The sequence below is a fragment of the Osmerus mordax genome, chromosome 4 (assembly GCF_038355195.1).
Source record: "Osmerus mordax isolate fOsmMor3 chromosome 4, fOsmMor3.pri, whole genome shotgun sequence".
Lineage (NCBI taxonomy): Eukaryota > Metazoa > Chordata > Actinopteri > Osmeriformes > Osmeridae > Osmerus > Osmerus mordax.
This window is the reverse complement of record NC_090053.1, coordinates 21,786,465-21,857,683: the sequence shown is the minus strand read 5'-3', so window position 1 is coordinate 21,857,683 and position 71,219 is coordinate 21,786,465. Positions and strand designations below refer to the sequence as shown.

At 46.8% G+C, this 71,219-nt stretch overlaps 5 protein-coding genes across 5 annotated transcripts in view; 2 read left to right on the top strand and 3 right to left on the bottom strand.

The window, feature by feature from the left end:
- The first annotated feature begins 29,140 nt into the window (after positions 1-29,140).
- Positions 29,141-30,390, top strand: rxfp3.3b (relaxin family peptide receptor 3.3b). The gene has a single exon (XM_067235298.1). It carries the CDS (start codon positions 29,156-29,158, stop codon positions 30,320-30,322), a length of 1,167 nt encoding a protein of 388 aa, XP_067091399.1. The 5' UTR covers positions 29,141-29,155; the 3' UTR covers positions 30,323-30,390.
- Positions 30,391-32,489: 2,099 nt separating this feature from the next.
- On the bottom strand, positions 32,490-38,568 carry calml4b (calmodulin-like 4b). The gene is made up of 5 exons (XM_067235101.1): positions 38,538-38,568; positions 38,390-38,420; positions 37,426-37,566; positions 36,993-37,181; positions 32,490-33,223 (listed from the first exon to the last, which is right to left on the bottom strand). The coding sequence occupies exons 1-5, from the start codon at positions 38,538-38,540 to the stop codon at positions 33,126-33,128; spliced, it is 462 nt and encodes a 153-aa protein (XP_067091202.1). The 5' UTR covers positions 38,541-38,568; the 3' UTR covers positions 32,490-33,125.
- A 1,775-nt stretch (positions 38,569-40,343) lies between these two features.
- cln6b (CLN6 transmembrane ER protein b) lies at positions 40,344-46,369 on the bottom strand. Its single transcript, XM_067235236.1, has 7 exons — positions 46,323-46,369; positions 44,629-44,740; positions 43,753-43,851; positions 43,113-43,301; positions 42,778-42,833; positions 42,455-42,577; positions 40,344-40,614 (listed from the first exon to the last, which is right to left on the bottom strand). The coding sequence occupies exons 1-7, from the start codon at positions 46,367-46,369 to the stop codon at positions 40,344-40,346; spliced, it is 897 nt and encodes a 298-aa protein (XP_067091337.1).
- A 1,936-nt stretch (positions 46,370-48,305) lies between these two features.
- Positions 48,306-52,941, top strand: fem1b (fem-1 homolog b). Its single transcript, XM_067235235.1, has 2 exons — positions 48,306-49,055; positions 49,190-52,941. Exons 1-2 carry the CDS (start codon positions 48,808-48,810, stop codon positions 50,823-50,825), a joined length of 1,884 nt encoding a protein of 627 aa, XP_067091336.1. The 5' UTR covers positions 48,306-48,807; the 3' UTR covers positions 50,826-52,941.
- A 3,330-nt stretch (positions 52,942-56,271) lies between these two features.
- itga11b (integrin, alpha 11b) overlaps positions 56,272-71,219 on the bottom strand; it is a 34,896-nt gene continuing 19,948 nt past the window's right edge. Inside the window, 14 exon segments of the mRNA XM_067234721.1 lie at positions 56,272-56,385; positions 56,761-56,874; positions 61,660-61,755; positions 64,007-64,117; positions 64,827-64,910; positions 65,113-65,226; positions 65,322-65,406; positions 65,692-65,775; positions 65,892-65,965; positions 67,198-67,296; positions 68,996-69,200; positions 69,586-69,671; positions 69,942-70,052; positions 70,429-70,568. Of these exon segments, the coding sequence (XP_067090822.1) occupies positions 56,311-56,385; positions 56,761-56,874; positions 61,660-61,755; positions 64,007-64,117; positions 64,827-64,910; positions 65,113-65,226; positions 65,322-65,406; positions 65,692-65,775; positions 65,892-65,965; positions 67,198-67,296; positions 68,996-69,200; positions 69,586-69,671; positions 69,942-70,052; positions 70,429-70,568 (1,478 nt within the window). The 3' untranslated portion in view covers positions 56,272-56,310.

Here is a 71,219-nt window from a genome sequence, read left to right as displayed (position 1 = left end):
ATTGAGGACTTTGCTAACTTGCCACTGATCAAGCTGATGAGCTGCTTTGGCTGCACATTGAAAGCAGCTGCAGTGTCTGAACAGTCAGGGCGGGCTGGCTGATTAAGATCTTCTCCATTAGTGTCATGTGGATTTAAAAGATGGAGGAAACTGGTGGCCAGGTGGCCCAGTCCCCTCAAAAAATTATCTGCCAATCAGAGGATAGAATAACTGTCTTCATTATAGTTTGAGGTTCTCTTTTGACTCTCTGAGCTAGCCGTGTCCCTCGATAAGAAATGCAGGAAGTTTAAAGTGCTTCTGAGTGAGTTTCTTACAGCGGGAATAACAAGATGTCTGCAACTGACACACGGCAGTATCGTTTCCTGCCCCGATGGAAGACCAGCCTCTGTAACCATGGTGACAGCAGAAGCTTTCAGCCGGCAGTCTCTGTTCTCCTCAGGCTGAATGAGACTGGATAGCACACACTTCCTGTGTGTACACCTTCATACCCTAAGCAGAGGTGGTACACTTAGAGCGGTTAGAGAATCAGGCTAGTAATCATAAGGTCGCTGGTTCGATTCCCAGCCGTGCCAAATGACGTTGTGTCCTTGGGCAAGGCACTTCACCCTACTTGCCTCGGGGGAACGTCCCTGTACTTACTGTAAGTCGCTCTGGATAAGAGCGTCTGCTAAATGTAAATGTTCACAGTGGGAATCCATTTCTGTTCTTAAGTTCAGACTGGGATTCCAGTGTGACTCAAGGCCCACATTGTGTAAAAGTGCATTTATCCTTTTGTAGTCTCTGATACTGAGAAAACACACCTGAAAGGGTGAAATCTGTTATCTGCAACATTTTCAAAATGGCATTACACGCTGTGAAGAACGCCTGTAACTTCACATTACCAAGTCATCCAATCACCTTCCACAAGGCCACCATGGCGCATGGAGGTAGCCAGACAGACAGCATGACATCAGTCTGGTGGTGCAGGCAGACTGCTGGTGAGCTGGCGGAGGAAATGGATCCATCTCTCTTGTGATGTTTTAGAGTGGGCGTGCTGTTGAACAGAGCCTGTCATACAGGAAGAAGGAGGCTGTTTTCATGCAGTGATTTTCTGGGTTACATCAGGGAATGTAGAGGCTGTAATTTATTCCAACGATAGTTGAAAACGATGGTCTGTAAGAGAAACATTGGGGTTTGATTCAAGAGCGATAAATATTATTTATCATATTTTCATCTTGCATCTTATATTGATATACAACATTCTATGAGGTAAAGACTTTCTGACATAGAGGAAACCCCACATCCATTATCTCAGCTCTCACAGGGGCCGCACAGTAGAAGAGCAGCGACACCAACACACGTGAGTCCAAGGGCTCACACACGTCCTGGCCGGGACACGGGGCAGGAGAGAGGTCTGTCCTGTATGGGAAGTCAGATGGCTGAGAGGTTAGGGAATCGGGCTATTAATCAGGGGGTTGCCGGTTCGACCCCGGCCGTGCAAGATGACATTGTGTCCTTGGGCAAGGCACTTCACCCTACTTGCCTCAGTGGAATGTCCCTGTACTTACTGTAAGTCGCTCTGGATAAGAGCGTCTACTAAATGTGAAATGTATGTTTTTATATACAGCACAGATACTCACTCACTGTCCTCACTCACTCTGAAACTCTTGGAAAGTTAGTGTGGTTTAAGTAGAATCCCCTGCTGGGAGCAGAAGTTAACCAAGCGTTTCTCTGGGTCGTCTAGGTTACTCCCGCCCCTCTGAGCCAGCCTGGCCCAGAAGACTTCCTAAAGGATTCATTAAGGCTGCACATGACATGTTCGCAGGTTGTGCTTACTGTAAGAGAAAGCTGGACCACTGTGGGTCTTTAGTGGCAAAGGTCCATGTTTTGGAACAAGATATGTAAGCTGATGGAAGGTCATCTTTTCAGCCTCAAATGGACCTTACATTGACAATATCTTTTTTTATTCTGATGGTCTACACCGAGTTTAGACGTATTTGATATGTGATGAACTGTGAAAACTGCAGTGAAAGTAACTTTTGAAAGTAGATGAGCTGTGAGCAGAGGTGGTACACTTAGAAATGTGAAACATTTTTTCAGTACATTTTGAAGGTATGGGATAAAGGATCCACATTGTAAAAGGCAGATAACTTTGGATGCATACGTGATATAAAGGAATATCTTATACAAAATATTCACTCCAGGTCAACCATCTAAACAAAGCCAGTGGCGAAAGCTCCACCAGATCTCACAGGTACTGTATGTAAAAAGTATGTAACATGAATCATTCATGTTGAGGCATGAAGAGGAAACGGAAGCATCCTAACTGAACCAGCAGAAAACAGATTGAGAGGTAGTGAGTGATCCACAGAAACTGATTTGATTTGTGAGGAGACTCCTAATACCATCCTGGGTGTCCTTCTGTAGGCCCCAAGATAAGATATCCTGACTGACACTTGTGCTTGGCAAAAAAAGAGAAAGAGGTCCTGATTGATATTGGTGGTTGTAGTCACAGAAAAAGAGAGTCCTGAAAAAAGTCATGATTGATACTGAAATAGGGATTTATCTGGCAGTGTAATACAAAGACAAATAATAGGTTATTCTGGGAGAGTAAACAAACACAAAAAAATAAATGTTTATGAAAGCACAGCTCCAAATCCCAATGCATTTAAAAAAAAGAAAGAAAGCAATCTTGTGTACAAGCGAAACATACCATGTCTCTGCAACCTCTTCCAGGAGTTCAGGGGGAAACTTAAAACAACTTTGTAGGGAACATTTTGAGGACAACATTTGTCACTGCATCAAACTCTCAGTGCTGTCTGACCTTTTTCACTCCTGATGAAGAAAGTGTTTTGTCCGTCTCTTCATAAACGGAGTTACTAAGTTCAGTTGAGTTCTGGATTTTAATAAGTATTTATCAATCTGCAGATTGGGAGAGAAAACCAGTCTTCTGACCATAAATGACAACACAACACCAAGCTTAGGTCTCAACCAGGTCTCTCTCCGCTCCGAAAGCCGAAGGACCATCTTTAATAGGGCACAAGAATGTAAACATAGATTGTGACAGTCAGGTAGGAATGACGTTACAACAGTCTCAGAGAAAGAGATTCACTGCTCCCAACACATGACAACTCTCACACTAGAGAGTTCATAGTTGGAGCTCTCCTTGTAGTCATGACAAGGAACGTTTAGCCAGTACTTTCTCCTGACCCCGAACATCTATTAACCTGACACAGACACAATATACTGTTATTAATAGCAAGCTTACATGATTAACGTACTAACTAGTATCCAATGACTAGTTCTATTGATTAGTGATTAATGTAAGCACACAGGCAATCCCAATTTCTTCCACACTCCCAGTTGAAGCACCACAAGGAATACGTTTGAAGTCAGAAAAAAACATCAAAAACTGGTCAGGAGAAGGACGATCCTTACTTATTAAAGGGTATCAACCCCCACACTTAAACATTTGGGATAACTGTTTACTCAGGATCACATTGCTGAAAGGTTGCTGACCAAAAACATTCTATTGCCGAGGGACAAACCAGCTTTTACTGTTGCCCAATTTGCTTTGATATTCTATGTGCCCCAGGCCTACGCTCTCTTCAACCTGTTTGTTCCGACTCCAAGGAGAGGTTTTCAGTAAGAAGCCCAGGGCAGGCCAGGCTGCTGGAGCTGGATGAACTCATAAACCTCTTGTTGTTGGGATTTGATCACAAGGTGACAGGAGTGGTCTTGCTGGAACCCTGGACTTTTAACAAGGCAGTGCAGTGATGTGATTCAGCATTAGTAGCAATAATAATGATTTAGTAATTCAATAAAGTAAACAAAAGAACACAGAATCAGGTGGATGCTGTTGTGCGACAAAAGACTTGAATGATTAAAAATAATTTTCAAACAAGTATAAACCACAGATCCTCTTGCTTTATGAGTAAACTCCAAAATAAATGTTTGTAAACTTAATCCAGCTCCACCCCATCCCCCACCCCCACCCATTCCCCAGCCTGTCCCCATCCCCCACCCCCACCCCATCCCCCTGTCCTCTTCCAGAGACAACAGCCCCTGGACCTGAACCAGCAGACAATGGATGTGTCTGCGGCCCCATCATCTGTACGTTGAACAAAGTAAGACCCATCTCAAAACCATCCCTCATTGAGCTGACAGTCTCTTCATCAGGGGGAGCTGTTCATCCAGGCATGTGGCTGGTCAGAGAGAGCACACTGTTTCTCCCACTCAGTCAGTCAGACACACACTCAAACAGGTGCTCCTCTCTGCACTGAATCTGTTCAGGGCCATTTCCCCCAGTTACTGTTTTATCTGAATTCTTTGAAGGGGGAGATTTGTTTTGACATTTTAAAACTCTTTTCTTTTTGTTGAGAGTGCTCGTGAGGCGGGTGACAGCGCTGAGCCCAGAGGTGTACCTCGGTGTTCAGAGGGGTTCCCTGCTGAGATGGGGATCTTTGCTCTCTACGTCCTGGAAATAAGGGAGACATGCCAGGAGCAGACTAATAGCCAGGAGCAGGCTAATAGCCAGGAGCAGGCTAATACGAATCCTTCACAGATTAATGTACACTGTGAAGGGTTTGGTACACTGTGAAGGGTTTGGTCCCCTGTTTGAGACCCTCCATGTCACAGGAGAGGGGAATAGAAGGAATCACATTGAACATGGAAGCACATTAACATGCCCTTATCGCTCTGATTCTAAAACATTTAAATACCATGAGATCCTTTCCACCAGTTACTGTGAGATGGCTGTCAAGACAGGCAACTGCCAACTTTGTTCATTTTAAATCTCAGTTTTTCCTCACTTTTACAAGATTTGTATGTGAGTAGACGACTGGGACTTGGTTATGACTGTCACACCACTTTAGGATATTTATTATGCTTATCTGCCGTTGGGGCCATCCTATCCTGACACATAATTGACTTTTCTGCAGTGAGAATCAGTGTTTACTTTCCCTGAGATACATTGATGGGAAAAATGATTACCCTGCTTAATTAGAGGTACAAATATAAAGTCACTGTCTGAATCTGGAATAGTAACACAGCTTTCTGATTAGGAATGTTCTGAGGTTTCAAAAGTAAATTGAGAGAGCCAGTGTGTTTCCTGAGCCAGAGGCTATTAAGCAAGGCAGTGTTGTATCTTACGGAAAATGGGCCGCAATTTCTATAAACCGGATCCCACCAGAATGGGAACTTTGTGGTTGTAAATCGGAGTCTAGGCCGCACTGGAATATAGGCCGTATATAGTTAACACTTTCATATTGGACAGCTTGGATAGCCATCTAACTAGACAACATTCACAATCAGGGTGACCATTCAAATTATCTACACTACAGACCATAGCATTACACATATCAAAACAGAACGAACACAACAATAGAACTCCGAACAATGCTTATCTAACTAAGCTAATGCCCTTAACTTCGTAGCTTTTCAGCTTGCCGCGGGGCTTTCTGGGTACCAAGAGCATTGTCACTACAATACCAAAGCCTGTTTAAGGACATTCACTGACAATACAGCATTGTTTAACACACTTCGGTTGTGGATAGTATGTCCAGAAATAAATCCAAGTCACTCATTTAGTCCATTGTTATGTCTACAAAATTGTTTTAGATATACTATAAGTTTAGCTAGCTTGCAAATCCGGAGGATAGCCTACTGTAGCAGACCTTTCTATGTTCAACGGACAAGAGGGTTTTGTCCCTCGGGAGTTGCCGTAGGCATGATGCTGACGTAAGCATTACGTGGAGTCAGTGATAGTGATGGGAAGTTCGGATCATTTTACTGATTCGGTTCTTTGAATCTCGTTCAGTAAAATGAACGAATCTTTTTTCGAGTCATTCGTTCATTTCAACGGGAGGGGGGGGGGGGGGGGGGCTAACATGGGAGCGTCTGGGTAGTTTGAAGACCAGGCGGGCTGCTGCGTTCTGAATCCTCTGCAGAGGGCGGGTTGCGCATGCTGGGAGACCGGCGAGCAGCGAGTTGCAGTTTCGTCGGACTAGCAGCTGGTTAGAATGCTCAGACAGGTATCTCATGATCTTCCGGATTTTGTAGAGGGTGACTGCAGCAATATGGGCAGTGAGGGAGAGCTTGTCATCCATGGTAACCCTGAGGTTCCTGGCAGAGGATGAAGGGGTCACCGTTGCAGATCCCAGGGTGATTTGAGAGATCGTGGGAGATGGAGGGTTTGTCCGGGATGATGAGAAGTTCTGTTTTGGCGAGGTTCAGCTGGAGGTGGTGCTTGGTCATCCAGGCGGAGATGTCTGTGAGGCAGGCCATGATCCTATCTGAGATCCCCGGATCAGTCGGGGGGAACGACAGGTACAGCTGCGTGTCGTCAGCGTAGCAGTGGTAGGAGAAGCCATGGGAGGTGGTGTACAGGGAGAAGAGGAGGGGTCCAAGGACAGAGCCCTGTGGGACACCAGTGGAGAGCTGGCGGGGGCCTGACACTTTACCTCCCCAGGAGACCTGGTAGGAATTTCCCGTCAGGTAGGATGAGATCCATTGAAGTGCAGTGCCAGTGATGCCCATCTCAGAAAGTCTAGCGAGCAGGATCTGATGGTTAACCGTATCAAATGCTGCAGAAAGGTCCAGCAGAATGATGACTGATGACCTTGAAGCCGCTCTGGCAGACTGGAGGGCAGTGGTGACTGACAGGAGGGCAGTTTCTGCGGAGTGTCCAGTCTTGATCGTGCCCGATTGGTTGGGGTCAAGCAGGTTGTTCTGAGAGAGAAAGTTTGACAGTTGAGAGATCTTGGAACGAAGACACTTTTTTGTTCTAAACCCGGACTATAAGCCGCTTCGAAATATAAGACGTACAACCACAAGAAAACTGTAAAATCGGGGTACAGGCTTCGGCTTTATTTCCGAAAAATACGGTAGAACATGCTCCTGAGTCGCTCCAGTTTGACACCAGCCCTTCGTCCACCAGCACAGCACAGCACAGCTCAGCCCTCCACTCACACTTTATGAGGTTTATTATTCAAATTAGACCATAAACTTGAGAGCAGGGAAAATGTAATTTCATTTTATGCAATGCATTCCTCTCTCTCTCTCTCTCTCTCTCTCTCTCTCTCTCTCTCCCTCTCTCTCTCTCTCTCTCTGTCACCATCACTCTCTCTCCTTCTCTCTCTGACTTGCTTCACCACACAAAATTTATTGTGAGGAGCAGTATTGCACAGTAATGTTCTGTGAATTTTTTTGTCAAATAAATATTTTACAGATTACTGCAATAGTACAGTTACTCTGATTTGGCAAAATATTCCCATGCCAATACCAACAGGAATCACCAAGAATGTATCAACATGACCACAAATCTTTCGTCAGCCTCTCAAAGCATGGTTTGTATTTTTAGAGCAAGCACCAGCCCAGCGGTCCAGAGCCAGACCCCCGCAGGACTTCTGTCAGACACACGGCTCTCTTATCCAGGAATAATTAACTCCATCTTCGGACAAATTAACATGTTATCTCTGCCAAGCCTGAACCCTGGGACTGTCCTTATTCATGAAGATGAAAGAACATCTGTTCTTTATCTCACTCAGACCTTGGAATTCAAAAGGGTCTTTCTAAAATGTCTCCCCATGAATGGGTTACAACTCACTTAAGAGGGATTTAATGCTATAATATACATTTTTTTACTGTAGATAGCATCTGTCATGTCTATGAATTCTCTGCAGATTTATTGTCTGAGCTGACCGAGATGCTGTCTTGTTGCAGTCTGTGCAGATTGGATTTGACTAAAGATACACTGTTTTTTGAGGATTATCTTGATTATACAGTTGATGATATGTATAAGTAATAGTAATACTAGTAACGGTACTGAAAATTGTTGCAGTTAACTGTTTTCATAGGTATTCTGAAGGGAAACAGATTGACTTTTTGCACTAAATTATTCATACACTATTGATCCAACTTCAGTGTCCTTTGAGATACAATGTTGGTGCTGTTGGGACACTGTGTGATCATAATTTCTTTGGGGTTAGCTTTGGGATTCATAAGTCAATTAGCCTTGACAAGGTATTACTTTGGAAAGCTGTACCACTTATCTTTGTCCTTCAGAGCAGTTCCTGCAGAGAACGTTCTTCTGCACACGGACAACAACCCCCCTGCTCACTCGCTCCATTCTGGAAACACAGGACAGTCCCTCGGGTGTGCAGAACTCACCCTTTTTAACAGGACTTTCAGAAAGCGTCAGGTCATAAAACACTTTGATAACACTATCACCCCTCTGCCACAATATCCTGTCAGAGGTCATATCTTATCTAATCACAGCTCTGCTTTCTGAATGGCATCTGTCCACTGCGGATAATCTCACCCTTTGATGGAAAGACAGGACTTTATGGCGGTTTCGAGAATAGCGTCACCCTCCACAAGACCGAAACCAATTTAAACAACGATCATCTGAGGACAGCTGTAGGTAGGCTTCCGTCTCTCCAGACTCCAGAGAGACGGTTCTGTAGTCCATGTGACAGGCCGGTGTTCTCCCACTAGGTTCTGTAGTCCATGTGTCAGGCCCGGTGTTCTCCCACTAGGTTCTGTAGTCCATGTGACAGGCCCGGTGTTCTCCCACTAGGTTCTGTAGTCCATGTGACAGGCCCGGTGTTCTCCCACTAGGTTCTGTAGTCCATGTGACAGGCCCGGTGTTCTCCCACTAGGTTCTGTAGTCCATGTGTCAGGCCCGGTGTTCTCCCACTAGGTTCTGTAGTCCATGTGACGGGCCCCGTGTTCTCCCACTAGGTTCTGTAGTCCATGTGACAGGCCCGGTGTTCTCCCACTAGGTTCTGTAGTCCATGTGACAGGCCCGGTGTTCTCCCACTAGGTTCTGTAGTCCATGTGACAGGCCCCGTGTTCTCCCACTAGGTTCTGTAGTCCATGTGACAGGCCCCGTGTTCTCCCACTAGGTTCTGTAGTCCATGTGACAGGCCCCGTGTTCTCCCACTAGGTGATGAGAACACTGGGCATTGTGACATGTCACTACGTCCCTCAGGAAGAGACCGGCTGCTTTATTTTCACGTTTATTCACGTCTAAGTAAAAAAAAAAACTTCAATACATTTTGGAACGATTTGCATTTTGACTTCCTTCAGGCTGAGACTGAAGACAAACATTTCTGTGCTCCTTCTCTCTCTGACTAAACCCATGGTGTTTGTTTTTACTCCTCATTAATATTTTACACAGGGGGCATTGTGCAAATACAGTATTGATTGTCTTTTATTCTTGATTCTATGACTGTAAATGTGATGCTTGCTGTGTGTATGAGAGAGAAATGGAGTGAGCGCACATTAGCATGTGAGCATACTATGTGCTACTTCCAAACTATTTTGAAGCAAAAAATCCCAAATCTCATTTTGGTATTGACCTTTGAGCCACACACTTTTCAGGGTGGACATCACAGCTCATACTGGCGAATTACAGTGCATACCCTGCGAACATTTGCAAACTGTTAATACATAGAAGAGTGTTTTAAAGTCATCTGCAGTTCAGGAAGATAAGTGAGTTTGCTGGCATAGTACCAGATGCTAATAATTGGAAAACACCCAACTAGGAAAGCCTTAGAGTCCACAAAAAACGTTACTGTTGCTCCTGTGAGTTATGATGCAAAATAGATTTCCTTAAGCACAAGATCAACTTGTTTAAATATTAGATGAGCTATATTGTAGAGTACAATTAACACAATTTCATATTAACTGTTTCATTCAAGATTTCACACAAGTGATAGCCCCCTGCTTACTGGTAACAAGAAACGCACGTACGACGTTTGTGAAATGATTGGACTTCAAATGGCCCTCAGTTCCATCCACTGAAGTACGTTTTACTTATATTAGCAATTATATCATTTAATTGGTTTGTGATGGTACAGCGGAATGGGGAGCGATGGTACAGCGGAATGGGGAGCGATGGTACAGCGGAATGGGGAGCGATGGTACAGCGGAATGGGGAGCGATGGTACAGCGGAATGGGGAGCGATGGTACAGCGGAATGGGGAGCGATGGTACAGCGGAATGGGGAGCGATGGTACAGAGGAATGGGGAGCGATGGTACAGAGGAATGGGGAGCGGACTTCTGCAAAGACAGAGGACTCGTGGCTTTTGTGGCCCGTGTCTTAAACCAGGCACTGTATTTTTTTTAATTCACACCCGCCAAATAAACAGCAACAATCCGTAGTGCAGTAAATGGATTGGAATTGTTTTCTGACTATTTGTGATGTCTTTCTCTGTCTATGCTACTGTCTAGATAAGAGGCCTGCAGATATTACAGGATGTCTTGAGCTCAGGGTGGAGAGATATGATTCGTCAAATAGCAATCCCCATTTCCCTGACCTTTGTGCTGTTTATTAGAGGCATGTGTCCATCGCCGTGGCGATAGCATCATCAACCTAACCCATCTAGAAGACAACAGGTATCTTTCCAAACCCCTTTCGTGACCTATGAAGGTCAGAGGAGCCTTGGGCAATGCTTTGTCATCAGTCACTCAGCAAAAATAACACATTTCCATCATAACAATCCCTGTGAAGACTTAAGGTCCTTGAACTGTGAAATAATAATGTGTTTGCATGCTCTTCTCATCTCTGTGCCTATTTAATCCACAATGCAAATATTGGAATGACCATACTGAGGTTGATCACATGTTCAGTATTCACTGTGTCTAATCAGAGTAGAACAAGATCACATTGCTAATTCTGATCCTTTAATATTTCATTAATCATATGCACAGCCTGAACAGTGCTTGTCACACATGAAATATTTTATCCGCTTCACCATGAACTGAATTGTCTTGTTATATATGGGTGACCAATTAACTTGGCGTGCTTCATTATGGAACTGAATTCAAATTAGTTTTTCGTGTATAAAAATATATTTGACTTTCATAGTTGAGACACCGCAATTGTATTATTTTGTTCTCTCCAATTTTCCTGTCTGGTGAGTTTTATTTAACATGTCGAGCATGTAAACTACAGAGAGATGTATCAGTCTCGTGGCAGGTCTGTTTACAGTGCTGCGTTTGTAGTTGCTTCCTCTGTCTTCTGGTCATGCGTACCATGACCACCACGGATCCTAGCTGCAGTGGTTTTGAAGATGTTCATGTAAGATCAGATAAGTGTTGTTCCCTCACATGTCATCTGAAGTGACGGTCCAACTCTTTTGATATTTGTCTCTTGCGGATGTCTTTACTGTGTTACATCTAGTTTGTTACAAAAGTGTTCTAAAATACGCAAAAAAATTGATTATGTTCTATTTTAAACATGTTGTGAAGGTTCTACACAGCAGTTTGGGTATTTAGGGATATGTTATATATATTGAAATACAGTATGTTAAAGAGAGATAGAGACCTCTGTAACATCATGGTGCATTGTTGTCTTGGCCGGTGTAATAATCATCGTCAAAAGGTTTTTGGTAAAGAGAAAACTCAGAGCAGAATATCTTTCTAAATCAAGGCAGCATGCTGGTTTATTCCACAGCAGTGGTTACAAGAATACAGAAGAACGCTAGAGACATCTAACATCAAACACATATTTAAAGTCAACACGAACAAACTCCCACTCCCTCCCTTCCCAATACTACCCATAGAATTTTACACACAGTCAGTTCCCTTTTCCCTGAATGGTTATATGTACGGGCTCCCTATCCCTGAAGGTCAGATCGACTTGCTCTTCTTGTCCCTTGTTGGAGCAATTGCTCCTCAGTGGATATTTCATAGGAACAGGCTAGTGACCCTGGCCTCTGTTCTGAAGTTGTTTCCTTCTAATGCTTGGGAGTGCCCCTCTTTCTCCCATCATTTAGTAACAGAGGAATGTATTTTCTCCCAACTTGTGGCTCCATTCTCTGGTTCAGTTGAGGACTAAACATAAGACTGTCTGGTAGTGATGCACAGACTGTGGCCTACCTCGTTGTTTATGGGGATCCTTACATGTTAGCCTATGGTTCGTGAGGTCAATAAATTTTAGCCACAACACCGGCAACTGTAACATCAGTATATAAAGACTTCTATGTCCTCCTCTACTTCAAGAACCACCATGCATGGATGACAAAACTTTTATTTTGTAGTGCTGAGCAGTTTTGCATGGTGCTAACAAGGATCTGAAGAGGCTGGAACACAGACAGCATCAGTTCAATACTGAGCTCGAATACTTAGAAATTCTGTTTAGTGCCAGTTGAGAATTTTTATGTGATTGCTCAGTTCTCATGATCTTTGAAGTCTTGGGAATGAGTGACTGAGCCCTCACTGTTGGTGCACCAGTTGAATCAGCTTAACAACAGCTGAGAAGCGCCACAGACATCACTTAATACTGTGTGATGAAAGGAACTCATTAAATGCTACACCAATTTAATATCTTATGTATTTAGGAAACACAACAAATGTGTGTGTTTATGTAACAATAATAATTCAGTTTGTTTTGCTTGAGGGAAGTGCATGTTTATCTGCCTGCTGATGGATACTTGCTCACACACGTGGAATGAATGTCACTTTCTCTAATGCTCTCTCTCTCTGGCACTCTGGGCGAGAAACACACAGACACACACACCTGCAAACATTGTTCCGTTAGCTTGACTGGCCACATCTGGATGATTACAGTAGCACCCAGTTCATTGCCTCTAACTTCTGAACTGTAGTCACAGTTTACTGTGAAACTGCACTTCTGCGCTGCATCTGCTGCTGTACTTTCTAGAAGTCTCTGTAAGTTTCTACATGCCACGTATGTCACTTTGGACAAAGCGTCTGCTAAACAAAACAAAAAAATACAAACAAATGTAATGTAATCTTTGGGGCAAAAATGAAATATGACGCTTGGGCTTGTGTGGTTAAGATTAGGTTCTACAGGAGGTGTAATATCTTATCTCTCTCATACTGCGCCTGCAGTATGGCAGCACTGACGAGAGCTCCGCTATTATCGAGCATTTTGTTTGTCTGGTTAGTGTTTGTCAGTTGTTTTGTCAATTTTGCTCAGAGTTGCTCATTCAGTACGACCAGCAAACAGTTCTGGATATTAGGTCGTCACTTAATCCAGACCGGTAGGGATGGGTCCAAATTTGCAGATTTAATTCTGAAAAGGGCCTTAGACAGAGAGGCGCAAGCTGTTCATAACCTTATACTAACTGCGGTTGATGGCGGAGTTCCCACACGCTCCATACGGCCAGCATAATTGTTCGTGTACTAGATACGAATGACAACGCCCCTCAGGCTGGGGCTGCAGCGGGCTGGGGCTGCAGCGGGCTGGGGCTTCAGCGGGCTGGGGCTGCAGCGGGCTGGGGCTGCAGCGGGCTCTTTGTTGTTCCACCCCTCTACTTACCTGCAAGACGGAGGAAGAAGAAAAGAGGCAGACGTGCTGGAGTTCTCATCCAAACTCAGAAACGGAGCTTCAAACCTGATTTTCCAACCATCCTACTTGCTGACGTTCAGTCCATTGAAACGCGTCAAATTCCAACGGGACATCAGGAAGTGCTGTGTCCTGGTGTTGGTCGAGACTTGGCTGGTCCTGGAGATCTCCGACACGGCGGTCACAACGCCAGGACAGGACAGCTGATTCAGGCAAGTGCAGGGGCGGAGGGGTCTGTGTTATGGTTAACTTTCTATGGGCCACGAATGTAGCGGTACTAGCATCTCACTGTTCTCCGGTCCTTGAGCTGCTAACTGTAAAAATCAGACCCTTCTATCTACCTCGGGAGTTCACTGCAGTCGTCATGAGTGCAGTCTACTTCCCGACCCAGGCAGATAAGGCTGCTGCTTTGGATGAACTGTATGGGATCACACCTCCATTCTTCTGCTCCCCACATATAGACAAAAGCTAAAACAGGTCAGACCGGTTGCGAGGTCAGTTCACCTGTGGAGTGACGAGAGTGAGACGCCCCTCCAGGAGTGCTTTGACACCACTGACTGGCTGATGTTTAAGGAGGCAGCAGATGAGGACATAAACAAATACACAGACACTGTTTCCAGCTACATTTAACACTGCATCGATAATGTCGTGCCCAAAAAGGTTGTCCGGTCTTTCCCCAATCAGAAGCCCTGGGTTGATGCAGCGGTCCGGGCCAACCTGAGAGCCGGGTCTGTCGCCTTTAACTCTGGGGACGCTGATCGGTACAGGAAAGCCAGATATGACCTTCTGAAGGCCATCAAAGGCCTACTGCCAGACAAACTGAATACCTTCTACGCTCGTTTTGAGAGCGACAGTGACCCCCCTGCAGTGGAGCTACCTGAAGGCCTAGCCAGTGGTGTGCCTACATTAACTGTAGCTGAGGTGAGGCATTGCTTCAAAAAGCTCAACCCTCGCAAGGCACCTGGCCCAGACATCATATCAGGTGCTGCGCTGACCAGCTAGCAGGGGTCTTCAGTGACATCTTCAACCTCTCCCTCAGCCTGTCTGTACCCCCCACCTGCTTCAAGAGGACCACCACTATCCCTGTGCCCAAGAACACCAAGGTCACATGTATGAACCATTATTGCCCGATAGCACTGACCTCTGTCATCATGAAGTGCTTCGAGCGGCTAGTCAAATCATTCATCTGCTCCACACTGCCTCCCACCCTGGACCCTATGCAGTTTGCATACCGGTCCAACAGGTCTACAGACGATTCCATCGCCCTGACCATGCACACCGCTCTCTCCCACCTGGACAAAGGGAATACGTATGTGAGGATGCTGTTCATTGATTACAGCTCAGCATTCAACACCGTCATCCCCTCCAGACTTGTCTCCAAGCTTGTGGACCTGGGACTAAGCACCTCCCTATGCAAGTGGATTTTCAACTTCCTGACGTGAGAATCGGTGAGCGCACCTCATCCACAGTGATCACCAACACAGGCACCCCCCAGGGCTGTGTGCTCAGCCCTCTCCGGTTCTCCTTGTTCACACACGACTGTGCGGCAATGCACAGTTCGAACCTCCTTGTTAAGTTTGCTGACGACACAACCATTGTGGGCCTCATCTCTGACAGTGACGAGTCAGCCTACAGAGAGGAGGTTGATACCCTGACATCATGGTGTCAGGACAATAACCTCTCAATGTCAGCAAGACTAAGGAGATGATTGTTGACTATAGGAGGCGGCAGGAGGAGGAGCATGCACCCCTACACATCAACGGATCCGAAGTGGAGAAGGTCAGCTGCTTCAGGTTCCTCAGGGTGAACATCAGCAACGACCTCACCTGGTCTGCTCACACAGACAAGGTGGTCAAAGCGGCCCGGAAATGTCTCTTCTTCCTGAGGAGACTGAAGAAGTTAGGCATGGACTCAGTCATCCTCATTAACTGCTACAGATGCACTATAGAGAGCATACTGACTGGTTGCATCACAGTGTGGTATGGGAGCTGCACAGACAGGGGCCGCAAGGCCCTACGTAGTGTGGTCCGTGGTGCTGAGTTCATCATCGGCAGGAAGCTCCCAGTCCTACAGGACACCTACCACACACCTTACCTCAGGAAAGCTGGCAGGATTCTAAGAGACTGTTACCACCCATCCTTCAGTCTCTTTACCCCATTGCCTTCTGGCAGGCGATACCCAAAGCATTCAGTCCGCACACGCAGACTGGACAACAGTTTCTTTCCAAGGGCCATCAGGCTTCTGAATGGACTTTGATATGGATATTCATACACTGTCGACACTATCACTAGTCACTTTACACACTGTCACTTCAGCTACTGCTTGCACTTTCAGCTACTGGTTGCACAATCAGCAATATTGCACTAATTGTCTCTAGGTTAGTATAGGTTATAAAGTTAGTATAGGATATTATGTGTATTATAGGTTTAGTATACTGTATTGTTTATTATTTTGTATATTTAGGAGGTTTATTATATTATATGTTTGCTTATCATAGGTGTAACCTATGTTCTGAGTACTTATATGTCATGTTATGCCAGGTTGCTTTGTGTTGTCTTGTCCTAAGAATTCCAGTGCCCAGTACAGCAAAAGGATTGTTTAGTATCTAACTTGGAACCCATGACCTAAAAGATAATATTTTTTACAATATGAAACACAATGTATTTTACTATTACTATTATTTTTTTACCTGTTCCTGTAATTGCTTTTCGTAAAATAAAATACAAAAATGGAGAACAGGCTTTTTTTAACACACAATGGCTGTCATGTTGCTGTATAATCAGAAAGGGGAGGAACAGAGCCATGAGTACATGCCGTCAGACCCTCACTACAGCCAGGGGTTTAATTGTTCCCTTAATTAGGATCCTCTGAGCGATGCTGCTTCTCCCCCGAGGTCAATGTAGACTGTTTGCTCCTATGGAAATTTGACACATCACTTGCACTGGTCCACTTACCAGTTGGGTACATGAAACTCAATCTAGTTACATTCACTCACTTAAACAGACAAGACATTGACACCCAAGGCTGAACACAGACACTAACACACACACACACACACACACACACACAAATACACACATATACACAAATACACACAGAGTTATACTGTGAGGTGGCTGTACTGCCAAGTGCTGGTTAGTGATTCATTATAAATGGAGAAAGAGAGAAGTTAAGTATAGGACTGTCATCTGATGTGCTCAGAGGGGTGTGCATACACGCATGTGCAATGATTCTGTGCGAGCATATGTGTGTGTTGATGTATTTGTGTGTGCATGTGTGTGTGCACATTTGTTTTTACGTTTGTTTGCCTTGTGCAAGGAGGCATGTGTGTGTGTGTGTTCTTGTGCTAATACACTTAGAATTAAGCCTTGACCCACTTTGAAACCAGTGTCACAACCAAGTCTCTTTAAATGACTCTGGAGAATTTCCACCCACCATTTGGGAGACTGTGGCCTATACCCCTTTAATCCTGCAGCAGCTCAAAGTGTGTCTGCATCTGAGCTCATGGATGAGACTCACTTCATCTAAAAGGGAAAGGCAGACAAGTGTTCTACGGAAGTCCTATAAACACAGGGCTGATAACTGGCAGGCTACATAAGCACAAGTTATATAAGCACAGGGCTGATACCTGTCAGGTTCTCTAAACTCAGGTTCTATAAACTCAGCTTCTATAAGCTCAGGTTTTATAAGGACAGGTTCTATAAGCACAGGGTTGCCAGGTTCGATGTACTCCATATCTTCCAGCTGTTAAAAGTCTGGACAAGACTGGTGGTGGCGGCCCAAGGCTCAGAGATTAGTTGTGTCCAACTTTGTACTGGACTTAGTGGACTGTATCATGGTGATACATGAGCTGGCCCTCTTGTGTGAACTCATTGAGTGTGATTTGCTGTACAGCATGTTGCAGTCATGGTTCCAGCAGGACAGTGGAGGGAGACCTCACAGATGACTCCAGAATGGAAATAAAGCCAGAAACCTGATTCACACAGCAGAATATCCCAAGTTTGAATCTGTAACAACAATTGTCTGTGGAAGTAAATTGCTTCATAACACTGCTGCTATTCTATTTCCCATCACTGGCTGATGCATCGATGTGCAGACATTTCATCAACCACAGGTGTTCATCATTACCTCAGTGGAGCTGAAACAAATCTTGATCGACAGGACTGTATTCTTTAACATGTGATTATGTAGCTGCAATTATAATATGTCGCTGCTGTAATGCAGAACAGCTAATTGTAGTTGTAGTGCTTTCTCATGTGTGTTAGCCCTTTGAGAAACAGACTAATACTGTAAAATGTGTTGTTCAACTTGGGTGATTTAACCCCCGTCATCGATTGCCCAGCCTGGGCTTTATGCCTTTATAAGTACAGAGTTTTGTGTTTTGGAACATAGACAAGTGGAGAGTTCAACTGATGGACATTGTGCTGACAGTAAAACCTTGAATCAGTGCCAGACAGAACAAGCAGCTTAAGGCCAGCGTAAGTGCCGTACATCATCACTCCTTTCTCCTCCACACCCCGCTGTTACCAGCTAGCTGCTGGAAATGCCTCCAACATGCCACACATTTACGTTGCCATTCTATTTTTCGTTCTGCGTTTTATTCGGCCCTGTGAAGTTGGAGAGGCAACCAAAATGTGTGTGTTCTGCCATGAATGTTTTAGTACAGAACTAAACAAACTGACTATCAGTAAACAGGCCTCATTACAGTTTGAATGGGACACATATATGTAGGATTTCTACTTCCTTTCTAAATCAGTTTGAATAAACCCTCTTCACAGATGCATCCCAGACGGAGCTGCCTTCTCCTCAACACAGCCAAACAAGACACAAGTGCTTTTTCAGGCCCACAAGCAGGAAAATGACTAGCTGTTACAGGAGAATTTCACTCTCTCCGGAAACACCCACACAACATAGCAAAATTATGTTTTATCTAAACAACATAACTGAACATTCGACCAATAATATATATCACTAAGAATAACCCATGGCATCAAACACATCAAACTATTACACCGAAAACTATTGTTAAACAAAGCACTTGCATTCACCTCTCAGAGCACTTGCATTCACCTCTCAGAATACTCCACCATCACACCATCGACAGTTTTCTTCTCAGAGGCGTGCAGCAGCTGAGTCTGGGTAATGAAAGTCGTGTTTGTGTAAACCCATCACTCTTTATACTGTCTCAGAGCAAGACAGCTAGACAGATCTACTGTATCTCCGAAGCCCTCAAAGCAAAGGACGTTTGGAAGAAGCTGTTATCGTTTTGACTCCTTGGCAGATCATCCCACAAAAATCATCTATAAAAAAAAGACTGTTCGCACCATTTGCTAAAATGAAGAATGAAAGAGGCAAACAATAAATAGAAGCATTTTTGGGAGCAACCTGCTGTTAGGGTTTGAAAGATGTGTGTACGAGGGCGAGAAATAGACCCGTCTGAAAGCTGATTTCACACCTGCCATGTTACCCTCAGCAGCAGGAGCCCTCACAGGACGCATTCGAGGTGTGTGTGTGTGTGTTTCTCATTCTGAATAAAAGGCATTATTTCTCAGCCTGCAAGGAGGAGATAAGCTTGAGGGGCTTGCACTCCAGTCTGGATGGGCTGGGGCAAGGTGCCCGGCAGGACACTTTCATAGGGTTGGAAGGTTATGTTGTGGTTGTGGTTATGTGTGTGTGAGTGTGTGTGTGCGTGTGGTCAAAGTTGACTTCAACTCCTCCCAGATAGAGGGCCCTCATGGACGTGTGACTCAGTGACAAATGGCTGAATTTAAAGCTCAGCAGGAAGATTTAAGAGGAGCGCAGCTGGAACACGCGTATGTTTTGCCAAAATGATCACTACTGGGCCCACTCGACTGGGTGCATCATGTGAAGGTTAGATCTTCGGAGCACAGCTACTGTACTTTCAATCAGCTCTGCGAGGAGCAGAAATGCATCTCAACCTAACTCTGCTGCTCTGCGCTTCCCCCAGCACTGTGTCAGGGGACAGAGGTGGACTGGACACTCACGGTCATGGTTTCATCCTATAAAGGCTGCAGTATCGAACAGAGCGCTTTCTGAAGCAGAACAATACTGCCAAAGATGTATTTTTATATAGGACTATTAAAAAATGTACTGCTAAACCAAGGAAATGTCTCCTTGGAGCCCCAAGCTGTTATAGAGGGATGGTTGAAGCCATTCCTCCTTCAGTTAGTGCACGTGGTTCCATTCCATCCATGTAAGCAATAAAGAACCATCTGTTCACTTCTCTACATAAAATAATTCATCTCTCAATGAGAGGCTTGGGGGTGACATACTACAGCTAAAGTACTCTGAAAAAACAACATAATTCTGAATCAAACATGTTCTGCTCACTTACATAACACACTTTGACACTTCCCTAAGGTAATGCTTTTTTCCCATGAGCAATTTGCTGCGATAACTAAACAGGAAATTACATTATTCAGTTTATTGTATTGGGTTAGGGGTTTGGGTTGCAAGCCTTAGCATGCAAATTGAGGTGGAGTTGGTGGTGAGGGTATGCGTTTGGTTTGAGGTTAAGGAGAAGGTGAGGGGTAGGGTAGGGTGAGCTTTACATTTTGCGGGTTTATCCCATGTGTTGGATTACGAAGCCAGCAAAGCTGGTTTTACTTACTGAGGTTTGACCCACCAGTAATAAAAACATGAACAGACCCCAGACTGAGCTGCTCTCCACATCCTTTCGTAAGAGCCTGATCTATCCTGAAACGTGTTCTTAGAGGCTGCCTAGTGTGACATTGGACAAGTTTAAACTGTCGTTAACAACACAGCACCCTCGAGCCTGTTTCAACACCTTTTCTGTGGCGTCGCCTTATCACTGTGACTGTTTGAAGAAATTGTAGAAAAATCATAGTTTTACACAGGAGCCGACCATTTCCAGCCTGTGATGTCCTCAGGGTTTATTCAGTACCACAAGTATGGATGTGGCCTGTAACAAGGAAAGGTGAAGGATAAATTGTTTATTGAAATGTGAAAACACAAAGCTTCAGCGCTGGTTGTGCAAGACTAGCACTAGTGTGTTCTCGTCACACAGGAAGTAAGCCCTTCATATCTGGCAGGGTTAAGTTGCCCATTTGCTGTCCGCTTCTTTGTCCAAAATGCCACTGGCATTCTGGGAGAGGTTCAAAAGAAAGAGGTGTCTGGTCTGCCTTTGAAATGCTAATCAGATGGAGACCAAATACAAAATTGAACCATTTTACTACCCTTATCCTTAAAGAGGGTAAACACTATTTTTGTATTTATGTTTTGATGTGAATATGCTCTGACCCCCCTCCTTCCCTCTGCACGTAACTGCTCACCAAGCTGTGATGTGTGTTTCAGCAAGGACAGGAAGAGAGACAGGCCTGGCTGAAAGAGACAATTCAGAGCTCCATGGCATGTGGCAACTGGCTCTACTGACAACACAACAAGTTCCACCTAAACCTCTCTGGATGGAACTGTCGGGGGGTAGTATGTGTTCGTCAGTGTTTGGGAGAGAAAACAAGACAGCCGTGTCTGGAATCAGTCCAGCCCAGCTGCATCACGGTACCAGCTGAACAAGTGAACTATGAAAACAGGTCGTTCTAACATTTTGTTGGGGGTGAATAATGAAGGGAATGCAATAATTAACGGTGAGTGGTGGGGTCAGGTGATGCTGTTGGTCTTTTGTGCTTGTCCTTTTACTCACACGTTCCTCTCGGACACAAACACCTCTGTATTTACATTTACATTTTAGTCATTTAGCAGACACTCTTATCCAGAGCGACTTACAGTAAGTACAGGGACATTCTCCCCGAGGCAAGTAGTGTGAAGTGCCTTGCCCAAGGACACAACGTAATTTTGCACAGCCAGGAATCAAACCAACAACCTTCTGATTAATAGCCCGACTCCCTAACCGCTCAGCCATCTGACCCCCTGTATGCTGTCAACCTCAACATACTGCCCATCTGCCTAGCAGGACCACGGTGACAACATACTGCCCCTCTGCCTAGCAGGACCACGGTGACAACATACTGCCCCTCTGCCTAGCAGGACCACGGTGACAACATACTGCCCCTCTGCCTAGCAGGACCACGGTGACAACATACTGCCCCTCTGCCTAGCAGGACCACGGTGACATCATACTGCCCCTCTGCCTAGCAGGACCACGGTGACAACATACTGCCCCTCGTTCAGCACAGCTCTCCCTTATCAGACTAGCTAACGTTTAATTGGATATTTCTCAGAATTGCTTTGAAGACTTTAACACATTTAATGCAAATTTAAATAATTATGAAAATGCTGAAAATGAGGAGGGATGTATGCCGTGTCTAATATATATTTTTTGCTCGTAATAACCAAGGGAAAATACAGAGGGGCAACTTTAAGGTTACATTACCTACAAAGCAATACCTAGAGTAAAAACACAGGAACATTATAATTTCTCTGGAATGAAAGGATTTTAAGTCTTAACGGTATAGGTTATTCTCAAAGTGGCAGTAGGCCCAGTGTGGGGGAGGGGTGTGAGGGGTATGAGGGGTGTGAGGGGTGTGAGGGGGAGGGGTGTGAGGGGATGTTGTGAAGGGGCAGTTGAAGGTTGTGTTACCAGAACAAGATCAATGCTAACACCCACTGACCCCTGGAAACCCCCCCCATGCCAAGCTGCACTGGGAACTAAAACCATCATTAAGTGTAACTATGTAGCAGTTATGGAAATACAATTTTGTTACTATGGGTTTTGCTATGTAGTTAAAGGGTAGTTAACGTCATCTAAATGTAGACTGTTGCCATTAGAGCACTTCAATGTTGTATATTCAACATCCACTCTTTTCCTGCTCTCAGGTCCTGGAAATGGAAAACAGTGTATAAGTGTGCAGATGGTGTTCTGTGTGTCTGCTGAGTGACAGTAAAGCCATCACCTGAGTCAGTGTGGAATCAACAGTGTTTATGGAAGCCTCAGCTTCAGAACAAGAGTACAAATTCAGCTGAGTTAGATGCCTGGTCTTATCCACCCAAGCAGGGAAGTTGAATGAAATCAAAAGCCACGCAAATCTCACTGTGCATGCTGTCCACGTCTCACTATATCGCTCTCTCTCCCTCTCTCTTTCTCTCTGTCTCCCTCTCTCTCTCCCTCATTTCCTCTCTCTCCCTCTCTCTATCTCTCTTTCACTCTCTCTCCCTCTCTCTTTTTCCCTCTCTATCGCTCTCTCTTTACAGCATATCTCTCTTCTTTCATATTCATGTGACTCATTTCTCTTCAATCCCTATAATTGTCTCTCTCCTGGGACTTATTACATAAAAAGCATCGCTTCTTTGACAGTGTCATGCTGAGAGATGTTATACTGTATTAAGTACCTTGGGATGCCGCCCATAAACGATGATTATCTTTGAATGTGGGGACGAATGCATTCTAGTTATCTAGTTATTATTCCCCCTTCCACCGCGTAGAATTGAAAAGACACAACAGGGTTCCCCAACAATCTGTTATGTGAGTCACAGAGAGAGACCAGAGTGGATAACTGAGATATATTCACCTCTTTGCAGAATGATGAAGACCACTGCATGTACAGCAGATGTCAAAGCTGTGGTCTATTCAATAAACGTCCTCTGGGAGATAGAGACGTGAGCCAAATCGTCATTCATCCTCTAGCCGAATCTAAACTGCAAAAGTCTGTCAAATACTGCTGCGTTGTTCCTAACTTCACTGCAGCATCTGCATCGTTTCTTTAGGACTCGAGCTCTCACACATGTAACGTGTTTACTTCTCACGCCACATTACAGTCATACGTGTGTATTTTGTTTCTGTTTAGGCCCGTATCAGATTCAAGACCCTGGTATTGACCTTCCGAGCAGTGAACGGGACTGCACCCGTCTACATCAAGTCTCTCCTACAGCCTTACACCCCCACCCGTCACCTACGGTCTTCTTCAGACAACCGCCTGGTGGTCCCACCGCTCAAGACCGCCCAGTCCCAACACAAGCTCTTCTCCTGTCTGGCCCCCCAGTGGTGGAATCAACTCCCCACCTCCATCAGAGATACTGACTGTCTCTCCACCTTCAAGAAAAGGCTCAAGACGCACTTGTTCCGGGAGTACAACGGTTCTTAGGAATGGTTCGCTTGACCCGATGTTAGTTTCCTCAAGGATCACAATGACTCTTGCTTAGAGACTTGTTGCTCTTGTGGTTAGTGGTAACTGTTTTAAAATTTTTGTTCTCGTTGTGATATATTGTTTTTATTACTGTTGCTTGCTTTTTTTCCACAGGTACACTTGCACTTATAGTGGTTCATGTTGTTTAATTGTAACTTGTTTAACTACATGCTCTTATGTTTCTTCCCTTTGGCACTTACTTTGGTTGTTCACAATGTGTGCTTCATGTTTTGGCTACTCGCGATGTTTTTTGGCTATCTTGTTGTTATGATCAGTGACCTATGCACTTTGTAAAGCTCTCTCTTGGAAGTCGCTTTGGATAAAAGCGTCTGCTAAATGAATAAATGTAAATGTAAATGTTTAAGAGCACGTGTGGAAGCCCAATTCATCCTGCATTCTCCAGAGACAGACTTCACGAAACGTTTCTCCAGCGAGACCTGAAATCCGCAGAGGAAGAGAGCGTGTACTAATGAGGCACAAAGGGAAGGTTCTACTGTAGTCAGCTTCTCTCCTCCTGCTCTCTGTGCTCACACTCCGGACGGCTGGACAGGCTGGTGTGGACGCCATCACAGACGATGTTTGCTCTCTGGTGATGAGTGTGCTCTTACACAGTTTTTCATCAAATATCTCTTTGTACCAGGCTCTGTTCAACATCCAGGTAATGTGGGGCCTTGTTTTGACTCAATGTAAAGCTTGCTTTCAGGTCAGGTCTGTTCGGTTCTGCCCCTCAATACCAGAAATATGTTTCCACATGCTCTTATGTGGCCTTGTTATTAAGAGGGGGCTTCTTTGCAGCACAAAGGCCTGCTTGATGGTCGAGTGCAGCAGTCTTTCTGGAGTTTCCCGCCTCTGCTAAAGAGATAGTCTTATCTCTTATAGTCATAATGAATGTTGGTTTCATAATCGCTTCTGTGATCAAAGCGCTTTACGCTTATTGGAAGACAAGAACATTTTTTTTAAACATTTGCCGCATGCTCCACAAATCAGAGAAAACTATTTTGTTGAATTATTTCAATTACTCATTGTACAAAGAGCACTTTCACATTGAATGGATGAAATCTAATTCTGTTCAAGACCACAGCTGAGGATTCTAAAGCCTGGTTTAGATTCAAAAGCCATGATGAGTTTAATCAGTACAGCATCAAAATGAACCCATTTAAAAGACTAAACATTTTCAATCTAATGGAAACACTCGCGATAAAAGGGATGCTATTCTACCAGGCCTCAGTGCAGCTGTTGGATGGGAACTCTGATAGAAAAGCTATAACAGTGAACAGATGCGGGGATATCTGAGATAAGACAAGCAAGAAGGATGGAGGGTCCAGAGCACGGCAGGCCCCATGGCTGTGCTGCAACACCACCATCTGTCTCCCTCACCACGCTGGGAGGTGCAGGTCTCCCTCACCACGCTGGGAGGTGCAGGTCTCCTTCACCACGCTGGGAGGTGCAGGTCTCCCTCACCACGCTGGGAGGTGCAGGTCTCCCTCACCACGCTGGGAGGTGCAGGTCTCCCTCACCACGCTGGGAGGTGCAGGTCTCCTTCACCACGCTGGGAGGTGCAGGCCTCCCTCACCACGCTGGGAGGTGCAGGCCTCCCTCACCACGCTGGGAGGTGCAGGCCTCCCTCACCACGCTGGGAGGTGCAGGTCTCCTTCACCACGCTGGGAGGTGCAGGCCTCCCTCACCACGCTGGGAGGTGCAGGTCTCCTTCACCACGCTGGGAGGTGCAGGTCTCCCTCACCACGCTGGGAGGTGCAGGCCTCCCTCACCACGCTGGGAGGTGCAGGTCTCCCTCACCACGCTGGGAGGTGCAGGTCTCCCTCACCACGCTGGGAGGTGCAGGTCTCCTTCACCACGCTGGGAGGTGCAGGCCTCCCTCACCACGCTGGGAGGTGCAGGCCTCCCTCACCACGCTGGGAGGTGCAGGCCTCCCTCACCACGCTGGGAGGTGCAGGTCTCCTTCACCACGCTGGGAGGTGCAGGTCTCCCTCACCACGCTGGGAGGTGCAGGCCTCCCTCACCACGCTGGGAGGTGCAGGTCTCCCTCACCACGCTGGGAGGTGCAGGCCTCCCTCACCACGCTGGGAGGTGCAGGTCTCCCTCACCACGCTGGGAGGTGCAGGTCTCCCTCACCACGCTGGGAGGTGCAGGCCTCCCTCACCATGCGGGGAGGTGCATGTCTCCCTCACCACGCTGGGAGGTGCAGGCCTCCCTCACCATGCGGGGAGGTGCATGTCTCCCTCACCACGCTGGGAGGTGCAGGTCTCCCTCATCATGCTGGGAGGTGCAGGTCTCCCTCACCACGCTGGGAGGTGCAAGCCTCCCTCACCATGCGGGGAGGTGCATGTCTCCCTCACCACGCTGGGAGGTGCAGGTCTCCCTCATCATGCGGGGAGGTGCATGTCTCCTTCACCACGCTGGGAGGTGCAGGTCTCCCTCATCATGCTGGGAGGTGCATGTCTCCTTCACCACGCTGGGAGGTGCAGGTCTCCCTCATCATGCTGGGAGGTGCAGGTCTCCCTCACCATGCGGGGAGGTGCAGGTCTCCCTCATCATGCTGGGAGGTGCATGTCTCCTTCACCACGCTGGGAGGTACAGGTCTCCCTCATCATGCTGGGAGGTGCAGGTCTCCCTCACCATGCGGGGAGGTGCAGGTCTCCCTCACCACGCTGGGAGGTGCAGGTCTCCCTCATCATGCTGGGAGGTGCAGGTCTCCCTCACCTCACCACAACTTTTAGACTGACCCACAATATTGCCAGAAAATTAAGGAAAAGACTAGTTGCATATCTTTGTAAACTCTACACCTACACATCACGGCACTGTAGACTGTAATGTAGCACCCACTGTCTGCTTTTGGAGTGGCGGCTGAAGTCAGGAGTGTTTTTTAGTGGGATGCAGGGTTGGGCTGAAGTCAGGAGTGTTTTGTAGTGGGATGCAGGGTTGGGCTGAAGTCAGGAGTGTTTTGTAGTGGGATGCAGGGTTGGGCTGAAGTCAGGAGTGTTTTGTAGTAGGATGCAGGGTTGGGCTGAAGTCAGGAGTGTTTTGTAGTGGGATGCAAGGTTGGGCTGAAGTGAGGAGTGTTTTGTAGTGGGATGCAGGGTTGGGCTGAAGTCAGGAGTGTTTTGTAGTGGGATGCAAGGTTGGGCTGAAGTGAGGAGTGTTTTGTAGTGGGATGCAGGGTTGGGCTGAAGTCAGGAGTGTTTTGTAGTGGGATGCAGGGTTGGGCTGAAGTCAGGAGTGTTTTGTAGTGGGATGCAGGGTTGGACTGAAGTCAGGAGTGTTTGCAGGTCAATGGACTCCTGTTTGAACTCGGAGAGTAAATAAGGGTGGAAGCAGTTCTGGTGAGCACAAGAAGACCTGTGACTTGGGGAAGAGGAGACATGATTACCCACGAGCAGACTGCGTCAAATGTCTTGTTTTCTGACGTGGGTGTTTCCCTGTAGGGTTTGTTTACCGGGAAAAGCCTCTTTTCACTCACATCACAAAAAGGCACCAACAAAAGCAGGTACAAAGCCCTGCTGCACTCCACTTAATATAGGTCATGGCCAGTCTTTACAAAGAAGCTACTTTAAAGATGTCATTAAATCTTTGCTAAACATTAACTAGCTGGGGTAAAAAATTAACAAGGATTGCTTAGGTTTACGAAACATTGAAACCACATAAGAAATTATGAAAAGCTTCAGTTGATATAACCATGGACTATACTCACCAGAAACCAGTGTGCTGATTACTCCAAATAGATGTTATTGGGATAATAGCACAAGGTACAGCTATCTGGGTTAGCAAGACATTGTCATGAACCACAATGCGTTGTTGCCTGTACATTTTACAACTGAGTTGTAAAATGAACAGCAAAACAGCAGGAAGCAGGAGAGCTACCAATTGTTGTGTTGTGACAGTAAGGGAAACCTTCTACCCATTGAAAGTTTACAGTGCCAACAGTACATTTACATTTTACATTTAGTCATTTAGCAGACGCTCTTATCCAGAGCGACTTACAGTAAGTACAGGGACATTCCCCCGAGGCAAGTAGGGTGAAGTGCCTTGCCCAAGGACACAACGTCAGTTGGCATGACAGGGAATCGAACTGGCAACCTTCGGATTACTAGCCCGATTCCCTCACCGCTCAGCCAACTGACAGTATGTGGTGTAGTGGCTGTAGTAGATTACTTTGAACAGGCACTGTTCAGCAGGCTGTATGTTCATGGTCATCATGGGAGAGGGAGCACAGTCCACTGCTATACCCTTCAGCCACGTCCTGGATGGAGATGTCTCTGCTGGACCCTTCAGCCACGTCCTGGATGGAGATGTCTCTGCTGGACCCTTCAGCCACGTCCTGGATGGAGATGTCTCTGCTGGACCCTTCAGCCACGTCCTGGATGGAGATGTGTCTGCTGACCCTTCAGCCACGTCCTGGATGGAGATGTCTCTGCTGGACCCTTCAGCCACGTCCTGGATGGAGATGTCTCTGCTGGACCTTCAGCCACGTCCTGGATGGAGATGTGTCTGCTGACCCTTCAGCCACGTCCTGGATGGAGATGTCTCTGCTGACCCTTCAGCCACGTCCTGGATGGAGATGTCTCTGCTGACCCTTCAGCCACGTCCTGGATGGAGATGTGTCTGCTGACCCTTCAGCCACGTCCTGGATGGAGATGTGTCTGCTGACCCTTCAGCCACGTCCTGGATGGAGATGTGTCTGCTGACCCATCAGCCACGTCCTGGATGGAGATGTCTCTGCTGGACCTTCAGCCACGTCCTGGATGGAGATGTGTCTGCTGACCCTTCAGCCACGTCCTGGATGGAGATGTGTCTGCTGACCCTTCAGCCACGTCCTGGATGGAGATGTCTCTGCTGGGCCCTTCAGCCACGTCCTGGATGGAGATGTCTCTGCTGACCCTTCAGCCACGTCCTGGATGGAGATGTCTCTGCTGGGCCCTTCAGCCACGTCCTGGATGGAGATGTGTCTGCTGACCCTTCAGCCACGTCCTGGATGGAGATGTGTCTGCTGACCCTTCAGCCACGTCCTGGATGGAGATGTGTCTGCTGACCCTTCAGCCACGTCCTGGATGGAGATGTGTCTGCTAACTGTACTTGACATCATTTTTCCTCAGAACTGTTCTTCCAAATTGAACACGGCACCAAATCTTCAATACATGGAGAATACATTGTATTAACCAGATTGCTGACCAATAACAGAAGCATAGCCACTAGACGCTTCAAAATTATAATGAACCAAAACTTCATAAATAGCATGATAAACAATGGGCTATTTAAAAATTAGGAATTTTTGCTATCAATTTTTATGTTTTAATGACACACAAACATACCACAATTGCATGAATTACAACATATGAGGTAACATTTCGTTTCCTCATTAACTGCTGTGGAATGGGCAAGTCTTGCGGTCATCGCTCATTTTTATCATGCACGTCAGTCAAAATAGAATCAACCAATCCTCTCGTCTGGGGAGGCGCCTTGAAAGAGACACTGCATTTAAAAAGCCAGTGGAGCGCCGCCAGAGCGCACGATGAACAACAAAGCGTAAAGATGCAGACTTCTCTACAGATGTTGAGTACTTATGAAAAACATTTACTGCTTTACTGTTATGTTGTACATCTGAGTATTTCCGACTGTCTTTACCGTCAGGAGCGTAATAGGTGATATGGCTCACAGCCATAACCGGCACACAGATTAATGCTGGTGAAGGCACCCGGGATTGTCTTGTTAACGGAGAGGATGGCGGATTTGTGGAACCATACAGGCAGCTTATACAACCGATCGGGTATGATCCCGGATCGTTTCAGCAGTTTGGAGGACATAGATATTCCCGCGGACGGTAGTCCAACTTTACGCATCATGATTTCCATAGTGTATTCTGTTGTGTGCGCTGCAGGTTTGGTTGGAAATCTACTGGTCTTTTTCTTGATGAAAGTGAGACGAGGAAGGAAGAGGTCCACGATCAACTTTTTCATACTTAACCTGGCCATGACAGACTTCCAGTTCGTCCTGACCTTGCCTTTTTGGGCGGTGGACACAGCCATGGACTTTAGCTGGCCATTTGGAAATGCAATGTGTAAGATAATTTCCTCAGTCACTGTTATGAACATGTACGCAAGCGTGTTCTTTCTGACTGCTATGAGTGTTACTCGCTACTGGTCTGTTGCCTCGGCTCTGAAAGACCGCACGCGGAACAGATACTGCTCGGTGAGATGGGTGAGCGCAGTGCTCTGGGTCTCGGCCACCGTGGCCACCGCGCCAACTGCTATATTCTCCACAGTGACAAACGTCGCTGGTGAAAAACTATGCCTTCTCAGATTTCCAGAAGGCCATTACTGGTTGGCTCTGTACCACTTACAGAAAATCCTCGTTGCCTTCGTTTTTCCTATGTTCATTGTCTCAGTTTGCTATTTACTGCTTCTCCGGTTCGTTCGTTTAAGGAGCATGAACAACAACCACATAAAAAGGAGGTCTAGAGTCACTAAATCTGTAACCATTGTTGTCCTTTCCTTTTTTTTGTGCTGGATGCCAAATCATGCTATTACATTCTGGGGCGTTTTGGTGAAATTCAATGTTGTTAATTGGGACAAGTCGTATTATATTGTTCACACATATGTTTTCTCTGTGACGGTTTGCCTTGCGCATGCCAACAGCTGCTTGAACCCAGTGTTGTACTGCCTTATGCGAAGAGAGTTCAGAAAAATGCTGAAGGATTTATTTTGGCGAATGTCTTCACCGGTGATGTCAAACTCCTGTCAAGTGCGGCCGTTTTCTGGAACTCTTAAAATGGACCAAGATGATACCCAGATAGTTATCCCTTTGAATGTCATGGAAACCGACCAGTGTCAACTATCCATTGAAAACGGACCATGTGAATCTTCCGTGGTCAACCAGCTCCGTAGGTAACTTGATTTGGCGCGCAGAAAACGGACTGGGATTATTTACAATGCAAAGGACTTTCGATGATCACGTGTACTAGGGTACCAAACTACACTTTCTCGAACTTTTTTGTTTTTAATGTGATCAAATGACACCTGTGCCAAATTGCGCAAAGGACACATGCGCCGCGCTTTGCCGCGCTGTTTCCTGACCGTTCTACTGTATGCTTAAGCTTCTTCGCAGCGTGTAGTTGTCATACTTTGGCTCGAGTAAAACGAAATTTCAAAAAATCTTCAGTTACCTTTCATGAGAAGAATTATGATAAGATGTTGTTTAAGTCCACGCCCAAGTGTGTTTTAAGGCTATACGTGTTTTGGGGGGGCTGTATTTTTAATGGCCACTTCGACCGTAGGCCTAATGTTCCTGTGAAATTCTTTACATATTCACAGTATTCTATTCTAATCACATTCAGTGCTTTGCGTAGTTGTGGCTGTACACGTGCAAGGACATTAACACATTGTTGATCACGCACTCACTGCGACTAAACACCGCAAAACCACACTTATGGTTGTGCAATTGAGCTAAAAAAAAACACGTTGAATGTTGTAAGTATTAAACTGATTTAGGCCTCTTCATGAAACATTCGTAAACATTTGTGACGTTCATGTTTTTTACATTTTATGTGACAGGTGCCTGTGAAACAAATATTGTGTAAACGAATGTAAAAACTGCCAAGAGCAAGGGGTGAATAAAATAATTTCCAGGATTGCGTTTGCTTTTATGACTCAATACAATACGCTGTGATGCGTTGTAGACTACCTGCTCCTGTGTATCTCTACCATGGATATTCACGCGCAAACATGCAAATAAAGGAATCACTGTAATCACTTAGTCTACCAATACACGTGACAGCTCGAAAGGGTCAGTGGACATTTATTAGGTAATGTCTATTACACGTAGATTATACAATTTCATCTGTGCAATACATGCCGTGTACACACTACCAATACATGCCGTGGACACACTACCACAAGTGCAGGAACATGCCATGGGCTAGTAAGGCAAACAATCGTTCATCTGAAACCTCTTATGCTTGACAAGAAAATGAGATAAATCGTGGAGAAATTGTGGTGTAATCAATGTAGTCATTGAACATTGGAAATTAAGCTTGAACGCCTTAAGCCAATTTCTCGTCTAACAGACAATAATGTATCTTTAGACCATGAATTGGTCTTGTTTAAATAAGTCGTTTTCTTTCAAGGAATGTGTTTTTCTGAATATTTCTAGCTGATACAGTAAAATAACAGGTCTAACTATCTCCGACATTGACAGCAGAATGATAATCCAGTGCATCACAATAAATACAATTAGTTCAGTATATAATTACAGTAATTGTATCAACAAAAAACTATATTTTGTGGCTTGACAGTTCACCCTACACATTAGCATCCTGACAAAGCCAGAGTTAATAAACATAACAGCCCCCAGCAGCAGCGTGTGCATGACTCCATCCTGACAAAGCCAGAGTTAATAAACATAACAGCCCCCAGAGCAGCGTGTGCATGACTCCAGGGGCTCTTGTTGTTCTGCTATGCTGCTAATCAGGGCAGTCGCTGCCCATGAGGTATCAGAGTTTCGGACCTCAGTTAAAACACAAAATTATTTATTTAAACACTGCTCTGATCTCAATATCCAGATGTCCCAAAGCTGTGGTGTGGATGGAACTCTCTAAATCTCAGACAGCCTGCTAGTAATAATGAATTGTTGGGGGTCAAAGGGTCATATTTATATTACAAATCGTAAGATGAAATATACAAATGAAAGAAATATGTAAGACTAGGGCAAACAAAATCTTCTATATTACTCCATGACTGTCCCTTTTTCATAAGTTTAGTTGGAATGCTTGAGGGATATCAGACCTCTTCTTGCTTAAAACACACTTTTCTTGCTTAAAACACACTGTTTCTTGCTTAAAACACACTGCTTTTTGCACTGCATTACAACATGGTATCTTGTACATTTGTATTTTTTGTAATATTTGTATTTTTATATTGTAATTTACGGCAACTTATATTTTATTTTATTGTATATTTAATTATATTCTAATCCCACTTAGTACTGCTAGTTTATGTACCCTTAGTATAGTTAGTCCACATATTTAAATTTTAGGTATATGTTTATTGTATGCACCTTCCTGCCAAAGCAAATTCCTTGTCTGTGCAAACTTTCATGGCGAATAAATCCCATTCTGATTCTGATTCTCTCCAGGCACGAGGCTCTCTTCATCTGTTACAAAACCTGTGAAGGTGTGGGACTGGTATACCTGCAGTGCACATGGTGAGACACCAGATGGCAATGCAAGCCCTAGAAACATGACAAACAGGAACTAAAGCAGATATATTTACATTTAGTCATTTAGCAGACGCTCTTATGCAGAGCGACTTACAGTAAGTACAGGGACATTCCCCCCGAAGCAAGATTTATGTGTACTCTGAGGTGTTGACAGCCTGTGTTAACAGATGAGTTAGTCATTAAGGTGCCTCTTAAAGGGAGGTGATGTGATCATAGGAACTTGTGCTAAAAATAATTACATAGTTAAAATCCAAACAACATAGTCCCTTTATGAATATCTGTGAAACAGATACTGTATGTTTTCTAGTTGTACATCATAAACATTTATAAATGGTTTTAGTTTAAACCAGGCACAAAAGTATTATGTTTACCATGCAAGTCTTTTCTTAAATATATACTTTAACACAGACAATTCTACCCGGTTAGCACACAGTCTGTCTTCAGTAGAGACCTGAGGTTTGTCCTGCCTGTCTCTCGGTCAATACTTTGCTGATGGTCGGGTCACTGCCTTGGCAAACTCCTCATAGTTGATTCGCCCATCAGCTCCGACACCCGCCTCCTTTAGCAGGTCGTCCACTGCGGACAGGCAGAAAGGGCTGTCAGTCAAGTCAATATACTGTATGTGACCTAGCTGATTGATAACGTCACTCTACAGTTTTACAACAAAATCATCTAAGTTGTAAAGGTGGATTCTGAGACTATAAGGTATGTGGCATAATTGGCATAGATCAATCCTAATTAGCATATTAAATCTTGCCGTATATCTTCTCAAAAACCAACATTGTAATATCCATAGTTTCTTCATTTTATTATATTGATATGGGCTCTTGTTATATAGACAGAGATATGTCATTTTCTACCCAGTGTGTGTTCCTCCTGTCCTGTACTGGGAAGAAAGCTGTCTGACCCAAACATCACACAATCTACTAGGACTGCCTTTAGTATACATCTGCCTGCTGTTCTGTACAGCAGCTGGAGTTTCTTATCTTTTTATAAGTAAAATAAAATAATCTCTCTGACCTGTGTTTCAGAGACACTGCAGCATACGGTTATCTGTTCATGATCCTCGAGTCGTATTTCTAGTCTGGTGTTACTCTCTCCTCACCCAGCTGACTGATAAATACGTATAAACTTGGTTTCTTCAGTCACCCTCAGAAACAGCACTGAAACAGGGAGCATCTCTCTTCCTCACCTCGTTAGTTTGCGAGAGGCCCTGTGTCACTGGGGGTGACGTCATCACTGAATATGGCTTCAGGACATTTGTCAAGTTGCAAGGTTTGAAACAATAAGCAGTCCCCATTTAACAATGTTGTCACTAGAGGTGTTGCTATGAGGTTTAATGGTAGTTAATGCACCATAAGTGTTGCCTGGGGTTTCCTTTGAATTAAAGCCAGAATAAACAATACATGACTTGAACAGTTACTAAATCATGGATTTAAATACAATTCTGTGTCAAAAATGCAAAAAATACCAGACACATGAAACTAAGGTGACAGGTCTAGTTACTTTGAAGGGAGAAGGTGGGATATTATGGTTTAAATCATTTGGAATAGAAGCTCAAATAGCTATCTTCGCAACACTTGCCTACACCAGCTTTAATTAGGATTCCTCCGGTAGGAGGGAACCTATTGTTTTTGTTAGTAAAAGTCCTTGGCCCGATTTTTTCCCAAATTTGGCCCAATGATACAACAGGTCATTCACTCATAGGGAGTCAGGTGGCTGAGCAGTTAGGGAAGCGGGCTAGTAATCAGAAGGTTGCCAGTTCGATTCCTGGCCGTGCCAATTGACATTGTGTCCTTGGGCAAGGTACTACTTGCCTCGGGGGAATGTCCCTGTACTTACTGTAAGTCGCTCTGGATAAGAGCCTCTGCTAAATGACTAAATGTAAAATGTCACTTCTCCAAGACCGATAATGGCCCACGTACGCCCATAGGTGGCGCTATAATCCACGCCCAAAGTCTACGTAATTTCCCCTGTGCACCATTACTCCAAAATGCCTGGAAATTGGCATACTTGCCTTATTTCTCATGGGGAACAAAAATGCCTCAAGATCCCATAAGGTCCCCCATGATAGATTTTGCTGTACTGCAAATTTGGTACAACCTTCAAAACCATTCTCCTCATTTACATTTAGTCATTTAGCAGACACTCTTATCCAGAGCGACTTACAGTAAGTACAGGGACATTCCCCCCGAGGTAAGTAGGGTGAAGTGCCTTGCCCAAGGACACAACGTCATTTTGCACGGCCGGGAATCGAACTGGCAACCTTCAGATTACTCGCCCGATTCCCTAACCGCTCAGCCACCTGACTCCTCATGAACCATAGATCCAATCGATTTGAAATGTGTTACAGATGTGTAGAATACATGTATTTATATGGGGTGAAATGGAATAAGAAATGCAATACAAAATGGCTGATAGGGGTGTATTTGTGTAAATGTCCACATTCCCTCAATATCTTTGTGTTAATAAATCCATTATAATTTTGACTGATGGTTTTTCAAACCTAATAGGGTTCAAGATGACATCACTCTGAAGTACCATAAACAATTTCACCTTGGTATGTCAAAAGATCATTGAATTAGAGCTGTTTCAACCTTGGCTGAATCTAACAACACTTACCACAGGAGAAACAGCTTACTTTTTCATACAGTAACTGAACATGACAATATCCAGCACTGAGAATAGCTCAATGGGCTGAGACAGTGTACTGTAAAGTGCAAAGTCACAGGTTCAAATCCAGCCACAGTCTTTGACCTGAACTTTGAGTTCGAATCTCCATTCAGCCTGTTGTTGTTTGCCAAACATGAAGTAATTTTGCTCTCTTGTTGTTCAACTCTTGATCTTCTACAATGTACATTTTTATAATATTTTGCGGAATAACCCGCATTGCTGCTTGCAGCTATATTTATTACTATTATTATTACTATCACAAAACGGATACTCATGATAATGTGTTGTGGAGGTACAGATCCTCATGATAGGGTGTTGTGGAGGTAGTGATCCTCATGATAGTGTGTTGTGGAGGTAGTGATCCTCATGATAGTGTGTTGTGGAGGTAGAGATTCTCATGATAGTGTGTTGTGGAGGTAGTGATCCTCATGATAGTGTGTTGTGGAGGTAGTGATCCTCATGATAGTGTGTTGTGGAGGTAGAGATCCTCATGATAGTGTGTTGTGGAGGTAGTGATCCTCATGATAGTGTGTTTTGGAGGTACAGATCTTCATGATAGTGTGTTGTGGAGGTAGAGATCCTCATGATAGTGTTTTTTTTTGAGGTACAGATCCTCATGATAGTGTGTTTTGGAGGTACAGATCCTCATGATAGTGTGTTGTGGAGGTAGAGATCCTCATGATAGTGTGTTGTGGAGGTAGAGATCCTCATGATAGTGTGTTGTGGAGGTAGTGATCCTCATGATAGTGTGTTGTGGAGGTAGAGGTCCTCATGATAGTGTGTTGTGGAGGTAGAGATCCTCATGATAGTGTGTTGTGGAGGTAGTGATCCTCATGATAGTGTGTTGTGGAGGTAGAGATCCTCATGATAGTGTGTTGTTGAGGTAGTGATCCTCATGATAGTGTGTTGTGGAGGTAGTGATCCTCATGATAGTGTGTTGTGGAGGTAGAGATCCTCATGATAGTGTGTTGTGGAGGTAGTGATCCTCATGATAGTGTGTTTTGGAGGTACAGATCTTCATGATAGTGTGTTGTGGAGGTAGAGATCCTCATGATAGTGTGTTTTGGAGGTACAGATCCTCATGATAGTGTGTTTTGGAGGTACAGATCCTCATGATAGTGTGTTGTGGAGGTAGAGATCCTCATGATAGTGTGTTGTGGAGGTAGAGATCCTCATGATAGTGTGTTGTGGAGGTAGTGATCCTCATGATAGTGTGTTGTGGAGGTAGAGGTCCTCATGATAGTGTGTTGTTGAGGTAGTGATCCTCATGATAGTGTGTTGTGGAGGTAGTGATCCTCATGATAGTGTGTTGTGGAGGTAGAGATCCTCATGATAGTGTGTTGTGGAGGTAGTGATCCTCATGATAGTGTGTTGTGGAGGTAGACATCCTCATGATAGTGTGTTGTTGAGGTAGTGATCCTCATGATAGTGTGTTGTGGAGGTAGTGATCCTCATGATAGTGTGTTGTGGAGGTAGAGATCCTCATGATAGTGTGTTGTTGAGGTAGTGATCCTCATGATAGTGTGTTGTGGAGGTAGTGATCCTCATGATAGTGTGTTGTGGAGGTAGAGGTCCTCATGATAGTGTGTTGTGGAGGTAGTGATCCTCATGATAGTGTGTTGTGGAGGTAGTGATCCTCATGATAGTGTGTTGTGGAGGTAGAGGTCCTCACCCTCCCGGTCAGTGAGTTTCTCCCCCAGCCCGGTGAGCTTGGCCCTCAGCTCTGGCGCCAGGATGAAGCCTCTCCTCTGCTTGTCTGTCATCTTCATGGCCTCCAGGATCTCCTGGCAGGGCTGCTCCTGCTGGTGCTGCCGGTGCATGATGCTGAGGAACGTGGAAAAGTCTAGCTCCCCAGCCTTGTCTGGCACCAGAGGAACAAGCAAATGTGTCAACAATGTGTAACATACTCATATATGATACATACCAAGACATGATATATTGATATATTGAATTATGAGACATGATGTGCATGGGGGGGAAAAGTACTTCAACCAAAGCATTAGCAAACTGTTTGTGAAGTAATACATTCAGTGCAGTCTTTGAAGTAACAAAGTTTAATAACGAAGATAAATGAAATTTTCCTGACAGACAGAAAAGTATCTCACCTATCATATGGCTCTGCAGGTGTCTGTCTATCTCAGTGAAGGTTGGACAGGCTCCTAGGCAGCGCATAACTGTGATCAGGTCTTTCGCTTCGATTTTACCCTTGTGCTTTTTATCATACAGTGAGAAGCATTCCTTGAACTCTGTGGGAGAGAGTCTGCAGTCAAGATTTACAAGCCAGGGCTACTGTGTGTTGAGCAGTAGGGGAGGATAATACAAATTGTGTACTAAAAGTATACTGAACTTGGTGGTACTTTCCCTCAAAAACAGTCTTTGCCCACAGTGCATGAGGGATTAGAGTAGGCCGACCAAGTTGTGTGGTCTCAGCGCACTCACCCAATCAAAGTGAAGCATGATCCGCCACAGAACACTTTATTGATTAGTGACTTAATTCATGAATATCTTCCATCAGTTGCCTTTGAGAACTAAGCTACTAGTCTGAAAGCAGGCCCCACCTGACAATGTAACGTTGAAGAGCTGCACTTTATACACAAAGACATTTTCTTGCAAACAGTTATGAATAAAAAGTGAAGCTTTATGCGGCCTCTGGGAACAAAGCACAAAGAGTCTTTGTAACGTGTGCAGGCAAACGGAAAATTAATTAAGCTGAATACGTGTCACAGACGATCAACGTCTCGCTTCAACAGGCTATTACTTTACTCAATTCTGAGCAATTCTTGCTCCGTGTACTGCGAATGTCCATGTAATTGATTGATTATTTGGCAAATAACCTTCAAATTATGTCTATATACGGAAGGTTGCTGTGCGTAATTATTAGGAGTTCAACACCGGTTTGATTTGATGTGGGACCATTATACATTGGTTAAGGCTATAGTCCACACAGTGCATTATTTCACCAGGGAATAACCCTCAATAGTTCAAGATTAATTTCGCACATGTTAAATAAATTATACTGTATCCTGCTTTGCGTATAGTGTATCTGCGGCGCAGAAAGAGTCAATTTACCATTTATCTGATCGTGCGTCAGGAACTTTGCCTGGAACAAAGTAAGAGAACATTTTCAAACGAAGGAATGGCATATTAATATCCACAATAACCTATGTAAAATATTATAACTTGTCACAGATAATTCACCAAACGTAGGCCTACTTACCATTGTGGTCAGTGCTCAATGCTTCCGTCTTTGCCAGCGTATGCACTACTTTTATTTTGAAGTTTACGAAATTGATACTGCGCGTTACCATGAATAGGTACACCATTACGGACACTACGTGTCCACCATCCACCATCCCTGAACTTAATGAGAACTTAGTCTTAGGTGCTGAATGTGAGACTAAAGTTGATGACTATCAATCTTGATCTCACATCCACACATTTGTCTTTCAGCTCTACTATTTCTTAATTTTATATGTGATTATAATATAAAAGGTTATTGTACCTTTCTAGTGTTATTGGAGTGGATAATAAGCCTTCGATTAATTTGAAATGTCTGTTAGGGTGTGCATATATTTAATAAGATGGGTCAATTAATATATAGGCCAAATAGAGATATCTGAAAGCAGGAAGGTTTAATATTTCAAAAATCTTGGAACATCCTCATCAACCGTCCCCCTCTAAGTCATCCTCCACAGTGACACATGATAATAAAAGATTAGATGGTTTAATGAATAAAAAAACTTAATATAAGTGTTGAATAAATACCAGAAGACTCACCCTGACTGACCCAGAGTACTGGAGAGTATACATGTGTCTTGGAGGACTTCCGTCATCACATACAAACTATCTTCACAGCCCCCCAAAGCTACCACTCCCTCACATTCAGCTTAACAAGGTTGTCTACATCCCTCTGCAAAATAATTAGTCTGAGATTAATTTTCATCAATAGGTGCCCCTGAACAAAAGAAACGCATTATTCCATAATGTGAGAAGAGGAAGAATATAAGATGTGATAAGAGCGTCTGCTAAATGACTAAATGTAAGAAACTACATGAATCTTTTACATAAATAACATCCAATTACATGATCAACTACAAGATAATTGCATAGATACCCGTTGATACAGTACACATGTTGATGCATACCAAACATGTACACACGTCAAAACAGTCCAGTCCTAAACCAGCGGGTGCCGTCAGAGAGCAGCATCCACACATCCCCCAGGCGTGTGGGGAAAGCTACAGCTCTGACAGAGTAATCCTCTTGCCAGTTCTCCTCTCTCTCCTCCTCCTGCCAGAGCACCAACACAGCAACAGTCACAGTGTTCGTTCAACCCCAGGAGTCTTCAGTTTACTTGTTAAATATAATATGTGTGTATGTGGGTCCACTCCTATCATCATGAACACACAGATATGTGCTGTGAACACTGCAGCACCGACACATGGGCTCTGGACCTGTCCTCCCTGCTAGTGCTGCTGTCTGGTGTGGAGGCTGTAGGAGGGATAACTAGTGCTGCTGTCTGGTGTGGAGGCTGTAGGAGGGATAACTAGTGCTGCTGTCTGGTGTGGAGGCTGTAGGAGGGATAACTAGTGCTGCTGTCTGGTGTGGAGGCTGTAGGAGGGATAACTGCTGCTGTCTGGTGTGAAGGCTGTAAGAGGGATAACTAGTGCTGCTGTCTGGTGTGGAGGCTGTAAGAGGGATAACTAGTGCTGCTGTCTGGTGTGGAGGCTGTAGAAGGGATAACTAGTGCTGCTGTCTGGTGTGGAGGCTGTAGGAGGGATAACTAGTGCTGCTGTCTGGTGTGGAGGCTGTAAGAGGGATAACTAGTGCTGCTGTCTGGTGTGGAGGCTGTAGAAGGGATAACTAGTGCTGCTGTCTGGTGTGGAGGCTGTAGGAGGGATAACTAGTGCTGCTGTCTGGTGTGGAGGCTGTAGAAGGGATAACTACTGCTGCTGTCTGGTGTGGAGGCTGTAGGAGGGATAACTAGTGCTGCTGTCTGGTGTGGAGGCTGTAGGAGGGATAACTAGTGCTGCTGTCTGATGTGGAGGCTGTAGAAGGCCCAGGGCTCAGGGACATAGATCACTCCAGGGTGCTTCTTCCTCAGGGCCTGGTCGCTCCACAGGCAGGCCACCCAGACGGCCACTAGCCCCAGAGCCACGGAGAAGCTGGAGAGGAGGAAGAGGCCGTTGCTGTCTGGAACCAAGCCCTTCTGTTTCTGGTGCATCACCGTGGCGGTCATGGCAAAGAAGGTGAAGATGAAGAGGATGAAGATCTGGCCCTGGGTGATCAGGTACCTGGGGCAGGAGACAGGGGATAACAGACTTCTGTTTGCTTCTCTTCTTGAGTCTGCATCTCAACCTGTAGCTTACAAAGTCTCATCACGGAGGGATGGAGAGGGGAGCAGGATGTAAACAAAGCCCAGAGTTCATTCCAGAGGGAACAATAATGAATCTAGTGAAGACTTGGTATTTTTAACCTCTTTCCCAAATCTAATACGCCTATCACAAGCTAACACTAGAAAGGTAAATAAAGGTTTCATAGAAAACTCAAGCCTTTGATTGAACTTTTTGTCCAACACCTCAGTGGGATACCTTGTTCAATATGTCTTCCATTGTTTCATTTATGACTTTAGGGAGACCTGAGAAAGTAATTACCGTGCACCACCTGTGCAATCTTCTTGATACAAAGTTTATAAATTATTCTACAGCCACAGGGTTGGCCTGAGGGACTGAATCATTCTACAGTAAAACACCACACACACCTGAAGCAGTAAAACACCACACACACCTGAAGCAGTAAAACACCACACACACCTGAAGCAGTAAAACACCACACACACCTGAAGCAGTAAAACACCACACACACCTGAAGCAGTAAAACACCACACACACCTGAAGCAGTAAAACACCACACACACCTGAAACAGTAAAACACCACACACACCTGAAGCAGTAAAACACCACAGACACCTGAAGCAGTAAAACACCACACACACCTGAAGCAGTAAAACACCACACACACCTGAAGCAGTAAAACACCACACACACCTGAAGCAGTAAAACACCACACACACCTAAAGCAGTAAAACACCACACACACCTAAAGCAGTAAAACACCACACACACCTGAAGCAGTAAAACACCACACACACCTGAAGCAGTAAAACACCACACACACCTGAAGCAGTAAAACACCACACACACCTGAAGCAGTAAAACACCACACACACCTGAAGCAGTAAAACACCACACACACCTGAAGCAGTAAAACACCACACACACCTAAAGCAGTAAAACACCACACACACCTGAAGCAGTAAAACACCACACACACCTGAAGCAGTAAAACACCACACACACCTAAAGCAGTAAAACACCACACACACCTGAAGCAGTAAAACACCACACACACCTGAAGCAGTAAAACACCACACACACCTGAAGCAGTAAAACACCACACACACCTGAAGCAGTAAAACACCACACACACCTGAAACAGTAAAACACCACACACACCTGAAGCAGTAAAACACCACAGACACCTAAAGCAGTAAAACACCACACACACCTGAAGCAGTAAAACACCACACACACCTGAAGCAGTAAAACACCACACACACCTGAAGCAGTAAAACACCACACACACCTAAAGCAGTAAAACACCACACACACCTAAAGCAGTAAAACACCACACACACCTGAAGCAGTAAAACACCACACACACCTGAAGCAGTAAAACACCACACACACCTAAAGCAGTAAAACACCACACACACCTGAAGCAGTAAAACACCACACACACCTGAAGCAGTAAAACACCACACACACCTGAAGCAGTAAAACACCACACACACCTAAAGCAGTAAAACACCACACACACCTGAAGCAGTAAAACACCACACACACCTGAAGCAGTAAAACACCACACACACCTAAAGCAGTAAAACACCACACACACCTGAAGCAGTAAAACCCCACACACACCTGAAGGGGCCCAAGCACACAGCTCCCCCACGCCAGCACCTTGCACACAGGTCTAGATCATTGTTTTGGCTCAGTGGGGTAAAAAATAAATAAACACACTGGTTTAACAAGATGTGTAAGGCATGAGATCAAAAGGGTTTGAGAAACGGACCAGTAGTAGAGCGCGCTGAGAGGGAGCATGACCCAGGCCGCAGCCGGCATCCCCCTCTCCTCGCTGGCTAGGGTGAAACAGCCGGTGAAGTAGAGGAAGAGGATGAGGAACAAGGGAACGAACCTGCACAAAAGAAAGAACATGTTCATGTTTATTTTCTTGACGAGGATATTTCTGAATTGGAGTTCTATAAAACAAAACAGGGATTTATAATTTAAGATAATCTGCTGTTTTAATGGACGCTGTTAATTACATTTTCATCATTAGTGGGAACAATAAAGATACTACAAATCAAAAGGGCACGATAGTCTCTTCTTTCTTACCACATCGAATGGCCGAGATTTTCATTGTAATAATACAGAAGTTCAAATGACTCTATCTGTGAATGTACAAGTACAAACACAAAGCATGCATGTGAAACCACTTTTTAAAACTTGGATTAGAACAGTGACAAAGCAAAAGACTGCAAAAACCCTTGTGACACAGTGTAGTAAGGCATGCAGCATATCTTACTTCCAACAACAACTGACTCTCAAAGTGCTACTGACATATAGCCATGTAGAATAGCTGGTATGATATTTATCACTTTCACACTCCTTGACATCTACTCCTCCACAGTATGGCAGCTATAGAGATGACATCAACAGGTGGGTGATACCAGAGAGGCCGGTTTCAGGTTCCTGATGATGGGGTTCTCCCGGACTGGCAGGTGGAGCTGGTATCCACCCAGCAGCAGGCGCTGGAGGACGGAGTCCCCCACCAGGTGCAGGCTGGCGCCCATGACGAAGGTGCTGATGCACAGGTAGACAGCTGCGCAGGGTAGGGTCCTGGGGCTGCGCTCGATCAGCTGAGACAAACAGGCAGACCACCTCAGACCTATTGTCTTGCTTCTCTTTTCACCACTTCAACCTCTCAGCACTCTCTCCATGTTTGTCAGTGCTCTCCCAGCTCTCTCCAGTCCATAGTGAACAGTTTACGTCAGACATGCCAAGTGTTCAATTAAACTGCTACACAGCTGACCTTTTCTTAAATGGCAAGATAGAGAGGAGCTGGAATATGACTCTTCGAATGTCCTAAATCAGGGAAGTGACTGGAGCAAAGCTGTATCTGAAGGGTTGGTGTGGCTCTCACAATAAGAAAATAAATTACGTCTTAAAAATATGTGTAAACTGAACACATACTATAAGTATTGTTTCTGTATGGGTGAACAATATAACAGCATATCAACCTGGGCACAAGCTGCACCCCATATTAATATTCTCTTGCTTTGAACATTTTGTTAGCCTTGTAATAGTTACCTTGAGGAGCAGGAAGGGAGTGATGATATTATAAGCCATGTGGAAATAATCTCCAGCACTGGGCCTGTTCAGGGGGAACCATTCAACTGGGAGGAGAAGCTGAAATGTCAGGGGGGAAGAGATACTCTGAACACACCAATGCCACACTTAGGCTTCCAATGCAGTAAACCTTTCAACATTAAGGTATGATGGCCATAACATGATAATACAGAAAACACAAGTTATCTAACTGTCAATGCAGCTGCACAACTACACAAACTGTTCGGCTGAAGAGAGGGAGGGAGTCAGATGGCTGAGCGGTAAGCCTTCAAGGCACTTCACCCTACTTGCCTCAGGGGGAATGTCCCTGTACTTACTGTAAGTCGCTCTGGATAAGAGCGTCTGCTACATGACTAAATGTAAATAAAGGAGCCATGCTAAGGAGCCATGCTAAGGAGCCATGCAAAGGAGTCATGCAAAGGAGCCATGTTAAGGAGCCATGCTAAGGAGCCATGCTAAGGAGCCATGTTAAGGAGCCATGCTAAGGAGTCATGTTAAGGAGTCATGTTAAGGAGTCATGTTAAGGAGTCATGTTAAGGAGCCATGCTAAGGAGCCATGCTAAGGAGCCATGCTAAGGAGCCATGCAAAGGAGCCATGTTAAGGAGCCATGCTAAGGAGTCATGTTAAGGAGCCATGCTAAGGAGTCATGTTAAGGAGCCATGCTAAGGAGCCATGCAAAGGAGCCATGTTAAGGAGCCATGCTAAGGAGCCATGCTAAGGAGCCATGCTAAGGAGCCATGCTAAAAAGAGGACAGTGGCTCCCAGGCCCCCGTGCTGAGGTGTTGGAAGGGTCAGAGGGGTGAGGGGGGGTCAGAGGTTGCCTGCAGCCTGCCCACCGTGACCACAGGCCTCCCTACGTCCAGCAGCCAGTTCTGCAGTGTGAAGCAGAGCCACAGGTCCAGGTGGAAGTGTCTGGGCAGAGAGCTCTCCAGATCCCTGCACCCGCGCCTGGACGGACGACAGGAAACACAGCAGCACATCAGCACATCTGCTCACTCAGCACAGAAACAGTATCACAACAAAAGGTCATTTATGTCATTAGAGCATAGGCAGCGCTGGTTAAGGTTGATAGTGGTATTGAGTGATGAGTTTTTGACTTCCAATCAGGCATATGTATTTTACTTTATACTCCCTGATAAAAAAATACAGGCCATAGATCAACCAGTGCGCTCCCATTCCTGTTGATTGTACACTGTGGGACCATGAGGGCATGGTCCCACAGTCATATAGTGGGACCATGCCCTTAGAATTCCGAGTTCAAGTTCAAAGTACAGCCCATGATGTAAAGAGCATGGGGGGAATAATGCATTGATGGTTTCTGTGCTGGCAGAGAGCGTGTTAGACTCCTTCACTCCTCCAGCCATCTGTTGCCAGTTAATCCCATCTGTCCTGCCTGACTAACATTAACATGGTCAGAAGACAACAACAAAAACATTAGACTCTGAACCGCAAATGCAGATGATAAAGCCCTCTCTCCCCCCCTATCTCTCCCGCCCCTCTCTCTTTCTCTCCCCTTACTTTCTCTCCCTCTCTATCTCCCTCTCTCGCTCTCCCCCTCTCTCTACCATTCTCCCCCACTCTCTCTGTCTCCCCTCTCTTTCTCTCCCCCTCTCTCTCTCCCCCTCTTTCTCTCTCCCCCTCTTTCTCTCTCTCCCCCCCTCTCTCTCTCCCCCTCTCTCTCTCCCCTTCTCTCCGTCTCCCTCTCTCTTTCCCTCCCTCTCCCCTTCTCTCCGTCTCCCTCTCTCTTTCCCTCCCTCTCCCCTTCTCTCCGTCTCCCTCTCTCTTTCCCTCCCTCTACCCTTCTCTCCGTCTCCCTCTCTCTTTCCCTCCCTCTCCCCTTCTCTCCGTCTCCCTCTCTCTTTCCCTCCCTCTCCCCCTCTTTCTCTCCCCCCCCTCTCTCTCCCTCTCCCCCTCTCTCTCTCTCCCGCTCTCTTTCCCTCCCTCTCCCCCTCTCTCCGTCTCCCTCTCTCTTTCCCTCTCTCTCTTTCAGCTGCTGTGTATGACTCGGTCACTCTTCACACCTCTGCCATCACTTGTTCAGACTGCGCTGCAGCCACAGAGAGCAAGCTCTGCTGTAAGAGGTCCAATGCTGCCCTCAGCAGTGGTTTAGGGAGACGACAGAGTGTTTGATCCTGGCAGCAACCGTCTGTCCTCCCAAACCCTGACTGGCTCGCTGGCACCGGCAGCTGAAGCTTATCCGATTTGTCTCTCAAATCCCCAGAGAACACGCTTCTCTGCCGGCAGGTTGCTTTTGTAAGCATCCCAGCAGGTACAAGGCAGTGCTTAAGTGGGGATGAGAACAGGGGAGAGGAGGGGAGGGGAATGAATTTATGATGATGGGTATTTAGTAAAGGACACTTATGGAGCAAGTATTGATTGATGTTGTCAAGCAGAGTTCTGGGAACACAGAAACACTGTTGTATAGGAAGTGTGGAAAGACAACGAACAAGATACAACCTAGCCCAGTTAAATGTATGTTTGGCTATTTATATAAATCCATTGGAGTAGATAAATTTGTATTTTTCCAAACCTAGACAAAAAAGATGCTTGCATTGCAGAGTTCTGACGTTTCCGCATGGACGAGTGCATCTGTATTCCGAATGAATCATGAAGATTCCACCGACGTATCGACCAGTCCACTCCTAGTTGGCAGCTTCCCTCCTTCAAACTTGAGAAAGTATGAACAAAATAATAAGAAGGAGTTTAAATAGCTGTAGCCTACCTACTCAGTATGCCTAGTAAGAAATGTAACTCTAATAATGGCGGGAAAATGTGCTAGAAGAACAACCACGGTAACTAAGCGATGACAGTGACACTACATTATATTTTCTGACTCGGAGTCCATCTCACCATCCATCTTCTACGCGCGATTTTCTTAGTTCCCCGTATTACTGGTGGGCTGTAGGCTACTGTTTCTCAAATTTCTGTTACACCGGCGACCAGTTGTGAGGTTAATACTGATTGCTCCACTAGCCTACGGGGAATCGAAATGTAGAGAGGTTTCACCCAGATAAATCTATAATCTGTTTTTAACTCCCTCCCCCTTTTTATCTTAGGGGAATAGTGGCTGGGCTTCAGACCAGCCGAGGTTTATGTAAAATACTGTTAGTTTGATTATATCAAAGGTGGCCTCGTATCAAAATAAAGCTCTGAATTAGGCAACAATACATCTCCAATCCAGATGCTTTTCTTTTTTTTTAAACATTTCCTGTGATGACAACTCTGCGATATTGAAAGCTCTCAGTCCCATTGACACTCAACTGTTGTGCCACTGCTGGAAAACCACGGTGACATACAGACGAAGCACGGATTTTCAAAACGTACTCAGAATGCCTGGGCCTGTTGCTCAGATGTAAGGACTATTGGGGCGGCTGTGGCTCAGTGGGTAGAGAGGGTTGTCTGTTAATCGCAAGGTTCGATCCCCAACTCCTCCTAGGTCATGTGCCGACGTATCCTTAGGCAAGACTCTGATCCCCAAGTTGCTCTCAATGGGCAGGCCAGCGGCTTGCATGGTAGCTCGCTGCTGTCGGTATGTGTGAGTGTGATTATGGGTGAATGAGAGGCAAACATTGTAAAGTGCTTTGAGTGCCGCTAAGGTAGAAAAGCGCTATATAAATGCAGTCCATTTACTATTTAAGGAAAAGGGTTAGTGTTAGCACATATAAACACACGCACACATATAGGCCTACTAACTATGTACTGCACGTAGGCTACCAGGATTTAATTGGTATTCCTTAATAAATGTAGGCTATCAATAAATAAATAACCAACTTGTGAGTGGATTCAACACATCTCTGTTGAATAGTGAAGGCTATTTTGTCTGCATTTCGCTGTTGTCAAAGCCAAAATGTCAAAGTCGTCATGAAGTATTTTACAATTGAGCTAGGCACCAAGAACTGTGCTAGCCTACCAATGCGGTTAATGTAGGCCTATTCATTTCGTGTTTGGGGACAGTGAGGGGCACTGTTGAAAAGAGGGAGGGAACGAGGGATTCGGTGGTAGGAAGATGAATGACTCATGAGACTCAAGTAAGACTGATAATAAAACAGAAGCCAGGTGAGGTGAAATTTTATTGGCATCTAAATTGTATAGCCCTATGCAGGTCCCTGAGATTCCCGTATACCCTTTTGATCTTACACTTGAAACACCTCCATAGCGAACAAGGGTTTTTAAGCCGGTGCCTCGGACTGTCTTGAGATGAGATTGGAATTTGTCTGAGAGACTGTAGAAAAGTAATAATTTAGTTGTTGCTAACGGGTTATCTTTGGCTCGTGGATGTTGTTGCTCTGATGAATGATCCTACAAACAACATATGACGAACTATCTGATCATAACAAATAAATGTATTCAACATTTATTGTGTGCCATTGAGTCCTATAAGATTTTGTGCGGGTGGGTGGTACGGACATCTAAAAACGGACCATTTCCGTTTGGACCACTTTTCAGTCGGAGACAGTTGAGAGCCGAACAATCACTTCCGGCAAATTGTTTGGTTAGCAAAGGTGAAATTAGCTCGGCCCTACATTGAAAATATTTGCATCTGCTAACCAATCTTTATAGTTTATAGTTCACTTTAACGGATTCAACGTGTTCGGAAACAACAATGTAGAGATCGGGATCTTGTTTTTTTATATAATACTTTTCTAACACAATTTTGAACGTCGGTAGCTCACTAGCTTAGCGGCGTTCAGCTTCAGCTGTCTGACTCGAGCTAGAAGTTGGCTCGACGGTAACCAACTAGCTAGCTACCAACAAGGTGAAGGGACCCCCAAAACAAAAGTTATATTGGAAAAGTTATTGCACAGTTAAGAAACAATAGTTAGCTGCTACACAACACACCACTGGCTGCTTTTAAATTTGAGAAAACATTATTTTAAGCCAAACCATTTGTAAAAGAACTGAGATTTTCATGTGAGCGCTAGAGGTAGTTTAGGTATATTAATGGGAGGCGGGTTGAGTGCATCTTGTCGGCGACACTTGCGAAGGAGTAGGTTTCGGCGACCTGCCAGGCTTGAATGGAGTCGCTGGCTGGCTACGTTTATAAAGCGGCCGGCGAAGGTCGCGTCTTGACGCTGGCGGCTCTTCTCCTCAACCACTCCGAGTCTGAGACTCGGTATCTGCTGGGCTACGTGACCCACCTCGCCGGCCAAAGATCCACTCCTCTCATCATCGCAGCTCGAAACGGACACGACAAAGTTGTGCGGCTGCTTCTGGACCACTATAAAGTAGACACTGAACAGACGGGAACAGTCAGATTTGACGGGTGAGTTTTGACTTCGCTAATAATGTGTTCTTGTATGTACTATTAAAACATGACTGTAATCATGATGCTAAGATTTGACGTAAAGGGGGGAGGGGAGTCAGGAATGACCAGTTCTGCCGCTGTGCTCTCTTCAGGTATGTGATAGATGGAGCCACAGCCCTGTGGTGTGCGGCTGGCGCGGGGCACTTTGAGGTAGTCCGGCTGCTTGTGACCCACCTGGCCAACGTGAACCACACCACCGTCACCAACTCCACCCCTCTGAGGGCAGCCTGTTTCGACGGGCGCCTGGACATCGTCCGCTACCTGGTGGATCACAACGCCAACATCGGCATCGCCAACAAGTATGACAACACCTGCCTGATGATCGCAGCCTATAAAGGTCACACGGACGTGGTGCAGTTCCTGCTGGCGAAGGGGGCCGACCCCAACGCCAAAGCCCACTGCGGCGCCACCGCGCTGCACTTTGCCGCCGAGGCCGGCCACCTGGACATCGTCAAGGAGCTGGTAAGTTGCCATGCCGCCATGGTGGTCAACGGCCACGGCATGACTCCTCTGAAGGTGGCGGCTGAGAGCTGCAAGGCGGACGTGGTGGAGCTGTTGCTGCTGCATGCTGACTGTGAGCCGCGGAGCCGCATCGAGGCGCTGGAGCTGCTGGGGGCGTCCTTCGCCAACGACCGCGAGAACTACGACATCCTGAAGACCTACCACTACCTGTTCCTGGCCATGCTGGAGCGCTGCCGAGACCTTGCCAACCCCATCCCCAAGGAGCCCGGCCCGGCCGTGGAGGCGTACGGGGGCCGGGGCGAGTGCTCCACCCCCCAGGAGCTGGAGGCCATCCGGGGGGACCGCGACGCACTGCACATGGAGGGGCTGATGGTGCGCGAGCGCATCCTGGGCTCGGACAACATCGACGTGTCGCACCCCATTATCTACCGCGGCGCCGTGTACGCAGACAACATGGAGTTCGACCAGTGCATCAAACTGTGGCTGCACGCGCTGCAGCTCAGGCAGAAGGGAAACCGCAACACCCACAAGGACCTGCTGCGCTTCGCCCAGGTCTTCTCCCAGATGGTGCACCTGAAGGAGGCGGTGTCGGCGGGGGCAGTGGAGCAGGTGCTGCGCTGCTGTGTGCTGGAGGTGCGGAGGAGCATGGCACGCGTGGAGACGGCCCCGGAGGCAGAGCTGCCCGCCACCATGGACAGCTACGAGTCCAACCTGTTCACCTTCCTCTACCTGGTCTGCATCTCCACCAAGACGCTATGCGGGGATGAGGAGCGCGGACGCATCAACAAGCAGATCTACAACCTGATCCAGCTGGACCCGCGCTCCCGCCAGGGAAGCTCCCTGCTGCACCTGGCCATCAGCTCCAACACGCCCGTGGACGACTTCCACACCAACGATGTGTGCAGCTTCCCCAGCGCCCAGGTCACCAAGCTGCTGCTGGACTGCGGCGCCCAGGTCAACGCCATCGACAACGAGGGGAACAGCCCGCTGCACATCATTGTTCAGTACAACCGGCCAATCAGCGACTTCCTGACACTGCACGCTATCATCATCAGCCTGGTGGAGGCGGGGGCGCACACGGACATGACCAACAAGCAGAAGAAGACTCCGCTGGATAAGAGCACCACAGGTGTGTCGGAGATCCTGCTGAAGACCCAGATGAAGATGAGTCTGAAGTGTCTTGCGGCCCGCGCGGTGAGGCAGCACCAGATCACCTACCACAACCAGATCCCACGCAGCCTGGAGGAGTTTGTGGAGTTCCACTGACGCTCTGCCACACACAGAACCAGTAGAGAAACACCACACAAAATACTCTTAATCACATTTCTTTGTATTGGTATGATGTTTTTTATTGTTATCTAACGAATCTAAACTATGGTTCTGGGTGAAGGTGATACTGATGGAACAGTTTCAAATGCATTTGTTTTATAAATGACAGTTGCTTGTGTCTATTGTGTAAGTATACATTGTGGAAAAACCAGCACTCATAGTAGGTATGGGCCACCATGTCTCTGGTGGTTTTCAAACTGGAGTTTAAATGATTTAATTGGCTGGTGTTTATCTTACTAATCAGTAGGAACTAATATTACAAACTTACTGTGAGGAGTCTGTAATGCAAGTATTCCAAAGAAGCGCAGTGAGCAGGCTGCTGAGATCCAGTCCTCCCAGCAGCAGGGGTGTGGGCTCTGCTGGTACAGTCCTCCCAGCAGCAGGGGTGTGGGCTCTGCTGGTCCAGTCCTCCCAGCAGCAGGGGTGTGGGCTCTGCTGGTCCAGTCCTCCCAGCAGCAGGGGTGTGGGCTCTGCTGGTCCAGTCCTCCCAGCAGCAGGGGTGTGGGCTCTGCTGGTACAGTCCTCCCAGCAGCAGGGGTGTGGGCTCTGCTGGTACAGTCCTCCCAGCAGCAGGGGTGTGGGCTCTGCTGGTCCAGCTGAGACAGCAGCACTGTCGTCTCACTGTCTTCAGCCTTATTGCTGCGCCTGCAGGATGGTGTGCGCCTGCAGGATGGTGTGCGCCTGCAGGATGGTGTGTGCCTGCTTGTTGTGGTTTTACAGACTGCTTGTGTTTGAGCATGTTGGTGTGTGTGAGTGCATGAGAGAGAAAGCGAGAATGAAAGTTAGTTTTACAGACAGAGCAAGCTAAAACAAATGAGGTGCCTCATGGAAAAAGTCAAAGGTGTATGTGTGCGAGTGCATGTGAGTTTAAAAGCCACTTTGTGATCCCATTTGGCAAAGCCATGCCCTCAGATAGCCGTGGGTGTCTGGTGCAGGGCTGTCCACTGTCTGGATCTCTGTCCTGGATGTTCATCACTCACTACACATGACTCTGGTCAGCACAGGTACTGAAGAGGACGTCTGGTATTCTCAAGAGAAACATGCTATCATACCTGCTGGACAGCACTTTGTACTTATTATACTTTCTTTTTTTCCTAACCAATATTTTTAAAAGTTTATTTAAAATGATGTGTTTGGAAATATATTTTGATAACTATTAAGATGTACCTCTTTGAACCTAGATGTGAAATTAGATTCCTTTTACTGATGGGGTAAAAGATGTGCCAGTGATGTGGCTTTGCCCCGGTCAGACGGGGCTTTGCCCCGGTCAGACGGGGCTTTGCCCGGGTCAGAAGGGGGCTTTGCCCCGGTCAGACGGGGGTTTGAATGGGGCTGTTTTAACTGTCGCAGGTCTTGTTTTATTGGCGCATGTGCACCTGAGATCTTTCAAACTGCTCACCTGCTGAAGACAAGCCGGTGTGATGGGAGGGGTTTCTTGATTTGGCTGCGTTGCCTGAGGTGGCCTTAAATGTTGGGCGGTGCTGGTGTTCTGTGTGCCGGTCTCCTGGCGTGAGGAAGCACGTAGAGAGATGGCAGCGACCAGACGCCGGGGAAGACTGAACTTCAGGGCTGATTCTGTTTTGCCAACATGTCCTTCGTCCTCATCAGAGATTGTATCGTCCGTCATTATTTTGTGTTGTTCCAAATCGAACGGTCTGAGATTAAAAGCTAAATCGAAAGAGTTCTGTCCATTTTGGTTTTCCTTCATATGTACTGTGCTCTGAGAACAAATGTTTGTGGCCTTTTATTTTAAGAGGGGAAAGGAAGGGTTCATTTTTTATCTTGGGTTGATGGATTTAGTAACTGTTGTAACTGGCCGAAGAATGTTCTTGTGTCTTGTTATAGAATTAATGAAAACAGTATGAAATGTCTATTGAAAAAAGCTTTAAATTTGCGGTGCTGCCTGATTATATCAAAATTAACCCAAAGATGAACTAGCTAACAGTGTTACTCTTAATTGGTTTACAGTTGTTTTGGGGGGAAATCATTTGCTTTTTATGTCTAAATTGTAAACAATATTGGTTGGTGTCATATTAAAGCTGTTTCCAGATGATTTCCTCCTTGAAATGTTCTCTCCTTCACTCAATCCTGTTTAAATTATTAACTTTTTACTGGATTTTATAAGCCCAGTTGTCTTTTCTGTAATTTACAATGGCATTTGATCAATTTGGAATGTTTTAAGTCTGACGGCACATTACAATTTTAACTAGTGTTCCTGTGTCTTAACTGTTGGGTTGTGGTTTCTAGACTGGTTATTAGACTGAGAAGCGTGGCGCTTTAATATGACACCAAGGCAGCACGTGCACTCAGCTGAGCAGATCAACACCTTCATCTGTTCCAGGGGGAAACCGACATTAGGGGTGGGGGGAAAAATAGATTCACATTTGAATCGCGATTCAGTCTTCTAGCGATTCACATCGATTTACAAATGTAAAAATCTCTCAAATTGTTTTGTAATATAACTTTTTTATTTATGAAAAACATTTTTTTGATTAAACATTGCAAAAAACATTGCAAAAAATCATCTATCGATTCGTGACCCCAACAATCGAATAGTGAGGTACTAAAAGATTCCCACCCCTAACCGACATGCAGTACAGACAAATGTTTCTGTGTCAGGTGAGTTAGGGAGTCAGGTGGCTGAGCGGTTAGGGAGTCGGGCTAGTAATCTGAAAGTTACCGGTTCGATTCCTGGCTGTGCACAATGACGTTGTGTCCCTTGGGCAAGGCACTTCACCCTACTTGCCTCGGGGGAATGTCCCTGTACTTACTGTAAGTCGCTCTGGGTAAGAGCGTCTGCTAAATGACTAAATGTAAATGTGTCACCTGCAGTGACCCTGGCACCAGATGGCCTCTAGATTGAGTCTAGGCTTTGCTGGGTTTAATGCTCACCCCAAAATTATGGAAGCAAATCATGACCAAAATTTAAATTAAAATGCATTTGCAGAAATGCTTATTCATTTTAAGAATGTGGCTGCATTATTTGACATCCTATTTGCATTTTAATTTTCTTCAAGAGTGCTCAATCTTTCACTTAATTAAAATGAAAAAGAAATAGACATTTGAGATTCAATTTTCAAAATATGCCCTAGCAAATAGATACCAAAATTAAATTTGAAATGTAAAATTTGAAAATTAAAATGCATTTGCAGAAATGCTTTTTCATTTTAAGAATGTGGCTGCATTATTGGACTCATAAATAAAATTTTAATCAATCATTCTATTTGCATTTTCTTCAAGACTGCACATTTTATGCCATAATCAAAAAGAAAACTGATCGGACATTGCTTTTTCGTTTTCGTGGTCTGCCCGCAAAGTACTGCCCAGAATTCGAAAACGAAAAAGCAATCTGAGCAGCGCAGCAGAGTGACGTCAGTAGCCGCTCTTCTTCAGCTCCCTGCTGACCGAGCTACCCATTCTTATGAAAAAGCATTTCTGCAAATGCATTTTAATTTAAATTTTGGTCACGATTTGCTTCCATACAAAATGGATGATTCTTCAGATAAGCACTGTACTGTTATTTGTCATCCAAGAGGAACAGCTATTATCAGCCCGTGTCCAGACAGAACTGGGATGGTCTCAGCGCTCATGGGAAATGTGTTCAGTGATAAGGCCTGTAGAGCCCAGGTGACTCAACACAGTAACTTTGACAGGGAAGGCTTTATGTTTCTGTATTCACCAGCAAAGGTAGTTTAAACAGGATACATGTTTTATATTAACCACATGACATGCTTTATTTCATTTCTACATAGTCATCGTTGCATCGTCCGTCTCCTGGTAACTGCTCAGAAAATGACACAACCCGTGTACGTCCACTTATCTAGACATGCCAAGCAGTCGTGATGGTTCCACAATATCTTTTTAAGTTATCATTTCAGTTATTACAAATTCAGTTTAGTACAAAGTAATGCCACTGTCCTTTTAAAACAGCCTTCAACAACTTCAAATCAGTTGTGAAGACACAGTTGGATATTTACAAAGTTCAAGTTTGTCTTTATACAACAAAAGTGCATCAGCTATAGAATATATAATTTGCTATAGTATACAGCTTGATATACCTATGCCAGCTCCTTCACCCTGATAAAGGAGTGTGTGTTGAATGTTCTAGAAACAACATCAGAGACCGCACCTTCAGCTGCTGGCATAGGTAGTCTTGTCCTGAAACAGGTCACTGCTTTAAGTTTCTGTTGTCTTATTTCAGGCTTAGTCATAATCCCAACAATGAAGAAATCACACATTAAAATGACTCAGGCCTTGCTGGTGTGATAGTGACTCAGTCCTTGCTGGTGTGATAGTGACTCAGGCCTTGCTGGTGTGATAGTGACTAGAGCCCGACCGATATATCGGCGGGCCGATATTATCGGCCGATATTTGGCACTTTCCAAACTATCGGTATCGGCATTTATAATGTCCGATAAATGAATATTAATGTTTTTTTGTTTTTGTTTTTTTTCAAAGGACTTTAAGTTTCATATGTTAAGTTTGTATTTTTATACATTTTATTTATCAGAAACTGCATTAACATATTATTTTAGTGAGGAAATAATAACAGGAGTCAGATGGCTGAGCAGTTAGGGAATCGGGCTATTAATCAGAAGGTTGCTGGTTCGATTCCCGGCCATGTCAAATGACGTTGTGTCCTTGGGAAGGCACTTAACCCTACTTGCCTCGGGGAATGTCCCTGTACTTAGTCACTCTGGATAAGAACTTCTGCTAAAAGTGACTAAATGTAAACTACAAATAACTACTGTTAGGGAAATCAGTTTGTTTTGTTCTGGATTTTAAAAATATTTTTTTATATCGGCCGATATCGGAATATCGGATTTTTTAATTACCAAATATTTGTATTGGTATCGGCCTTAAAAATCCTTTATCGGTCGGGCTCTAACAGTGACTCAGGCCTTGCTGGTGTGATAGTGAAAGGTTAGAGATCCAGATGTGACACAGGCTGCCTGTGTTGTCCATTCTGAAGCTGTCCGAGGCCGGGGGTCAGAGGCCGGGGGTCAGAGGCAGGGGGTCAGAGGCAGGGGGTCAGAGGCAGACCCACAGCCCAGCCACAGGTGCTTCCACTGAGGTGAGGAAGCCACAACAGCTGGTAGAGCAGGGAGGACGTATAAAGCAGCCCTGTACTTTTCTTACACAGCACGACAGCCTCTGTGCCTGTTCAGCACTGCACGTCCCTATCTGGATCTGCATTCAGAGGACAGCCTCACAGCAAGGCTGGGGGGGTGGCCTCACAGCAAGGCCGGGGGGCTGCCTCACAGCAAGGCTGGGGGGTGGCCTCACAGCAAGGCTGGGGGGGTGGCCTCACAGCAAGGCTGGGGGGGTGGCCTCACAGCAAGGCTGGGGGGTGGGGGGCTGAATGGGGGGGGGGGGTCCCTGAGCGATTGGGCTGTCTGGCCCGCGCAGCCGGTTGCCATGGTTACCGCTCATCCGAAGTCTTTCCATTGGCTTCCTGCTCCTCCTCCCTCCTCTGGCGTCTGTTGAAGAAGCCGAGCTGGACGGGAGAGAGAAGGAAACTCTTGTTCTTCATACAGCAAGATGCAAATCTGTGCAGGTTTGACATACGCGTCTCATAAATTCTAGCAGGCAGGTACTTTTTCTTCCCCAATTAATTTCTCATCACATTCCTATTTATTTTCAGTCAGAATAGCAAGGCCTGCAGGGTTGTGATTGTGTGCAGTCCTGTATGGAACCGTAGTGAAGCAGAATGAGGGGGTTAAAGGTTTAGGGAACAGGTAATCCACTGCACATATATATGATCCTCTGCAGCTATTGTAAAGGCTGAAGTATAATCTTGTATAATGTGATGTGTGCTGTGTGTGTGTGCCCATGAGCATGTGCCTGTGTGAGAGTGTGTGTGTGTGTGTACCTTCCACAACGCCAGGACCAGCAGTGAGAGCAGTAGCAGACCGCCCAGAGAGCTGCCTACTATAATCCAGATGGGGATTCTAGAATCTTCCTTCCTGCTCATCTCCAGGATTATCTGCAGAGAAAAACCACAGATGAGCTCAGGCCTGGAGGACAGACAGGGGGTTAGCAGGGAAAGCACTCGACTCTGACAAGTGATTATCCTATCTATGGAGAGTCCTTTCTATGTCTCTCTGTCCATCTATCCGTCTATATATCTATAGAAGCTTTCAGCTCGTCCCAGCTCGTCCCAGCGCCCTACAGCTCCTCACTACACACTAACCCTGCAGCACCCTACAGCTCCTCACTACACACTAACCCTCCCAGCACCCTACAGCTCCTCACTACACACTAACCCTCCCAGCGCCCTACAGCTCCTCACTACACACTAACCCTCCCAGCACCCTAGAGCTCCTCACTACACACTAACCCTCCCAGCACCCTAGAGCTCCTCACTACACACTAACCCTCCCAGCACCCTACAGCTGCTCACTACACACTAACCCTCCCAGCGCCCTACAGCTCCTCACTAAACACTAACCCTCCCAGCACCCTACAGCTCCTCACTACACACTAACCCTCCCAGCGCCCTACAGCTCCTCACTACACACTAACCCTCCCAGCACCCTACAGCTCCTCACTACACACTAACCCTCCCAGCACCCTACAGCTCCTCACTACACACTAACCCTCCCAGCGCCCTACAGCTCCTCACTACACACTAACCCTCCCAGTGCCCTACAGCTCCTCACTACACACTAACCCTCCCAGTGCTCTACAGCTCCTCACTACACACTAACCCTCCCAGCGCCCTACAGCTCCTCACTACACACCAACCCTCCCAGCACCCTACAGCTCCTCACTACACACTAACCCTCCCAGCACCCTAGAGCTCCTCACTACACACCAACCCTCCCAGCACCCTACAGCTCCTCACTACACACTAACCCTCCCAGCACCCTACAGCTCCTCACTACACACTAACCCTCCCAGCACCCTACAGCTCCTCACTACACACTAACCCTCCCAGCACCCTACAGCTCCTCACTACACACTAACCCTCCCAGCACCCTACAGCTCCTCACTACACACTAACCCTCCCAGCACCCTACAGCTCCTCACTACACACTAACCCTCCCAGCACCCTACAGCTCCTCACTACACACTAACCCTCCCAGCACCCTACAGCTCCTCACTACACACTAACCCTCCCAGCACCCTAGAGCTCCTCACTACACACTAACCCTCCCAGCGCCCTACAGCTCCTCACTACACACTAACCCTCCCAGCACCCTACAGCTGCTCACTACACACTAACCCTCCCAGCACCCTACAGCTCCCACTACACACTAACCCTCCCAGCACCCTACAGCTGCTCACTACACACTAACCCTCCGAGCACCCTACAGCTCCTCACTACACACTAACCCTCCCAGCACCCTACAGCTGCTCACTACACACTAACCCTCCCAGCACCCTACAGCTCCTCACTACACACTAACCCTCCCAGCACCCTACAGCTGCTCACTACACACTAACCCTCCCAGCGCCCTACAGCTCCTCACTACACACTAACCCTCCCAGCACCCTACAGCTCCTCACTACACACTAACCCTCCCAGCACCCTACAGCTGCTCACTACACACTAACCCCCCCAGCACCCTACAGCTCCTCACTACACACTAACCCCCCCAGCACCCTACAGCTGCTCACTACACACTAACCCTCCCAGCACCCTACAGCTCCTCACTACACACTAACCCTCCCAGCACCCTACAGCTGCTCACTACACACTAACCCTCCCAGCACCCTACAGCTGCTCACTACACACTAACCCTCCCAGCACCCTACAGCTCCTCACTACACACTAACCCTCCCAGCACCCTACAGCTCCTCACTACACACTAACCCTCCCAGCGCCCTACAGCTCCTCACTACACACTAACCCCCCCAGCACCCTACAGCTGCTCACTACACACTAACCCTCCCAGCGCCCTACAGCTCCTCACTACACACTAACCCTCCCAGCACCCTACAGCTCCTCACTACACACTAACCCTCCCAGCGCCCTACAGCTGCTCACTACACACTAACCCTCCCAGCGCCCTACAGCTCCTCACTACACACTAACCCTCCCAGCGCCCTACAGCTGCTCACTACACACTAACCCTCCCAGCACCCTACAGCTCCTCACTACACACTAACCCTCCCAGCACCCTACAGCTGCTCACTACACACTAACCCTCCCAGCACCCTACAGCTCCTCACTACACACTAACCCTCCCAGCACCCTACAGCTCCTCACTACACACTAACCCCCCCAGCACCCTACAGCTCCTCACTACACACTAACCCTCCCAGCACCCTACAGCTCCTCACTACACACTAACCCTCCCAGCACCCTACAGCTCCTCACTACACACTAACCCTCCCAGCACCCTACAGCTCCTCACTACACACTAACCCTCCCAGCACCCTACAGCTCCTCACTACACACTAACCCTCCCAGCACCCTACAGCTCCTCACTACACACTAACCCTCCCAGCGCCCTACAGCTCCTCACTACACACTAACCCTCCCAGCGCCCTACAGCTCCTCACTACACACTAACCCCCCCAGCACCCTACAGCTCCTCACTACACACTAACCCTGCCAGTGCCCTACAGCTCCTCACTACACACTAACCCTCCCAGCACCCTACAGCTCCTCACTACACACTAACCCTCCCAGTGCCCTACAGCTCCTCACTACACACTAACCCTGCCAGCACCCTACAGCTCCCACTACACACTAACCCTGCAGCACCCTACAGCTCCTCACTACACACTAACCCTCCCAGCACCCTACAGCTCCCACTACACACTAACCCTGCAGCACCCTACAGCTCCTCACTACACACTAACCCTCCCAGCGCCCTACAGCTCCTCACTACACACTAACCCTCCCAGCACCCTACAGCTCCTCACTACACACTAACCCTCCCAGCACCCTACAGCTGCTCACTACACACTAACCCTCCCAGCACCCTACAGCTCCTCACTACACACTAACCCTCCCAGCACCCTACAGCTGCTCACTACACACTAACCCTCCCAGTGCCCTACAGCTCCTCACTACACACTAACCCTCCCAGCGCCCTACAGCTCCTCACTACACACTAACCCTCCCAGCACCCTACAGCTCCTCACTACACACTAACCCTCCCAGCACCCTACAGCTCCTCACTACACACTAACCCTCCCAGCACCCTACAGCTCCTCACTACACACTAACCCTCCCAGCACCCTACAGCTCCTCACTACACACTAACCCTCCCAGCACCCTACAGCTCCTCACTACACACTAACCCTCCCAGCACCCTACAGCTCCTCACTACACACTAACCCTCCCAGCGCCCTACAGCTCCTTACTACACACTAACCCTCCCAGCACCCTACAGCTCCTCACTACACACTAACCCCCCCAGCACCCTACAGCTCCTCACTACACACTAACCCTCCCAGCACCCTACAGCTCCCACTACACACTAACCCTCCCAGCACCCTACAGCTCCTCACTACACACTAACCCTCCCAGCACCCTACAGCTCCCACTACACACTAACCCTCCCAGCGCCCTACAGCTCCTCACTACACACTAACCCTCCCAGCACCCTACAGCTCCTCACTACACACTAACCCTCCCAGTGCCCTACAGCTCCTCACTACACACTAACCCTCCCAGCACCCTACAGCTCCTCACTACACACTAACCCTGCCAGTGCCCTACAGCTCCTCACTACACACTAACCCTCCCAGCACCCTAGAGCTCCTCACTACACACTAAGACTAACCCTCCCAGCACCCTACAGCTCCTCACTACACACTAACCCCCCCAGCACCCTACAGCTCCTCACTACACACTAAGACTAACCCTCCCAGCACCCTACAGCTCCTCACTACACACTAACCCTGCCAGCGCCTTACAGCTCCTCACTACACACTAAGACTAATCCTCCCAGCGCCCTACAGCTCCTCACTACACACTAAGACTAATCCTCCCAGCGCCCTACAGCTCCTCACTACACACTAAGACTAACCCTCACAGCGCCCTACAGCTCCTCACTACACACTAAGACTAACCCTCACAGCGCCCTACACTACACACAGGCCTGCCCATAAGGGGAGAAAGCTTTCTGGGGCCCAGCCGTGGTGCCAGCAATAATCTAGTTGATTTTAAATATTTCGCGAGCGCAGAATTCCGACGAAAACCCGCGGAATTTCAAATAGAATGCATTGGTCTGAGGCAAAATTTTTATAAACTTGTCAACTCATTACGTCTCTATTCTTTCAAAATATTTTACCTGTAAACAGAGCCCATTGCCACCAGTGTAGGTAGTAGGTCTGTGATAGCAATCGAAGGAAGTCTGTCAACCCATAAATTGATACAGTAACGTTCACGTTGGACTAGCTACTGTAGCCAATAATCCCAAGATTCAGCCCTGGAGATAATTGACACGGAAACACTTATCAACCAAAATTACGGCAATAGACAGGGCCAGGGAGTTTTCAGGCGATCTTTATGAGGATGGATCAATACTTTTTTGCAAAGTCTGTCAACATGCAATCGACCATATACAACGTCAAACTGTTGTGGAACATCTTCGGTCGCTCCGACATAAGAAGGGCCCATTCACTGGACCTTTTCAGTGGCAATTTCTATGTGCGGGCCTGGCGTTCTAACTAAAAGTTGATTAGAATCCACAACATTTCTGATCCTCCTAGTTCACCAGCTTGACCTCTGACTGAAGGTAGGCAGTGTGCACTGTGACCAAGTGCCAGCTGGTCTGTGATGCAGCAGGGGGTGGAGTGCTGGGCCTACCTGTCGAACAGGCCTCTCCTCCTGCAGGAACATGGGGGAAGAAGGGCCCAGCTGGATGGAGGCAGATGTCACCAGTGCCAGAGACCTGAACTTCACCTGCCAGAGAGAGAGAGAGACACACACATCAGAGATGGGGGGGGGGGGGGGGGGGGGGGGGGGGATTTCCAACCGTTATTCTGAGGTGGCAAAACATCACATTTAGCAGCATTTTATTTATTCATCAGATGCTGTGATCCAAAGCGACCGACGAACAGAGCATGTAGAAAGTGCAGCAGGAGATGGAGGATCAGAAGAGTTCTACAGGATGTAGACGTGCAGAATTCTGCAGGATGTAAACGTGCAGAATTCTACAGGATGTAGACGTGCAGAGTTCTACAGGATGTAGACGTGCAGAGTTCTGCAGGATGTAGACGTGCAGAGTTCTACAGGATGTAGACGTGCAGAGTTCTACAGGATGTAGACAATCGGAGCCAAGGAAAGGGCTGTACATTTACGAGACGCATCACAGTAAACATCTCAGCTGACAGGTGCGAAAATAATACTACAGCGACATAAAGTAGTAATAATAATAAATTTTATTTCCAAGGCGCCGTTCTCGGCACTCAAGGACACCGTACAGAGGTATATAAAACCACTAAAAGCAGCAGAAACATTTGAAATATAACATTAAAAACAACAGAAGGAAGCAGTGAAAATGACATTACGTGGAATAAGCAGTAGTAAAGAGATGTGTTTTGAGTTGTGATTTGAAATGGGGGAATTAATCTATATTTCTGAGTTGGGGTGGTAGTGAGTTCCAGAGACGGGGAGCAGAGCGGCTGAATGCTCTACCCATGGTAGTGAGATGGGCAGAGGGGACAGACAGGTGTATGGAGGAAGAGGATCTGAGGGAACGGGAGGTAGTGGGACCCTGGAGGAGATCAGACAAATATGGGGGGGTGAGGTGGTGGATGGCCTTAAATGTAAACAGGAGAATCTTGTATTGTATGCAAGACTGGACCGGGAGCCAGTGGAGCTGTTGAAGGACAGGAGTGATGTGGTGGATAGAGGGGGTGCGGGTTATAATGCGGCCAGCTGAATTCTGGACCAGTTGAAGTTTATGGAGGGATTTGTGAGAGAGGCCAAAAAGGAGGGAGTTGCAATAATCTAAACGGGAGGTGACGAGACTGTGTACAAGAATGGCGGCAGTGTGGGGGGTAAGGGAGGGGCGGAGACGGTTGATGTTTCTCAGATGAAAGTAGGCAGACCGGGTGATGTTATTGATGTGGGGCTGAAAGGACAGTGTGCTGTCAAGGATGACACCCAGACTCTTAACCTTGGGGGATGGTGAAACGGAGGAGTTGTCAATAATAAGAGAAAAACTGTTGGTTTCGGATAAAGTGGATTTGGTGCCAATGAGCAGAACCTCGCTTTTATTACTGCTTAATTTGAGGAAGTTTTGGGTGAACCAGATTCTTATTTCAGCTATGCAATCAGTAAGGGAGGTGGGTGGGAGAGTGGACAAGGGTTTGGTAGAAAGGTAGAGCTGGGTGTCATCAGCATAACAGTGAAAGTGAATGTTGAATTTGCGAAAGATATTGCCAAGGGGAAGGAGGTAAATGATGAAGAGAAGGGGCCCCAGGACAGAGCCTTGGAGCACACCTGAAGTGACAGAGGAAGGAGTGGATTTAAAAGACTTGAGTTGGATGAACTGAGTGCGGTCAGAAAGGTAAGATGTGAACCAGTTTAACTGAGTGTAGGTGATGCCGATCGAAGATAGCCTGTTGAGGAGGGTGGTGTGACAGATGGTGTCAAAGGCTGCACTCAGGTTGAGGAGGATGAGGATGGTTAATAGTCCAGAATCAGCTGCCATGAGGAGATCGTTAGTGATTTTGAGAAGTGCTGTTTCAGTGCTATGGAGTGGGCGGAAACCGGACTGGAACTGTTCATAAAGGTTATTGCGGGATAGGTGAGAATGGAGTTGAGAGGCAACTGTTTTTTCCAGGATTTTGGAGATGAAAGGTAGATTGGATATAGGACAGAAGTTATTGAAGTTGGAGGGGTCGGCACCAGGTTTTTTCAGAATTCGGGTACACTTAGTGACGGCCTGTCTGCTTGAACAGACTCCCCCGGGGATTGGGGCAGTATGGATGATGTCTGACGGTGGGGAACACTACTATAGCAAGAGGAGACAGGTTGAACTCTCTTCCACAGTTCAGAACAAGGAAGAATACTTTCTCATCACAACTTTCTCCTTTTCTCCATTTCATGCAGAAACAGACACCATGTTTCATGCAGAAACAGACACCATGTTTCATGCAGAAACAGACACCATGTTTCATGCAGAAGCAGACACCATGATACTCACAGCCAGCAGGGCCTGGAGGTGCAGTCGGCCCATGATCGTCACCTTGGTCTCGCGGTACGCAGGCAGGGACAAACGGCACTGCACAGACACAGTCTTGCTGTTGGAGTGGTTCTGGAGAGTTCAACAAGCACCAGACTGTGTTAATGACACAGACACAGTCTTGCTGTTGGAGTGGTTCTGGAGAGTTCAACAAGCATCAGACTGTGTTAATGACACAGACACAGTCTTGCTGTTGGAGTGGTTCTGGAGAGTTCAACAAGCACCAGACTGTGTTAATGACACAGACAGCCGTTACATCCAGGACCCAGGGAGGTCATGAAGGTAGCTGGGTAGTTTAGGGAAGACATGCACACAGAACTCCATCTCACCCCACTGTCCTCAACACACAGCCAGGCTTCAGGTATTCGTTATTGTTATTCTTAGCTTAGCAGTTTCCAGGTGAATTATTTAGTATCATTACATTTGTCTAATCTGTATTTATATTATACTGTATAGCATAAATTATTCATAAGAATAGTAGCTCATATAAAATGTATTTATCAGAGGTTAGATTATTTATTATTGGCTTAGATAGGCGTCTTGGAAACTGTCGAGGAGAAGGACCTAGTAGTTCCAGAGTTCTTGCAGATGTCAGAGCTGAAGGTGAGCAGCAGGCAGAGCAGAAGAGTGGATCAGAGTAGAGCAGAGCACAGTAGAGCAGGGTAGAGCAGAACACAGTAGAACAGAGCAGAACAGAGCAGAGCAGAGTAGAGCAGAGCACAGTAGAGCAGGGTAGAGCAGAGTACAGTAGAGCACAGTAGAACAGAGCAGCAGTGTTTACCATCTGAGGGAGGGAGGAGAGGTCCTCAGGAGAAACCTGTCCTGGAGACAGAGAGCGAGGGAGGACACAGTGGGAGTCCACTGCCTGTGGAAGAGAGAGAGGGTCGGGAGGAATATCAAACCAGACAGTTCAGCCCCCACCTGTTTAATAGTCAATATGCTGCATAGTGGGTTCATCATCTGATGAGTCACACTGGTTACTGTGTTTACTTGCCTGATAAACAGGTACAATGTTACTTATTGGAGACTGACCATTTATAACCGGCAACTCAAAATTAATCTGTCACCTGATCGATGTGGAAGCTGGTGATTTGGAGAAGATGGTTCCCAGATGCGGTTATGGCGCAGGCATCCACAGCAAACTGAAGGTCTGTCACTGAGAAGAAGCCAAGGTTCTGGATCTGGAGAAAGACACACCAACCACCACGTCCAAAGTGTATGAAGAGGTGACAAAGGATGCAGCTTTGTGATGTTGATCGCAGCTGTGTGAACTCACATGGTAGGTGAGGTTGAACAGGGGTCCGAGGTTGCCAGTTTTGTCAGAGTCTGTCTGGATGTCAAAGCGTGGAGAGTTGGGATCTCTGGGGTGGGGGGAGAGATAAGGGGGGTGGGGGAAGAGGAGGTTGGGGGAGAGATAAGGGGGGGTGGGGGAGAGATAAGGGTGTGGGGGGAGGGGGGTGGGGGAGAGAGAAAAGAAACGGTCTTCAAACGATTCAAACCAACATCACAGAAATCTAAGCGAACGTGAGACTGACATGCATTCAGAAGCCATCGTGCTGCAACAGCCAGTGAAAATGTCACCACTGTCAACGCTTGTCTGGTTGACTTCACGGATATAGAGAGTAGATTAACTGGCTGGAACCCACCTTGTGAACAGAAGGTCTGCTTCATATTTAAGAGGGTGGAAGATGTTGTTGACGTTGTCGTCAGGGTTGATCTCCTGCCCATCGCTGCAGAGGAAGACAAGCTAAATTGACAGGCTCTCTGCTAGGAGATGAGATCTACATGGTAGTCTGGTAGTTCAGGATTCAGAGGTACCTGCTCTACGGTATCATAGCACCCTCACCTGGCGGTTTCCAAGACAACTCTCACATGGTCCAAAAAGATGGAGCTGAACTGGAGCTCCAGATGGAAAAACACCTGGAGCAGAAAAATATAAACCCTTAATCCTCAACACACACACACATACACACATACATACACACAGATCACCACACACACACACAGACAGACAGACAGATCACCACACAGACAGACAGATCACCACACACACACACAGACAGACAGACAGATCACCACACAGACAGACAGATCACCACACAGACAAAAAAAGTTAAAGATTTAACTGTTATCCTGTATAAGAATGATTCTGTGTTCAGTATTCCTTGTGTGCAAAGAGAGGCCTACCCCCAAACATGACCTATAGATGACACTAGGCTTACGTAAACAAACTGACCTAGGTTGACCATTATCATACCAGAGGTGCAATAAACCTTATCTGTGTTGAGTGAATCATATGGTCAGACAGACAGACAGACAGACAGACAGACAGACAGATCACCACACAGACAGACACACACACACAGACAGACAGACTGACAGACAGACAGACAGACAGATCACCACACAGACAGCCAGACAGACAGCCAGATCACCACTCACACAGACAAACAGACAGACAGATCACCACACAGACAGACAGACAGCCAGATCACCACTCACACAGACAAACAGACAGACAGATCACCACACAGACAGACAGACGGGTGGTACCTGCAGCACACAGGAGTGGCTGGTGTAGGTTTCTGGGTTTCACTAGCAGAACGCCATTGTGGTTCTGCCTCAGGCTAAAAACCACCTGATCCACATCGAGCCTTACCAGGGGAAGCCAGTAAGAACCTGAACCAGAGTGTTGGCAATTAAATCCAGCATCCAGCCATCTCTGCAGGGAGGCCCCTGACAGCCTGCTGTAGAGGAGAAGCCAGATGCCAGGACTGGTGCTGGTGCCTCCCTCCGCCTGCTCTAACAAGCCGGGAAATAACTGTCCGTTTATTCAAACCATGTCACTGCTATGAGTGGCTGGACTCTGGTGGTGTTTCTTCTAGCTGAGCAGTTCACACAAGCTGAAGTGTCGTCTACACTAAGGAGACTGACATGGCTACCAGACAGTAGTACCTGGGCCTCATGAGGCAGACATGAGGCAGACCTGAGGGCAGACCTGAGGCAGTACCTGGGCCTCATGAGGCAGACCTGAGGGCAGACCTGAGGCAGAACCTGGGCCTCATGAGGCAGACATGAGGCAGACATGAGCCAGACCTTAGGGCAGACCTGAGGCAGTACCTGGGCCTCATGCGGCAGACATGAGGCAGTACCTGGGCCTGGGACCTCATAAAGGGAGCGCTGACGTTGCATGTCCTCTTGTTCCACTGTCTGTCCTCGGAGGGGCACTCTATCTTGATGTCTGACTTGTCCTGCAGGGCAGAAGACAGTAGAACACAGACAGTAGAACACAGACAGTAGAACACAGACAGTAGAACACATACAGTAGAACACAGACAGTAGAACACAGACGTTAACACTTTAAAATGCTTTTCAGCTTCTGAATAGCGTTTTCAATGCATTTGCAATGTTTTGTATGAAACTTCTGGGTGAATGGTTTCCCATCACTATGACTATTATACCATGTTAATCTTGGTGGTTTATACATGAGAAAGGGTTTTGGCATTGCAATGGAGTGTTACTAGTACTACAACACAGACAGTAGAACACAGACAGTAGAAGACACTGTAGAACACAGACAGTAGAACACACTGTAGAACACAGACAGTAGAACACAGACAGTAGAAGACACTGTAGAACACAGACAGGAGAACACAGACAGTAGAACACACTGTAGAACACAGACAGTAGAACACAGACAGTAGAAGACACTGTAGAACACAGACAGTAGAACACAGACAGTAGAACACAGACAGTAGAATACACTGTAGAACACACTGTAGAACACAGACAGTAGAACACAGACAGTAGAACACAGACAGTAGAACACAGACAGTACAGCACAGGCAGTAGAACACAGACAGTAGAACACACTGTAGAACACAGACAGTAGAACACAGACAGTAGAGCACAGACAGTAGAACACACTGTAGAACACAGACAGTAGAACACAGACAGTAGAACACACTGTAGAACACAGACAGTAGAACACAGACAGTAGAACACACTGTAGAACACAGACAGTAGAACACAGACAGTAGAACACACTGTAGAACACAGACAGTAGAACACAGACAGTAGAACACACTGTAGAACACAGACAGTAGAACACAGACAGTAGAACACAGACAGTAGAACACACTGTAGAACACAGACAGTAGAACACAGACAGTAGAACACACTGTAGAACACAGACAGTAGAACACACTGTAGAACACAGACAGTAGAACACAGACAGTAGAGCACAGACAGTAGAACACAGACAGTAGAACACACTGTAGAACACAGACAGTAGAACACAGACAGTAGAACACACTGTGTAGTTCTACATGGCACAGCGGACCTCCATCCATGCTTCACTGGTTGTTTCCTTTAGAGATAATTGTTTCTTTTCTATTCCTGACTGCCCAGAAAAGTGGAGCCAATTTGATTCCAAATGCTTTTTGTACCAATCACTTCAGAGCATGTGGACTGGCACAAATTCTCCCTCCATCTTGGTGTTGTCCGTCACAGATAATCACCCGCTGCACAATTCACCGGGACAAACCTGTAAAGCTTTAAAGGTTGAAGCTCTGCTGGGAGACCCTGGCTCACCTACCCCCTGTCGAGGCTCACCTGCCCCCTGCCGAGGCTCACCTACCCCCTGTCGAGTCTCACCTGCCCCCTGCCGAGGCTCACCTACCCCCTGCCAAGGCTCACCTGCCCCCTGCCAAGGCTCACCTGCCCCCTGCCGTGGCTCACCTACCCCCTGCCGAGGCTCACCTGCCCCCTGCCGAGGCTCACCTGCCCCCTGTCGAGGCTCACCTGCCCCCTGCCGAGGCTCACCTACCCCCTGCCGAGGCTCACCTACCCCCTGCCAAGGCTCACCTGCCCCCTGCCGAGGCTCACCTGCCCCCTGCCGAGGCTCACCTGCCCCCTGCCAAGGCTCACCTGCCCCCTGCCGAGGCTCACCTTCACTATGAGGCTGGAGAAGAGCAGGTTGGAGGAGAGAGAGATGCAGAGGGTGGCGCGGTAGGCGTTCTCTCCTCGGTTGTCAAGGCGACCGTAGACAGCCATCTTCCTGCGGGCGGCCTCCACCACCCGCTCCGACCTCGCCGCGTCTCCACGGTGACGACACAGAGTCAGGGACGAGTGCTCCCGCAAGCCACAGAACTGCCTTCAGACAAGAGGTGGAGCTCTCAGTCCAGCCTGGGAGTGTGTGTGAGAGACTGTGTGTGTGTGTGTGTGTGAGAGAGAGAGAGAGACTGTGTGTGTGTGTGTGTGTGTGTGAGACTGTGTGTGTGTGAGAGAGAGAGAGAGAGAGAGAGAGAGAGAGAGAGAGAGAGAGAGAGAGAGAGAGAGACTGTGTGTGTGTGTGTGTGTGTGTGTGCGCGTGCGTGTGTGTGTGTGTGTGTGTGAGACTGTGTGTGAGAGAGACTGTGTGTGTGTGTGTGTGTGTGTGTTTGCGTGTGTGTGTGTGTGTGTGTGAGAGACTGTGTGTGTGTGTGAGACTGTGTGTGAGTGTGACAGACTGTGTGTGTGTGTTTATGCTAGCAACTCACGTGGTGTCCAGCAGATCAGTGTGGCTGTGCAGGGAGAGGTCAGGGACACAGCTGTCTTCCCCCTCACAGCCGTTCCAGAAGGGGAGCTGTAACACAGACAGGAACCACATCACATCTTAGGAGCACAGCCCTTTATACAAGCAGTATCACAGAGGGCTTCACATACGCCCATGAAACTGCACCTAACCCAACCTGAACCCTCAGAGAAGACAAGGACTAAACTACCGGGAAAACTCAGACAGTAGTAATCAACTGAAGAGCTCAGCTGAAGTGTTCGAAAGCAGCGCTTCAGTGTGTTTCATCCCCTCCAGGAGATGGGCGGAACAGCGCTGGAGGAACATGAGGCTTCTCCTCACCTCACTCCTGAAGGTGGTGGGCCAGCCCAGGTCCAGCACTGGCCCCTCATCAGGGTCCTGCAGACCCGCCTCCACCACAAACACAATGGGCCGGCCGTAGTCTGTGGTCTCCTGTTCAGACAACAGACACCTTGTGTCACACAAGGCTCTCCACACCAGGACAAAATATCCAGAAACATACTGTAGTGGAGATAATAATCCTATTCTTAGACTGGCGGCTGGTTCTGTGTTTGTGGCAAGGTTCAGCCGGTGTGTCCAGTATTTGACTGCGTGACAATAGTTATGAACATGTGGGTTGGCTCACCCTATGAATTACCTGCAATGAATTAACATACATAAACGTAATATTCTAACCCGTAACTTTGGGGCCTTTTCTATTAAATGTACACAACTTGTAACGGCCTCTGTAATCCTCCAGAGACAGTATGTTGAGGAGATGCCAGTTGCTGTGCGCCCTGTGAGAGCGAGTCCTTGGCTGGACATTCACCTGCACGTGGAAGCGGATGTGCTGGGCCTCTTCCTCCCCGGGGAACAGGGACAGCATCTTATGCTGCAGGCGGTCGCTGTCTTCCAGTGTGGCCCTGGGGGGGTACCGACGCTCATCTGCCAGCACACTGTACCACACACCTGGGGGGAGAGAGAGAGAGAGAGAGAGAGAGAGAGAGAGAGAGAGAGAGAGAGAGAGAGAGAGAGAGAGAGAGAGAGAGAGAGAGAGAGAGAGAGAGAGAGAGAGAGAGAGAGAGAGAGAGAGAGAGAGAGAGATGAAGAAAGGGGAACATGGGAAAGACTTGTCAAAACTTGGAATCCTTCACAGTATCTGTCCATGCTGAAAGCGATGCAGTGGGTCAGTGGGTCATCATCAGAGTTCTCCTGCTTCTCCCACACAAGGATACGAGCCCAGGTCCCCTGACTCACTAACCAAACAACCACCTAAACACTGTGGAAAGCAGCTACGCCAGCAAAGACCCAGCTCTTCCAAGTTGGAGGGAGAGAAGGAAGAGAGAAGGGAGAGAGAGGGATGTGGAGATGTGTCTGTCAGGTCAGCCTTTCATGTAAACCAGCGGGTTCAGGAGCAACACAAGACACAGACCTAAGAAGATGATCCACTGGCTATGGTGATTTATTACTGTGTGTGTGTGTCCGTGTGTGTGTGTGTGTGTGTGTGTGTGTGTGTGTGTGTGTGTGTGTCCGTGTGTGTGCATGCACATATTCCTGTCTGATAGGATCCAGATGAAGGAAAGGATGAAGGAGGATGGAGCTGGAGGGAGAGAGGGGTGA

Coding starts and splice junctions, on each gene's coding strand:
- rxfp3.3b (XM_067235298.1), top strand. CDS start 29,156: ATGGCGGATTTGTGGAACCATACAGGCAGCTTATACAACCGATCGGGT.
- fem1b (XM_067235235.1), top strand. CDS start 48,808: ATGGAGTCGCTGGCTGGCTACGTTTATAAAGCGGCCGGCGAAGGTCGC. Junction 49,056..49,189: donor GGAACAGTCAGATTTGACGG/GTGAGTTTTGAC, acceptor TGCTCTCTTCAG/GTATGTGATAGATGGAGCCA.
- cln6b (XM_067235236.1), bottom strand. CDS start 46,369: ATGCGGAAACGTCAGAACTCTGCAATGCAAGCATCTTTTTTGTCTAG. Junction 43,852..44,628: donor TAGGGAGGCCTGTGGTCACG/GTGGGCAGGCTG, acceptor CTGACATTTCAG/CTTCTCCTCCCAGTTGAATG. Junction 40,615..42,454: donor CTCAGCGCGCTCTACTACTG/GTCCGTTTCTCA, acceptor CTCCTGCCCCAG/GTACCTGATCACCCAGGGCC.
- calml4b (XM_067235101.1), bottom strand. Junction 37,567..38,389: donor GACGCACGATCAGATAAATG/GTAAATTGACTC, acceptor TCTCTCCCACAG/AGTTCAAGGAATGCTTCTCA. Junction 37,182..37,425: donor CCTGCAGAGCCATATGATAG/GTGAGATACTTT, acceptor CTCTGGTGCCAG/ACAAGGCTGGGGAGCTAGAC.